Genomic DNA, 72089 nt, shown 5'->3' on the forward strand with positions numbered 1-72089 from the left:
CGTCATCCATTCCTTCTGACATCCCAGAGTTCTTGTCAGACTTTCAGGATGTATTTGAAGAGTCCAAGTCTGATGCCCTACCTCCGCATAGGAATTGTGATTGTGCTATCGATTTGATTCCTGGTAGTAAATTCCCTAAGGGTCGTTTATTTAATTTGTCCGTACCTGAACACACCGCTATGCGCAGTTATGTGAAGGAGTCCCTGGAGAAGGGACATATTCGCCCATCGTCGTCACCATTGGGAGCAGGGTTCTTTTTTGTAGCCAAGAAGGATGGTTCGCTAAGACCGTGTATTGATTACCGCCTTCTTAATAAGATCACTGTTAAGTTTCAGTATCCCTTGACATTGATTTCTGACTTGTTTGCTCGGATTAAGGGGGCTAGTTGGTTTACTAAGATTGATCTTCGTGGTGCGTATAATCTGGTGAGAATCAGGCAGGGAGATGAATGGAAAACGGCATTTAATACGCCCGAGGGTCATTTTGAGTATCTGGTGATGCCGTTCGGACTTGCCAATGCTCCATCTGTTTTTCAGTCTTTTATGCATGACATTTTCCGTGAGTATCTGGATAAATTCTTGATTGTTTACTTGGATGACATTTTGATCTTCTCAGATGATTGGGAGTCTCATGTGAAGCAAGTCAGAATGGTTTTCCAGGTACTACGTGCTAATTCCTTGTTCGTGAAGGGATCAAAGTGTCTCTTCGGTGTGCAGAAAGTTTCATTTTTGGGGTTCATCTTTTCCCCTTCTACTATCGAGATGGATCCGGTTAAGGTTCAGGCCATTCAGGATTGGACTCAGCCGACATCTCTAAAAAGTCTGCAGAAATTCCTGGGCTTTGCTAATTTTTATTGTCGCTTCATCTGTAATTTTTCTAGCATTGCCAGACCATTGACCGATTTGACCAAGAATGGTGCTGATTTGGTTAATTGGTCTTCTGCTGCCGTGGAAGCTTTTCAGGAGTTGAAGCGTCGTTTTTGCTGTGCCCCTGTGTTGTGTCAACCTGATGTTTCTCTTCCGTTCCAGGTCGAGGTTGATGCTTCTGAGATTGGTGCAGGGGCGGTTTTGTCACAGAGAGGTTCTGGTTGCTCAGTGTTCAAACCATGTGCTTTCTTTTCCAGGAAATTTTCTGCTGCTGAGCGTAATTATGATGTGGGCAACCGAGAGTTGCTGGCCATGAAGTGGGCATTCGAGGAGTGACGTCATTGGCTTGAGGGTGCTAAGCATCGCGTGGTGGTTTTGACTGATCATAAGAACCTTACTTATCTTGAGTCTGCCAAGTGCTTGAATCCTAGACAGGCCCGTTGGTCGTTATTTTTTGCTCGTTTTGATTTTGTGATTTCATACCTTCCGGGCTCTAAAAATGTGAAGGCGGATGCTCTGTCTAGGAGTTTTGTGCCCGACTCTCCGGGGTTATCTGAGCCGGCGAGTATCCTCAAGGAAGGAGTCATTGTGTCTGCCATCTCCCCTGATTTGCGGAGAGTGTTGCAGAAATTTCAGGCTAATAAACCTGATCGTTGTCCGGCCGAGAAACTGTTCGTCCCTGATAGGTGGACTAGTAAAGTTATCTCTGAACTTCATTGTTCAGTGCTGGCCGGTCATCCAGGAATCTTTGGTACCAGGGAGTTGGTTGCTAGATCCTTCTGGTGGCCATCTCTGTCACGGGATGTGCGTGCTTTTGTGCAGTCCTGTGGAATTTGTGCTAGGGCTAAGCCCTGCTGTTCACGTGCCAGTGGGTTGCTTTTGCCCTTGCCGGTCCCGAAGAGGCCTTGGACACATATTTCGATGGATTTCATTTCTGACCTTCCCGTTTCTCAAAAAATGTCGGTCATTTGGGTGGTCTGTGATCGCTTTTCTAAAATGGTCCATCTGGTGCCCTTGGTTAAATTGCCTTCCTCCTCTGATTTGGTGCCTTTGTTCTTCCAGCATGTGGTTCGTTTACATGGCATTCCTGAGAATATTGTTTCTGACAGAGGTTCCCAGTTTGTCTCGAGGTTCTGGCGAGCCTTTTGTGGTAGGATGGGCATTGACCTATCTTTCTCCTCGGCCTTCCATCCTCAGACTAATGGCCAGACCGAACGAACCAATCAGACCTTGGAAACATATCTGAGATGTTTTGTTTCCGCTGACCAGGATGATTGGGTGTCATTTTTGCCGTTGGCTGAGTTCGCCCTTAATAATCGGGCCAGCTCGGCTACCTTGGTCTCTCCATTTTTCTGCAATTCTGGGTTCCATCCTCGTTTCTCTTCAGGACAGGTTGAGTCTTCGGACTGTCCTGGTGTGGATTCTGTGGTGGACAGGTTGCAGCAGATCTGGACTCAGGTAGTGGACAATTTGACCTTGTCCCAGGAGAAGGCTCAGCTTTTCGCTAATCGCAGACGCCGTGTGGGACCCCGACTTCGTGTTGGGGATCTGGTTTGGTTATCTTCTTGTCATATTCCTATGAAGGTTTCCTCTCCTAAATTTAAACCTCGTTTTATTGGTCCGTATAGGATTTCTGAGATTCTCAATCCGGTGTCTTTTCGTCTGACCCTCCCAGACTCCTTTTCCATACATAATGTATTCCATAGGTCGTTGTTGAGGAGATACGTGGCACCTATGGTTCCATCTGTGGAGCCTCCTGCCCCTGTTTTGGTGGAGGGGGAATTGGAGTATATTGTGGAGAAGATTTTGGATTCTCGTGTCTCTAGACGGAAACTCCAGTATCTGGTCAAATGGAAGGGTTATGCTCAGGAAGATAATTCCTGGGTTTTTGCCTCTGATGTCCATGCCCCAGATCTTGTTCGTGCCTTTCATGTGGCTCATCCTGGTCGGCCTGGGGGTTCTGGTGAGGGTTCGGTGACCCCTCCTCAAGGGGGGGGTACTGTTGTGAATTCTGTGGCTGAGTTCACTTCTGTGGTCACAAGTGGTATTGCAGTCTCTGGGCTTCCTCCCTCAGGTGTTTTGGTGAGCTCGTTGGCTGCCTTGCTATTTAGCTCCACCTGAGTCTGTCTTCCTTGCTCCTTGTCAATGTTCCAGTGTTGGATCTGAGCTACTGCATCTTTCCTTGGGCCTGCTGCTCTGCTAGATAAGTGCTTCTAGTTTGTTTTCTGTTTTTTCTGTCCAGCTTGCTATTAACTTTTGCTGGAAGCTCTGAGAAGCAAAGGGGTGCACCGCCGTGCTGTTAGTTCGGCACGGTGGGTCTTTTTGCCCCTTTGCGTGGTTTTCGTTTTAGGGTTTTTTGTAGACTGCATAGTTCTCTTTGCTATCCTCGCTCTGTCTAGAATATCGGGCCTCACTTTGCTGAATCTATTTCATTCCTACGTTTGTCTTTTCATCTTGCTAACAGTCATTATATGTGGGGGGCTGCCTATTCCTTTGGGGTATTTCTCTGAGGTAAGTCAGGCTTGTATTTCTATCTTCAGGCTAGTCAGCTCCTCAGGCAGTGCCGAGTTGCATAGGTAGTGATAGGCGCAATCCACTGCTGCTTATAGTTGTGTGAGGATAGATCAGGTACTGCAGTCTACCTGATTCCACGTCTCAGAGCTCGTCCTATTGTTTTTGGTTTTTGCCAGATCTCTGTATGTGCGCTGATTACTGCACGCTGTGTTGCCTGATTGCCAGCCATAACAGTCCTACTTGTTCCTGCATTCCAGTTATATCTGCAAGTAACCCAGTCCTTCCCAAAACTGTTCCTGTTCCTCAAGTGTCTGAATTAGCTCTTATCTCTGCCTGTATATCAACCGCGCCCACCTGCATTTGTCTGTATATCAGCCGTGCACGCCTGCCAGTATATCAGCCATGCTCATCTGCCTGCGAGAGTATCAGCCATACCCTCCTGCCTGCCAGTACATCAGCCGTGCCTGCCTGCACCTACCTGCCTGTATATCAGCCATGTCTACCTGTACCCACCTGCCTGTTCATCACCGTTATCCGCTAGCACCTGTCTCCATATCAGCCGTAGCTGCCAGTACCTGCCTGTCTATGAATTAGCTGAGCCAGACTGAAAACTCATCTCTTCAAGAAAACTTACAGTCTGCACCTCACCACCACTGGAGCTGGTGCAACCCCCAACTTACTGTCTATGTTCCAAATACCCTGTAGACTGTAAGCCCAGAGGGAAGGACCTTCTTCTCCTCAGCTCGAGTCTGTCATTGTTAGTTTATTCATTGTAATTTATATTTTTATTTTGTATGTAACCCCTTCTAATGTACAGCCGGCAGTAACCACCGATCCACAAAACCACTGCACAACCAGCTCTTATCTCGCCTATTGCATCCTCACCCATCCCTTGTAGATTGTGAGCCTTCGCGGGCAGGGTCCTCTCTCCTCCTGTACGAGTTGTGACTTGTATTGTTTAAGATTATTGTACTTGTTTTTATTATGTATACCCCTCCTCACATGTAAAGCCTCATGGAATAAATGGCGCTATAATAATAAATAATAATAATAATTTGATTTAAACAACTAAATCAATTCAGTACAAGAGGAATTTACACACCTAGTTGTTGGTTTAAGGGGGAGGACAGAGGGAACAGTTGAATGCAGTCCTGGTGCCTGAGGAGGCCAGAAGGTTCTAATGCCATGTAAGAAGACAATAATTAGGCAAGCAAAAGATGGCAGATCGATGTCCTTTTTTTGTTTTATTCAAGAGCTACAAGCTATATTTCTACACAGTCTTCAGTAACTTTAAAGCAGCTGATTTTGACTATTTAATGTCTGGTAAAAATTAATTGGGGAGTTTGAAATCACATGGACATTCCCTTTATTCTCAAGTCAGGCAATGTGATGCCAGTGGTGGTGTCTGGCTACTTATTTCTCACCAGTCGCCATTGAAAACACATGAAGACTTGGCTGATACGAGCTTTCACTTGTATGGGGTAGTCAGAATAGTTAGTTGTGGGCTGAATGAGCACAGTTACCTGAGGCACAATAGAAAAAGTACACACTTAAACATGCACATTTCTGTATTACATAAACTTCCCTGTAATCACAATAGAACAAACTAATGTGCCTTGAAACTCAGGCTAGATACGGGTACAAAAGAGACTAGATGGCCACGTGATGTCTTTGAGTGGAATTCAGTTTTAATAAGTATACACTTATAAAGCATTTCCATTTCTAACTGGAAAGGATCTTGGTCAGACATGTTAGAAAGATTGCCTTTCTCTTAAATAAGAAAAAGAGTTGGGCCAAGCTCGTAAAAAAAAATTGTAGCAATGAATGCTGGAAAATATTTGAATAATTGGTAATATTAACAAAACATCATTATCTAATATTGTTATTGATATTTTCACTAAAATATGGCTAATAAAGTACACTCAGTCAGGGATGGAAATGTGTTGTGTTTGTATACTCAATAAAGTTTAGTTACTTGTGACTCATAAAACATTTCAAACCAGTTGTGAGGAAAACTTCTTTGCCATCGACTCACCCTTAATTTTTGTTATCTATAACAATAAAGTAACTGTTCGTTCACTGTATATTGTCCATTCTGCTTCAAGGGTAACAGATCTCTTACAAAAGCCTGAAAATAGATATACAGTACAGACCAAAAGTTTGGACACACCTTCTCATTTAAAGAGTTTTCTGTATTCTCATGACTATGAAAATTATACATTCACACTGAACACAACAAAACTATGAATTAGCACATGGGGAATTATATACTTAACAAAAAAGTGTGAAACAACTGAAATTATGTCTTTGATGACTGCTTTGCACACTCTTGGCATTCTCTTGATGGGCTTCAAGAGGTAGTCGCCAGGAATGGTCTTCCAACAATCTTGAAGGAGTTCCCAGAGATGCTTAGCACTTGTTGACCCTTTTGCCTTCACTCTGCGGTCAAGCTCACCCCAAACCATCTTGATTGGATTCAGGTCTGGTGACTGTGGAGGCCAGGTCATCTGGCGTAGCACCCCATTACTCTCCTTCTTGGTCAGATAGCCCTTACACAGCCTGGAGGTGTGTTTGGGGTCATTGTCTTGATGAAAAATAAATGATGGTCCAACTAAACGCAAACCGGATGGAATAGCATGCTGCTGCAAGATGCTGTGGTAGCCATGCTGGTTCAGTATGCCTTCAATTTTGAATAAATCCCCAACAGTGTCACCAGCCAAGCACCCCCACACATCACACCTCCTCCTCCATGCTTCACGGTGGGAACCAGGCATGTAAAGTCCATCCGTTCACCTTTTCTGCGTCGCACAAAGACACGGTGGTTGGAACCAAAGATCTCAAATTTGGACTCATCGGACCAAAGGACAGATTTCCACTGGTCTAATGTCCATTCCTTGTGTTCTTTAGCCCATACAAGTCTCTTCTGCTTGTTGCCTGTCCTTAGCAGTGGTTTACTAGCAGCTATTTTACCATAAAGGCCTGCTGCACAAAGTCTCCTCTTAACCGTTGTTGTAGAGATGTGTCTGTTGCTAGATCTCTGTGTGACATTGACCTGGTCTCTAATCTGAGCTGCTGTTAACCTGCGATTTCTAAGACTGGTGACTCAGATAAACTTATCCTCAGAAGCAGAGGTGACTCTTGGTCTTCCTTTCCTGGGGCGGTCCTCATGTGAGCCAGTTTCTTTGTAGTGCTTGATGGTTTTTGCCACTGCACTTGGGGAAACTTTCAAAGTTTTCCCAATTTTTCGGACTGACTGACCTTCATTTCTTAAAGAAATGATGGCCACTCATTTTTCTTTACTTAGCTGCTTTTTTCTTGCCATAATACAAATTCTAACAGTCTATTCAGTAGGACTATCAGCTGTGTATCCACCAGACTTCTGCACAACACAACTGATGGTCCCAACCCCATTTATAAGGCAAGAAATCCCACTTATTAAACCTGACAGGGCACACCTGTGAAGTGAAAACCATTCCCGGTGACTACCTCTTGAAGCTCATCAAGAGAATGCCAAGAATGTGCAAAGCAGTCATCAAAGCAAAAGGTGGCTACTTTGAAGAACCTAGAATATAAGACATAATTTCAGTTGTTTCACACTTTTTTGTTAAGTATATAATTCCATATGTGTTCATTCATAGTTTTGATTAATTCAGTGTGAATGTACAAATTTCGTAGTCATGAAAACACAGAAAAATTGTTAAATGAGAAGGTGTGTCCAAACTTTTGGTCTGTACTGTATATTATTTCACTTTGTTGACAACACTAGTTTAGGTCTTTCGGATATATTTTTCATCTAGTTGGTCTCTTGCAGCAAATATGCACAAAGCCATTTTTTTAAAAGCAATATGTTTATCATCTCATTAATCCCTTTTTGTACCAAAAAAATGGGGAAACGTAAGATGTTGTATGGACTTTTCTTTCCATTCAAATTGCAACAATAATTTCTGGAATGCCACAAGACATTTTTGAATTTTATACCAGAGACAGACATGTGATACATTTCCCATATTTTATACAAACCCTTCAAGTATTAACTTATTATGCATTGCCTGTCTTGAATTGCTTTCCTAAATAGGTTGTAATGCTATGGTTGTCCTAAAATTCAAGGACGAGGATGGGATCCATGTAATCCTGTTGGTGCCTACAGATTACCAATTATTACAGAATATTTTTTTTTCCTGATTAGTTATAAAGAGCCACTCATTATCAACACATCCCAGAAAGGGAAAAATACGCTGTTTGTTCCCGTCCTCTTCCACAGATCATTTATTGCGCTTGGCAAAAGCAGAGGTGTGAAAAATTGATGGATTATCATCTTTGATAGTATTGTTATTACTTTGCATTTATTCTTACTGTATGACAAACAGTCGTCTTTATTGCTGCATGATGTCTCCTTTTGAGGTTTAATCATGAGCCTAAAGCCTTACATCATTATAAAGTACATTTTTCAAGAATCAATGCTAGTCCTTGTTCATAGGTGGGGTGTACCAAGGACTCATTAAAAGATTTACAATTTTATGTTTGATAAACATCTTGGAAACACAAGGCAGCCGCCTTAAAGACTTTGAAACGTTGTCGAACGTGCAAGCCATGCCACTGAAATAACAAATTAGAATTTAATGAGAAGACCACACATCCTATTGTTTCTGCATCTGAAAGGCACCCTGTTGTCTATAGTTGCTGGCTATTTTCCTGCTGATCATTAGCATTCTTTTCTCCTCACTAGCTTCTCAGCTTGAAAGCCTGTATTTGAAAGTCTGGGTCTTATGCTTCATTTTCTGAAATGTGGGTTGGTGGGGAACTCTGTGAAAGAATGTATTTGCTACTAAAGGCCGGGGCTGACACAACCTACAGCCAAATGATCTGGCTCACACTTGCAAGTTCATATGACCACTCCATCACTGGGTGAAAGATCTACAAGGATTTAACTTCAATGTGATAGGTCGTAAGAAGATGTAGATTAGGAAGGTCGTCCCATCATTGCAAAATCTAATTAAAATATCATTAGTCGAGCTCCATGGTGTAGATATTCACCAGCCATGTCACTCACCCATCAGTCATTACTATTCATGCACAAATCCTTAGGTTGCTTCTATGTGTTTTCATCTCTCTCTGCACTAGCGTATGGTTCTGAGTTGTCCATCATAGTAGTCAGCACTTTGTTTCCATGTTATCTAGTGTAACTAAACATTAAAGTGAATCTCCAGGAATAGAAAAACAAATTAGGAGCAAAAACATCTTTACAAAAAACTTCTTTAATATTTTTGATTTTAGTTTTGTTAGGACAGATCAGGTGCCTATAAGCATGTGCATCATGGGCAGCAGTGACCTACCGCACATGCTCACAGGCACCTGACCTGTCCTAGCATTCTAGGATACGTTTCTGTCAGAGTAACAAGATGGTGGCCATTTTATTGTACACTTTCTCTGCTTATGACATACTAAAATGTCATCCATTGGGTGCCTGTTTTTGATACAGGGTCAGGAGCTTAAGAAGAAATTAAATAAAAAAAATATGTTTGGTATAACTGCATCCGTAAAAATTCAGGTCTAGTCAAATCTAAAGATAAATTTAATTACCTTTACTGATATAAAAATTGAAAAAGATAAAATTGTTTTTCTTAATTTGCTGCAATTTAGCAAAAAAAAAAAAAAACGCAATCAAAGAAATTAAAACACCATATGCACAGTAAAAAATATTAATAAAAATGTTAGCTTGCCATTCAAAGAATATAAGCCCACATATAGCTCCATTGACCAAAAATTTTGAATTGTTGTGGTCTTGGAAAATGGCAGCAAAATTAAACATTTTGATATATATTTTTCTTTCTATAAATTATCACATTTCTTTTACCCCTTAAAGATATTGTGCTGACCTGGAGAATTATTTTGACAAGTTGTTTTTACTAGTGATGAGTGAGAATGCTCGTTACTCGAGTTTCTCAGAGCATGTTCAGGTGGTCTCCGAGTATTTCGGCGTGCTCAGAGATTTAGTTTATGTCGATGCAGCTGCATGATTTATGACTGCTAGACAGCTTGAATACATGTGAGGATTCCCTAACAAACAGGCAACCCCCACATGTGTTCAAGCTGTCTAGCAGCCATAAATCATGCAGCTGCGTCGACATAATCTAAATGTCTGAGCACGCTGAAATACTCGGAGACCACCCGAGCATGCTCGGAGAAACTCGAGTAACGTGCATACTAGCACATCACTAGTTTTTCCTACACAATGAATACCGTAAAAGAAAGACCCCAAAAAGCAATTAACTCCTTCCTTCCCTCCCCCTTTCCTTCCTTCCTTCCTTCCTTCTTTCCTTCCTTCCTTCCTTCCTTCCTTCCTTCCTTCCTTCCTTCCTTCCTTCCTTCCTTCCTTCCATCCTTTCCCTCTCCCGGGCTAAAAACCTACAATTACATGTGCCTATTACTGTAGGCTTTTAGCCTGGAAGAGGCATCATGTTAGGTTTAGTGTCCCAGCAAAGTGGTACACTTTGTCACTGTACCTTCATTTTATAACATGTTTTCTACAGCAGTAATGTAGTTCCAATTTCATGTATTAAATGTATACATGCTATAGCGTTTCAGAGTGCAGCTTTAATTTTTTAGAACAGAGGTAAACAGCATTCTTATCATCCCAAAAGCGTTACAAAGTGAAGTATTGATTATTCTGTTTTTCCATTCCATAATTTTACTGCCAGAGTGGATAAAGGAGATAAGCATAACACATAGTAAAGTAATAAATCAATCTGGAATATGTTGCAGATATTAACCTTGATCTTTCTGCAGCCTCATTCATCTGAACGTTAAAATCTGTCTCAAGGCAAGTAACATTTTTTATGTAAAAGCATTCAAAACAACAGGAAACTATCCTAAACTGCAGTCTGATTTAATAAAAAATGGGCCCAAATGTAGTAGGCAACATTAATGTCTCAGTGCAACAAATTTTAGACCAAAAAAAAATATCGTCATGGAATAATGGAACAATGGCAATATCTAGAGATTATGTCAGTAGAACTTTAGGCACAATCAAAGGCAAGCCTATATTGACTATAACAGCTCAAAATGCAGTTCTTAGTCTTCTGCTTTATCAAATGCAGTCATCTGCTAGGCCTTTGGTCCTTATAAATCAGTCAGAGCCTGGATCTAATGGAAGATCCTCTGGTACTCTGGTTGACCAGCTAAAGCTTGTTCCAAACCCATATATCTTTTTGATCCTTAAACTCATCAGTCCAAAATACTCATTTGCAGTCATTCATCCATCATATGCCTATGATAATTTGTCTATTTTAACCATAACATTTGCAAATTTTCCACCTGGCTTGCTATCTGTAACTTGGAGTCAACTTTTTTTAATTTTACCCTTAATGTCCCTGGTACATGGGTGGCATCAGCTCAGGACCTTTACAATATTCATGGCTGAAACTGAAAATTCTGATCTACTTACTATTTGGGAAGTTGATATCTGGACCTCCATATTCTACTTAATTTTTGATTACAGAAAATGTTCCCTCTTCTGAGAATTCAGTAATGGACAGTCAGAGCATTAGTAGAAAATCTTCAGTTCCGTTTCTTGGCAGCCTGACACATAGAACAGCCTTCATTTTTCAAACACACAACATATTTTTTTGGAGCTCCCAGTTCCTGCCATCTAAATGTCCTGTTTAATCAAGATAAAATGAATATGAAAACATCGGTAATGGTCCCATTTAGCACAATTTCATTACCATCATCATCAAATTGGGTGTCAATGTTACATTTTTTCTTAAAAGGAACAAATAGGAATCCTGAAACGATATTTAAAAAAATATTATCAGCACAATTTAAAATAGATACATTTGGAGAATAAAAGCCACACAAAGTAAGCCAACAGAAATGATATGTTAATTAAATATAATTAAAATCTTAGGTTGATAGGTGTACATCTCTTTCATTATTGCAATTATTTTCATACTGCGCAGCATCTGAAAGGGGTTAAGTATATTTAATTTGGATTGTACAAGGATTGTAGAAAAAAGACGCTAAAATGGAAAAATATCAACATCATCATGTTTAGGTTTGTTCCCTAATAATCTTTATATATTATTTGGAAGCGCAGGCAGTTTGGTTAATTTAACAACAAAATCACTGGAGCATTGAAGGGAATTTGTCAGTGTGAACAACCCTTGTAAGTCATCTATATGGGCATGCAGGTCATAAAAAGTTGAATAAAATTATACCTTGATATCTGAGATCCGATGTCTTATTCCAGATAAATCCATATTTTTTCTAATATGTAAATTAGCTGTTAAGACCTTTGGACTGGACACTTATCTCTCTGAGAAGTGAGCTCTGCAGTAAGATATTGGGCAGCATGGTGGCTTAGTGGTTAGCACAGCAGCCTTGCAGCGCTGGAATCCTGGGTTCAAATTCCACCAAGGACAACATCTTCAAGGAGTTTGTATGTTCTCCCCATGTTTGCGTGGGTTTCCTCTGGGTAGTCTGGTTTCCTCCCACATTCCAAAGACATTCCAAAGACATACTGATAGGGAACTTAGATTGTGAGCCCCATCGTAGACAGCGATCATAATGTGTGCAAACTGTAAGGCGCTGCGGAATATGTTAGCACTATATAAAATCAAATATGATTATTATTATTAAGATGCCAAACAACACAGTACAGAACAGCTAACATAGTACAGCAGAGCTAACACAGTACAGGAGATTTAACACATTACAGCAGAGCTAACGTAGTACAGCAGAAGTGAACTTTGTCTCATTACAAAAACATTTGCAGATGCAGTCCTCTCACAGCTTCCATCTCACAGACAGCCAGTGTGAGGGAAGGGCAGTACAGAAGAGCTGTGTCTTCCCACACTGTGTCCTGCACAGTGTGGGAACACAAAGTGAAACACGAAGGGATGAGGGGAATTAAGCCCAAAGCTAGGGAATAGGGGAGTGGAGGCCCCTATGCAGATCTAATAGCACCCTGCCTACCCAACCGTCCCTATATTGGTTCCACACCAATCACCAAGCAGGAAACCTAAGCACTGTATATCCCTGGAGTTGGGCCTGAATAGGGAAGGGGGATGAGCACTGGTCAGTTCCCACTGTACACTAAAGACAAGAATAGAGGCATACAAGGGGGAGAAACTTAACTTGAGCAGACTCCAGAGAGGTAACACCAAACATCCTCCAAGAGTACCAGAGAGGAAGTATGCCGACTGCTATAGCTCTAAGCCTCACAAGGGAAAATGTGAATATCACCGATGGCTGAGAGTCTATAAACAACCAGGTCAAGGTGTGTCAATTAGAGCCAGAGGGAGGTTGCCACTGGGTCCAAAAGTTAGAAGGATTAAGAAGGCATCTGCAATTCCAAGCACAGAGACTTTCTGCAGCCAGATGCAGAGCAACTGTCTGTTGCATCTGACACACCCAAGACACTGTGAGAAGTCAACAGCAAATGTGCTTGTAGTTGTAATTAAATATTGTTTAATTCTTGATTATTTTCAGGCACAGCTCTGCAGCAGAGCTGCCAACACTATGAGAGGACAAATGTTTGTAATGAGACACAGTTCAGTTCTGCTGTAATGAGCTAGCTTTGCTGTACTATGATACATGTGCTGTACTGTGGTAGCTCTGATTAGTTACTGCTAGTTCTGCAGTCTTCTCATTGCAGAGTTGTGTCTGATTATGAGTTCAGACTGTCAGTTATTACTTGGTTCACACATGTAACTCCCTATTTCATTTAAAATTATCTGTGGTAGAAGATACTCAGCGAGATCTATGTTCAGTTCAAATGTCTTAACAGCTCATTTACATATTAAGAAAAGTGTAAATTTCTCATGGAACGAGACATAGGATTTTAGATATCAAGGATATCAAGGATAGCATAGGATTTTAGGTATCATATTATTCAGTTTCCTATGAACTACATGCCCATAAAAACAGCTCAGGAGGTTTGATCCTACTGACAGATTCCTATTAAATAAAAATAAATTTTGGAATGTAAAACTGTCTATGCATGAAGGAAAATACCATATATACTTGAGCATAAGCTGAGATTTTCAGCCCATTTTTTTGGGTTAAAAGTGCCCCTCTCGGCTTATACTAGAGTCATTGTTGCAGGGGGTCGGCAGGGGAGGGGGAGTGGCAGGAGTGGTGGCTGTCACATTATACTCACCTGCTCCCGACGCGGTCTTTGCACATCCCTGCTTCTCCGATGGTCACCGGCGCCTGCAGCTCTTCCTGTGTTCAGTAGTCATGTGGTACCGCTCATTAAAGTAATGAATATGGATACGACTCCACTCCCATAGGCGGAGTGCATATTCTTTACTTTAATGAGTGGTACCATGTGACCGCTGAACACAGGAACAAGCTGCCAGCGTGCGCCGGAGACCATCGGAGAAGCAGGGACATACAGAGAAACCACACCAGGAGGGGGTGAGTATGATGGAGGAGGGTGAGCTGTTATGAACAGGTAATTCAGAACCACAATGGACCTTGAAGTTCAGAGCACACAAGGTGACCTGACATTTACCAAAAACATAGGACAAGCTCTGAGACGTGGAAACTCTGCTGACCGCAATCCCTAATCCTAACACACCACACTAGAGGTAGCCGTGGATTGCGCCTAACGCTCCCTATGCAACTCGGCACAGCCTGAGAAACTAACTAGCCCTGAAAATAGAAAAATAAGCCTACCTTGCCTCAGAGAAATTCCCCAAAGGAAAAGGTAGCCCCCCACATATAATGACTGTGAGTAAAGATGAAATACAAACACAGAGATGAAATAGATTTAGCAAAGTGAGGCCCGACTTACTGAATAGACCGAGGATAGGAAAGATAGCTTTGCGGTCAACACAAAAACCTACAAACAACCACGCAGAGGGGCAAAAACACCCTCCGCACCGACTAACGGTACGGAGGTGCTCCCTCTGCGTCTCAGAGCTTCCAGCAAGCAAGAAAAAACCAATATAGCAAGCTGGACAGAAAATATAGCAAACAAAAATAACACAAGCAGAACTTAGCTTATGCAGGATAGAGAGGCCACAGGAACGATCCAGGAGGAAGCAAGACCAATACTAGAACATTGACTGGAGGCCAGGATTAAAGCACCAGGTGGAGTTAAATAGAGCAGCACCTAACGACTTAACCTCATCACCTGAGGAAGGAAACTCAGAAGCCGCAGTACCACTCTCATCCACCAAAGGAAGCTTATAGACAGAACCAGCCGCAGTACCACTCATGACCACAGGATGGAGCTTGGACACAGAATTCACAACAGTACCTCCCTCTTGAGGAGGGGTCACCGAACCCTCACCAGAGCCCCCAGGCCGACCAGGATGAGCCACATGAAAGGCACGAACCAGATCGGCAGCATGGACATCAGAGGCAAAGACCCAGGAATTATCTTCCTGACCATAACCTTTCCACTTAACCAGATATTGGAGTTTCCGTCTCAAAACACGAGAATCCAAAATCTTCTCCACAATATACTCCAATTCCCCTTCAACCAAAACCGGAGCAGGAGGATCAATAGATGGAACCACAGGTGCCACGTATCTCCGCAACAATGACCTATGGAACACGTTATGGATGGAAAAAGAAGCTGGAAGAGTCAAACGAAAAGACACAGGATTAAGAACCTCAGAAATCCTATATGGACCAATGAAACGAAGCTTAAATTTAGGAGAGGAAACCTTCATAGGAATATAACGAGATGACAACCAAACCAAATCCCCAACACGAAGTCGGGGACCCACACAGCGCCTGCGGTTAGCGAAACGTTGAGCCTTCTCCTGGGACAAAGTCAAATTGTCCACTACATGAGTCCAAATCTGCTGCAACCTATCCACCACAGTATCCACACCAGGACAGTCCGAAGACTCAACCTGCCCTGAAGAGAAATGAGGGTGGAACCCAGAATTGCAGAAAAACGGCGAAACCAAAGTAGCCGAGCTGGCCCGATTATTAAGGGCGAACTCAGCCAAAGGCAAAAAGGACACCCAATCATCCTGATCAGCAGAAACAAAACATCTCAGATATGTTTCCAAGGTCTGATTGGTTCGTTCAGTCTGGCCATTTGTCTGAGGATGGAAAGCCGAGGAAAAAGACAAATCAATGCCCATCCTAGCACAAAAGGCTCGCCAAAACCTCGAAACAAACTGGGAACCTCTGTCAGAAACGATGTTCTCTGGAATGCTATGTAAACGAACCACATGCTGAAAAAACAATGGCACCAAATCAGAGGAAGAAGGCAATTTAGACAAGGGCACCAAATGGACCATCTTAGAGAAGCGATCACAAACCACCCAAATGACCGACATTCTTTGAGAGAAGGAGGAGATCCGAAATAAAATCCATAGAGATATGTGTCCAAGGCCTCTTCGGGACCGGCAAGGGCAAAAGCAACCCACTGGCACGAGAACAGCAGGGCTTAGCCCGAGCACAAATCCCACAGGACTGCACAAAAGAACGCACATCCCGCGACAGAGACGGCCACCAAAAGGATCTAGCCACCAAATCTCTGGTACCAAAGATTCCAGGATGACCAGTCAACACCGAACAATGAACCTCAGAGATAACTTTATTCGTCCACCTATCAGGGACAAAGTTTCTCCGCTGGGCAACTGTCAGGTCTATTAGCCTGAAATTTTTGCAGCACCCGCCGCAAATCAGGGGAGATGGCAGACAAAATTACCCCCTCTTTGAGAATACCCGCCGGCTCAGACAAACCCGGAGAATCGGGCACAAAACTCCTAGACAGGGCATCCGCCTTCACATTTTTAGAGCCCGGAAGGTACGAAACCACAAAGTCAAAACGGGAGAAAAACAGCGACCAACGAGCCTGTCTAGGATTCAACCGTTTGGCAGACTCGAGATAAGTCAAGTTCTTGTGATCAGTCAAGACCACCACGCCATGCTTAGCTCCTTCAAGCCAATGACGCCACTCCTCGAATGCCCACTTCATGGCTAGCAACTCTCGATTGCCAACATCATAATTTCGCTCAGCAGGCGAAAATTTCCTGGAAAAGAAGGCGCATGGTTTCATCACCGAGCAATCAGAACTTCTCTGCGACAAAACAGCCCCTGCTCCAATTTCGGAAGCATCAACCTCGACCTGGAACAGAAGCGAAACATCTGGTTGGCACAACACAGGGGCAGAAGAAAAACGACGCTTCAACTCCTGAAAAGCTTCCACAGCAGCAGAAGACCAATTGACCACATCAGCACCCTTCTTGGTCAAATCAGTCAACGGTTTAGCAATGCTAGGAAAATTAGCGATGAAGCGACGATAAAAATTAGCAAAGCCCAGGAACTTCTGCAGACTCTTCAGAGATGTTGGCTGAGTCCAATCATAAATGGCCTGAACTTTAACAGGGTCCATCTCGATAGTAGAAGGAGAAAAAATGAACCCCAAAAATGAAATCTTCTGAACACCAAAGAGACACTTTGACCCCTTCACAAACAAAGAATTAGCACGCAGGACCTGGAACACCATTCTGACCTGCTTCACATGAGACTCCCAATCATCCGAGAAGACCAAAATATCATCCAAGTATACAATAAGGAATTTATCCAGGTACTCTCGGAAGATGTCATGCATAAAGGACTGAAACACTGATGGAGCATTAGAAAGTCCGAATGGCATAACCAGGTACTCAAAATGGCCTTCGGCGTATTAAATGCTGTTTTCCATTCATCGACCCGTTTGATACGCACAAGATTATACGCACCACGAAGATCTATCTTGGTGAACCAACTAGCCCCCTTAATCCGAGCAAACAAATCAGACAGCAGCGGCAAGGGGTACTGAAATTTGACTGTAATTTTATTTAGAAGGCGGTAATCAATACAAGGTCTCAGCGAACCATCCTTCTTGGCCACAAAAAAGAAACCCGCTCCCAATGGCGACGATGACGGGCGAATATGACCCTTCTCCAAAGACTCCTTCACGTAACTCCGCATAGCGGCGTGCTCAGGTACAGATAAATTAAACAGTCGACCCTTAGGAAACTTACTACCAGGAATCAAATCGATAGCACAATCACAATCCCTATGCGGAGGTAGGGCATTGGACTTGGGCTCATCGAATACATCCCGGTAATCAGACAAGAACTCTGGGACCTCAGAAGGGGTGGATGATGAGATTGACAGAAATGGAACATCACCATGTACCCCCTGACAACCCCAGCTGGACACAGACATAGATTTCCAATCTAATACTGGGTTATGGACTTGTAGCCATGGCAACCCCAACACGACCACATCATGCAGATTATGCAACACCAGAAAGCGAATATCCTCCTGGTGCGCAGGAGCCATGCACATGGTCAGCTGGGTCCAATACTGAGGCTTATTCTTGGCCATAGGCGTAGCATCAATTCCTTTCAATGGAATACGACACTGCAAGGGCTCCAAGACAAACCCACAACGCCTAGCATACTCCAAGTCCATCAAATTCAGGGCAGCGCCTGAATCCACAAATGCCATGACAGAATAGGAAGACAAAGAGCAGATCAAAGTAACGGACAAAAGAAATTTCGACTGTACCGTACCAATGGTGGCAGACCTAGCGAACCGCTTAGTGCGCTTAGGACAATCGGAGATAGCATGAGTGGAATCACCACAGTAGAAACACAGCCCATTCTGACGTCTGTGTTCTTGCCTTTCAGCTCTGGTCAAAGTCCTATCACACTGCATAGGCTCAAGTTTATGCTCAGATAATACCGCCAAATGGTGAACAGATTTACGCTCGCGCAAGCGTCGACCGATCTGAATGGCCAAAGACATAGACTCATTCAGACCAGCAGGCATAGGAAATCCCACCATGACATCCTTAAGGGCTTCAGAGAGACCCTTTCTGAAAATAGCTGCCAGCGCATATTCATTCCATTGAGTGAGCACGGACCACTTTCTAAACTTCTGACAATAAATCTCTATCTCATCCTGACCCTGACACAGAGCCAGCAAATTTTTCTCTGCCTGATCCACTGAATTAGGTTCGTCGTACAGCAATCCGAGAGCCAGAAAAAATGCATCAATATTACATAATGCAGGATCTCCTGGCGCAAGGGAAAATGCCCAGTCTTGAGGGTCGCCACGTAATAAAGAAATAGTGATTTTAACTTGTTGAACTGGTTCACCAGAGGAGCGGGGTTTCAAAGCCAGAAACAGTTTACAATTATTTTTAAAATTCAAAAACTTAGCTCTATCTCCAGAAAATAACTCAGGAATAGGAATTTTAGGTTCTAACATAGGATTCTGAACCACTAAATCTTGAATGTTCTGTACTCTTATAGTGAGATTATCCATCAAAGAGGACAGACCCTGAATATCCATGTCCACACCTGTGTTCTGAACCACCCTGATGTAAAGGGGAAAAGAAAGACAGAACACAGTGCAAAGAAAAAAAAATGGTCTCAGAACTTCTCTTTTCCCTCTATTGAGAAGCATTAGTACTTTGGGCCTCCAGTACTGTTATGAACAGGTAATTCAGAACCACAATGGACCTTGAAGTTCAGAGCACACAAGGTGACCTGACATTTACCAAAAACATAGGACAAGCTCTGAGACGTGGAAACTCTGCTGACCGCAATCCCTAATCCTAACACACCACACTAGAGGTAGCCGTGGATTGCGCCTAACGCTCCCTATGCAACTCGGCACAGCCTGAGAAACTAACTAGCCCTGAAAATAGAAAAATAAGCCTACCTTGCCTCAGAGAAATTCCCCAAAGGAAAAGGTAGCCCCCCACATATAATGACTGTGAGTAAAGATGAAATACAAACACAGAGATGAAATAGATTTAGCAAAGTGAGGCCCGACTTACTGAATAGACCGAGGATAGGAAAGATAGCTTTGCGGTCAACACAAAAACCTACAAACAACCACGCAGAGGGGCAAAAACACCCTCCGCACCGACTAACGGTACGGAGGTGCTCCCTCTGCGTCTCAGAGCTTCCAGCAAGCAAGAAAAAACCAATATAGCAAGCTGGACAGAAAATATAGCAAACAAAAATAACACAAGCAGAACTTAGCTTATGCAGGATAGAGAGGCCACAGGAACGATCCAGGAGGAAGCAAGACCAATACTAGAACATTGACTGGAGGCCAGGATCAAAGCACCAGGTGGAGTTAAATAGAGCAGCACCTAACGACTTAACCTCATCACCTGAGGAAGGAAACTCAGAAGCCGCAGTACCACTCTCATCCACCAAAGGAAGCTTATAGACAGAACCAGCCGCAGTACCACTCACGACCACAGGAGGGAGCTTGGCCACAGAATTCACAACAGTGAGCCATGCGATATTGACTTGTTCCCGTTCCACCGCCGCGCTGTGTCTTCAGCATCCTCTGGCTGTGACATTCAGGTAAGAGGGCGCGATGACATGTTTAGTGCATACCCTCTGCCTAAACAGTCACTGCAGAGACCCAGAAGACACAGCGGCACGTGGCGGTGGAACGGGGACAGGTGAATATCACAGTATTGGGGGCCTGAGCCAGTGGTGACTCCGGCACCTGACCCCCATAGCACACCGGTGTCCTCACCTGCTCAGGCCCCTGGCACTCGGGGCCCAGTGATGAGAGGGGAGTATGTCTTTTTTTATCGCAGCAGCAGCATACGGGGCATATTATTCTATGGAGCATCTTATGGGGCCATCAACCTTTATAGAGCAGCATATGGGGCATACTATTCTATGGAGCATCTTATGGGGCCATCAACCTTTGTGCAGCATTATATGGGGCATAATATACTGGGGAGCATCTTATGGGGCCATCAACCTTTGTGCAGCATTATATGGGGCATAATATTCTATGGAGCATCTTATGGGGCCATCAACCTTTGTGCAGCATTATATGGGGCATAATATTCTATGCAGCATCTTATGGGGCATCATTAACCTTTGTGCAGCATTATATGGGCATAATATTCTATGTAGCATCTTATGGGGCAATTAAGCTTTGTACAGCATTACTGTATACAGGGCATAATATTCTATGGAGTATCTTATGGGGCCATCAAACTTTGTGCAGTATTACATGGGGCATAATATTCTATAGAGCATCTTATGGGGTCATTAACCTTTTATGCAGCATTATATAGGGCACATTTTAATATGGAGCATCTTATGGGGCCCATCATGAACTTTATGGAGCATTATATGGGGCATATTTTGTCTGAAGCATATTATGGAGTTCATCATGAACTGTATGGAGCATTATATGGGGATACTGATTCAATATGGATATTCAAAAACATTTAACCTACTGATGTCTCAATTAATTTTACTTTTTTTGGTATCTATTTTTATTTTTGAAATTTACCAGTAGCTGCTGCATTTCCCACCCTAGGCTTATTAGTCAATAAGTTTTCCCAGCTTTTTGTGGCAAAGTTAAGGGTCTCGGCTTATACTCGGGTTGGCTTATACTCTAGTGTTGTGAATTCAGCTTTTGGGCTCCCTCCGGTGGTTGTAGAGGGTAATGCAGTTGTGCCTGGATTGCAGGAGTGGACATGTGTATCTACTAATTGCAGGAATGACTGGGGTATATAGCTTTGCAGGATCCTTTAGTCAGTGCCAGTTGTCCATTGTTTTTGAAGGATTCACTTCCCTGCTGGTCTCTCCAGTTTGCTGTGCTTTTCTACAAAGATAAGTGATGGCTTTGTTTTTGCTGTCCACCTGCAGTGGACCTTATAGTTCTGTGCATATTCATGTTTTTGTCTTGTTCAGCTTTGTCTGTGAAGGATTTTTTGCAGCTAAGCTGTGTCTCTGGAGATGCAGATATACCCTCCATGTCTTTAGTCAGATGTGGTGATTAGAATTTTCTGTGGTGGATATTTTCTAGTGTTTTTATACTGACCGCATAGTACTCTTTTCTATTCTTTCTTTTTAGCTAGTATGGCCTCCTATGCGAAAATCTGATTTCATATCTGCGTATGTTATTTCCCTCTCCTCTCACCATCAATATTTGTGGGGGGCTATCTATCCTTTGGGGATTTTCTCTGAGACAAGATAGGTTTCCTGTTTCTGTCTTTAGGGGTAGTTAGAGCTTAGGCTGTGCGGAGGGGTCTAGTGAGTGTCAGGTACCCCCCACGGCTACTTCTAGTTGCGCTGCTAGGTTCAGGGTTTGCGGTCAGTACAGGGACCACCTTCTCCAGAGTCCATCTCATGCTGCTCCTAGGCCACCAGATCATAACACTCGAGTATATATGGTATACTCCTCAACATTGTAATGCAACAGCAATAAGGAAAAGTTAAGTAATTATGGTAATGACAGGATCAATAAACATGTTAATGATAAGAAAATTATGGAAACAAAATGTCTAAAACATCTCAAAGTATTCAATATCAAGTACGAGTGCCACGTAAAAAATTGGAGATTGGATGTCCCATACCAAGCCTAAGGTGCAAACAATGTTTACATAAACCATCAGAAGCAATTTGAATGACATTAGGCTATGATGTCCAGCTACAGGTGATCCATTGACCTCATGCCATGGCTGTCAAAGCCTATCAAGGATCAGAGTAAGATGACAATGAAGGCTGGAATAGTGATTGAGTCTCTTCCATGATAAGTTCCTCTTTTCATTTGGATGAAATGGTAGATCTAGAAATCATGTAACCAATGACCTGAAGAGACCTTCATGAGGAAACATAACACAGGTCCTTCTCTTGGGATTATGGTATGGGGTGGCATAATGTATACACAGTCTTTGTTCCAGGTACACTAACAGTTACAGTGGGGAAAAAAGGTATTTAGTTAATGACAAATTGTGCAAGTTTTCCCACTTAAAAAGATGAGAGGCGTGTAATTGACATCAAAGGTAGACCACAACTGTGAGAGTTTATATAAGAAAACAAATCCAAACCTGGTCTGATTTAGCAAGATTTTTTTTGCAACTTATGGTGGAAAATAAGTATGTCGTCATTATCAAAAGTTTATCTCAATATTTTGTTATATATTCTTTGTTGGCAATGACAGAGGTCAAACGTTTTCTGCAAGTCTTCACAAGGTTGGTAAAGACTGTTGGTGGTATGTTGGCCCATTCCTCCATGCAGATCTCCTTTAGAGCAGTAAAGTTTTGGGCCTGTCACTGAGCAACACGGACTTTCAACTCCTTCCCAAGGTTTTCTTTCGGGTAGAGATCTAGAGCAGAGGTGTCAAACTGCATTCCTCGAGGGCCGCAAACAGGTCATGTTTTCAGGATTTCCTTGTATTGCACAGGTGATAATTTAATCACCTGCACAGAATGATTCCAGCACCTTGTGCAATACAAGGAAATCCTGAAAACATGACCTGTTTGCGGCCCTCGAGGAATGCAGTTTGACACCTCTGATCTAGAGACTGGTTCATATGTTTCTTATGAAGCCACTCCTTCATGACGGTATGCTTGGGATCATTATCATACTGAAAGACCCGTCCACGTTTCATCTTCAATGCCCTTGCTGATGGAAGGAGGTTTGCACTCAAAAACTCACGATACATGGCCCCATTCATTCTTTCATGTACACGGATCAGTCATCCTGGTCACTTTGCAGAGAAACAGCTCCAAAGCATTATATTGCCACCCCGATGCTTCACAGTAGGTATGGTGTTCTTTGGATGCAACTCAGCATTCTGTCTCCTCCAAACATGACAAGTTTTGTTTCTACCAAACAGTTCTACTTTGGTTTCATCAGACCATATGGCATTCTCCCAGTACTCTTCTGGATAATCCACATGCTTTATGGCAAACTTCAGACAGGCCTGGGCATGCACTGGCTAAAGCAGGTGGACATGTCTGGCACTGCAGGATCTGAGTCCCTCGTGGCATTTTGTGTTACTGATGGTAGCCTTTGTTACTGTGGTCCCAGCTCTATGCAAATCATTCACTTGGTTCCTCCATATGGTTCTGGGATTTTTGCTCACAAATCATTTTGACCTCATGGGGTGAGATTTTGCATGAAGCCCCAGATCAAGGTAGATTATCGGTGGTCTTATATATCTTCCATTTTCTTATTATTGCACCCACGGTTGATTTCATCACACCAAGCTGCTTGCCTATTGAAGATTCGGTCTTCCCAGCCTGGTGCAGGGCTATAATTTTGTTTCTGGTGTCCTCCGACAGCTCTTTGGCCTTCACCATAGTGGAGTTTGGAGTGTGACTGTTTGAGGTTGTGGACAGGTGTCTTTTATCCTGATAATAAGTTCAAACAGGTGCCATTGCTACAGGTAATGAGTGCTGGACAGAGGTGCCTCTTAAAGAAGAAGCTACAGGTCTGTGAGAGCCAGAAATCTTGCATATTTTTAGGTGACCAAATACTTTTTTCCCACCATATTTTACAAAATAAATCTTGCCAAATCAGACAAGGTGATTTTCTGGATTTGTTTTCTCATTTTGACTCTCACAGTTGTGGTCTACCTATGATGTCAATTACAGGCCTCTCTCATCTTTTTAAGTGGGAGGAATTGCACAATTGGTCGCGGCCTAAATACTTTTCCCACTGTACATATTTAATTAATTTGATTGTGGCGCCATTGGTACGGCTATTTCTATAAAGTTTCTCTGGAACAGTTTTTCAATAAGACAGTGCCAGGTCACATCTTTGTCATGCTATTGTGAGCAGATTGTGTGGTCTAAACATTTCAAAAATTGCAAAGGAAGCTGACAGCAGTGGATCTTGATGATTTACATGCCAAGTGCAATCAGTGTGAGAGAACATTCCTCGATAAGGATTAATAATGTTATAGATAGCATGCCAAGGCGTGCAAGTGTGTTTATCTCTACGTATGGTGCTCAAACTTCATACTGAACATAACAAGATGTTTTAAAAAAAGTTGTTTTATTTTTCATCATTTGATGTGTTCCAAGGACCAATTCCTAGATTTAGAAATCCCAGAAAACCCATTTAATGACTACCTGAATTAATAATTGAAACAAGACTTAAAAAGAAAATCTGTCGCCTGATGATATCTCAGCTATGTAAATGTAGATGTGAAGACATGATATTTGGAGATATGATAAAATGAGATGATCCTTTGTATCTCTAGGTGACTCCATGATCATTAGGCAAATGCAACATTGATACTTTGATTAGATTAGTCATTTTTTAATAATGCACTAAGAAAAGTCACAATATAGAGAATTTATCAGGTTCATTGTGTGCTCATTGATTAATGTCAAGTGGTTTAACTTCAGCTCTATGGAGAACGATAAAAATTATAGGTCTGGATTAAGTACTTTACATATTCTCCTCTGTGTTTACAATGTATTGCATCTGATCACTGTACACAATGATAATAATAATGGCAATTATATCTTGAGATTCTCTCCTCGGATATTACTACAAACTCAGAAGTTATTGAGCCAATAAAGTCAGGCTAATATGGCACATCAGTCATTCTGTGCAGCGTATTGGTGAAAATTGATATCCTCATACAGTAAAGGCCAGTTCACATTGAGCTAATACAATCAGTAAATGTCAGATTCCCTCTACAATTAAAGTGGTCATTCCCTAAATCTCCTGTTATTACAGTTAAAATGAGACATTTCCCCTTTCCTAAACTCACAGGAAGTGGTTACTAAACAATAAGACATCAATATATCATAATAATAATAATAATAATAATGGAGAAGCTGAAGGATCATTTCTTTTCCTGACTTGGCGGCACAAGGCTTATTTCTTCCAATATACACTGTGTGAAGAATTATTAGGCAAGTTGTATTTTAGATGACTATTTTTATTATTGATCAACAACTATGCTCTCAATCAACCCAAAAGACTCATAAATATCAAAGCTTAATATTTGTGGAAGTTGGAGTGTTTTTTTTTTTTTAGATTTGGCTATCTTAGGAGGATATCTGTTTGTGCAGGTAACTATTACTGTGCAGAATTATTAGGCAACTTAATAAAAACCAAATATATTCCCATCTCACTTGTTTATTTTCACCAGGTAAACCAATATAACTGCACAAAATTTAGAAATAAACATTTCTGACATGCAAAAACAAAACTCAAAAAAATGAGTGACCAATATAGCCACCTTTCTTTATGATGACACTCAACAGCCTTCCATCCATAGATTCTGTCAGTTGCTTGATCTGTTTACGATTAACATAGCGTGCGGCTGCCACCACAGCCTCCCAGACACTGTTCCGAGAGGTGTACTGTTTTCCCTCCCTGTAGATCTCACATTTTATGAGGGACCACAGGTTCTCTATGGGGTTCAGATCAGGTGAACAAGGGGGCCATCTTTGATGATACCAGCCCATACCAGTACCCCACCTCCACCTTGCTGGCGTCTGAGTCGGAGTGGAGCTCTCTGCCCTTTACTGATCCAGCCTCTGGCCCATCCATCTGGCCCATCAAGAGTCACTCTCATTTCATCAGTCCATAAAACCTTTGAAAAGTCAGTCTTAAGATATTTCTTGGCCCAGTCTTGATGTTTTATCTGTTGTTTCTTGTCCAAAGGTGGTCGTTTTTCAGCCTTCCTTACCTTGGCCATGTCCCTAAGTATCGCACATCTTGTGCTTTTTATTACTCCAGTAACGTTGCAGCTCTGAAATATGGCAAAACTGGTGGCAAATGGCATCTTGGCAGCTTCACGCTTGATTTTCCTCAATTCATGGGCAGTTATTTTGCGCCTTTTTTGCCCAACACGCTTCTTGCGACCCTGTTGGCTATTTGCCATGAAACGCTTGATTGTTCGGTGATCACGCTTCAAAAGTTTCGCAATTTCAAGACTGCTGTATCCCTCTGCAAGACATCTCACAATTTTGGACTTTTCAGAGCCCGTCAAATCTCTCTTCTTACCCATTTTGCCAAAGGAAAGGAAGTTGCCTAATAATTCAGCACACCTTATATAGGGTTTTGATGTCATTACACAGCACCCCTCCTCATTACAGAGATGCACATCACCTGATTTACTTAATTGCTAGTTGGCTCTCAAGCCTGAACAGCTTGGAGTAGGACAACATGTAAAAAAAGTATCATGTGAACAAAATACAATTTGCCTAATAATTCTGTACACAGTGTAGCTGTTTGTCACTATCCCTTTTTTATTCCTGGTAGCGCCAATAAAGTGATGCACTATATACATTTCTATGTATTGAGTCACTTTAACCCTTTCAAGATCTGGTGGATTTATCATTTTTGGACTTGAAATGGAGAAAATCCCCCCATAATTCTGCTGTTTTTTTTGGGTGTGTTTTTTTTCCGAAGTTCAGCTTGCAGCAAAGATAACCTGAAATTGTGATTCTCCAAGTCAGTATGACATTTTTATTGTTTTTTTCATAAAGCTGTATTAAGGCTTTTTTGCTACACACAGTACTTGGCTATAGTTTATATTCCTAAAATTTTGGGATACATAAATAGTGTTTATCACCTTTTATTTAATTTTTGAGAGGGTGTACAGTAAATGAAAAACAGCATTCTTGTGGGGTTTTTTTTTTCAGCGTTTACTGCACTGTTTAATAATTTTCAGACATGACATTATTAAGTTTGTTTATTTTTTTAATATTTTAAATTTCTTGATTTTAGAAAGACAAATGGCAGAGTGATTTTAATTTTTTTTAAATATACCACTCACTAAAGATCAGCAAAATGCAGTAAATACACAACAAAATGCATCAAAATCTGCTTTTTGTAAGCAACTTCTTTACTGCCAAGAGGTCAGGCTTTGCCTGTAGGTAAAAACTCAGCAAAAATGTAACCTGTGAAAATAGCCTAACTGACATTCTCCTATTAAGAAACAACCCATTATCCCAGGTTTGATACTCTTAGCCAGGAACAGAAAAGATTCACAAATTAAGAAAAAAAACCAATACATTTATTAATCAGAATATTAAAAAACAAAAAAGATAAACAGGTATATAATAGGGAATGCCTCAAAAAGGGACACGCACTACACCTGGTGTAAAATATGAAGAGATTAAGTGTTTACATAGCATAGTGTCAAATAATAGGTGAAATCACTACAGGCCTATTGTCTATTAGTAAAGTACTACAACCCCTGGCAAAAATTATGGAATCACCGGCCTTGCAGGATGTTTATTCAGTTGTTTAATTTTGTAGAATAAAAGCAGATCACAGACATGGCACAAAAATACGTTCATTTCAAATGGCAACTTTCCAGCTTTAAGAAACACTGAAAGAAATCAAGAATAAAAAATGTCGTAGTCAGTAATGGTTACTTTTTTTTTAACCAAGCATAGGGTAAAAATTATGGAGTCACTCAATTCTGAGGAAACAAATTATGGAATGGCCCTGTAAATTATAAATTATAACCAAGAGTGAAATTTCTAACTTCATATGAGTTCAATAAGCCAACAGAATTCAAGTACCAATCCAGGTGGCCTTTATTGTTAACATGTTTTTTTTTCCTAAAGTGCTGATACAGCTAATAGAATAATTATTAGTTGGGGCTTTTCATCCTGAAATTGTTAAATAAATGGTAAATTTAAATAGGAAATATTATTATCTAAAAGGAGTTTCCGAGGTAATGACATTCAAGAGAATAGAAGCTGAACTGCAGTTCTCAGCAGCAGCCACTACAAAGTCAATGGACTTGTGATGCTCAGCTTGGCTCACTGTTTACATCCGCGAGAGCTAAAACTGTGCAGTGCACCTTGTCTATTTGGCTTTCACGGGTTCATTATAACTTATAATGCTATAGTGCTATGGAACATCTCCACTAGCCATTGTGAAAACCAGATTTAAACAATGTATCATGTTCTTCATGCTCTCCTTCCGATCTTCCTTTCCTACATCTTACTTTGGTTCCTCTGACCCATCCTGTCAGCCATGACGCACAACTCCACTGCATGTAGAATTTCCTTTTATGTCTGTACTTTATTGTGTCATTATGTGGGGAACACATCTCTAAAATATGGGAGTGCCACATGCAGGGGTGAAGCTAGCCACACTGCTGCCTGAGGCGAACTTCAAAAAGGCGCCCTCCCCAAACACATATACAGTATAGCCCCCCTATAGGGCTCCCATCTAATATACAGTCCCCCCATACATTACATGAGTGATAACTATTGTACATTCTACAGTAGGTCATAAATCAGACAGTATAGTCCTCCATACAGTATTCTGGGCACCACAGTTCTCCATACAGAATAATTAGCCCCATATATTGCTCCATACAGAATAAAATGCCCTATATATTGCTCCATACAGTATAATGAGCCCATATATTGCTCCATACAGTATAATGAGCCCCACATAATGCTCCATACTCTATAATGGCCACACAGTGCTCCATACTGTTTAACCCCTCTGTGACCTTAGACGTACTATCCCGTCGAGGTGCCCTGGGCTTATCTGACCCTGGACGGGATAGTACGTCATAGCCGATCGGCCGCGCTCATGGGGGGAGCGCGGCCGATCGCGGCCGGGTGTCAGCTGCTTATCGCAGCTGACATCCGGCACTATGTGCCAGGAGCGGTCACGGACCGCCCCCGGCACATTAACCCCTGGCACACCGCAATCAAAGATGATCGCGATGTGCCGGCGGTGCAGGGAAGCACCGCGCAGGGAGGGGGCTCCCTGCGGGCTTCCCTGAGCCCCCCGCAGCAACGCGATGTGATCGCGTTGCTGCGAGGGTCTCCTCACCTCCCTCCCTGCTCGAGCCCCGGATCCAAGATGGCCGCGGATCCGGGTCCTGCAGGGAGGGAGGTGGCTTCACAGAGCCTGCTCAGAGCAGGCACTGTGAAGGCTGCAGCGCTGCATGTCAGATCAGTGATCTGACAGAGTGCTGTGCAAACTGTCAGATCACTGATCTGTGATGTCCCCCCCTGGGACAAAGTAAAAAAGTAAAAAAAAAATTTTCCAAATGTGTAAAAAAAATAAAAAAAAATATTCCAAAATAATGAAAAAAAAAAAAAATATTATTCCCATAAATACATTTCTTCATCTAAATAAAAAAAAAAAACCAATAAAAGTACACATATTTAGTATCGCCGCGTCCGTAACGACCCGACCTATAAAACTGTCCCACTAGTTACCCCCTTCAGTAAACACCGTAAGAAAAAAAAAAAAAAAACGAGGCAAAAAACAACGCTTTATTATCATACCGCCGAACAAAAAGTGGAATAACACGCGATCAAAAGGACAGATATAAATAACCATGGTACCGCTGAAAGCGGCATATTGTCCTGCAAAAAAAGAGCCGCCATACAGCATCATCAGCAAAAAAATGAAAAAGTTATAGTCCTGAGAATAAAGCGATGCAAAAATAATTATTTTTTCTGTAAAATAGTTTTTATCGTATAAAAGCACCAAACCATAAAAAAATGATATAAATGAGGTATCGCTGTAATCGTACTGACCCGAAGAATAAAACTGATTTATCAATTTTACCAAACGCGGAACGGTATAAACGCCTCCCCCAATAGAAATTCATGAATAGCTGGCTTTTGGTCATTCTTCCTCACAAAAATCGGAATAAAAAGCGATAAAAAAAGTCACGTGCCCAAAAATGTTTTCAATAAAAACGTCAACTCGTCCCGCAAAAAACAAGACCTCACATGACTCTGTGGACCAAAATATGGAAAAATTATAGCTCTCAAAATGTGGTATTGCAAAAAATATTTTTTGCAATAAAAAGGGTCTTTCAGTGTGTGACGGCTGCCAATCATAAAAATCCGCTAAAAAACTCGCTATAAAAGTAAATCAAACCCCCCTTCATCACCCCCTTAGTTAGGGAAAAATAAAAAAAAATGTATTTATTTCCATTTTCCCATTAGGGCTAGGGTTAGGGCTAGGGTTAGGGCTAGGGTTAGGGCTAGGGCTAGGGTTAGGGCTAGGGTTAGGGTTAGGGTTAGGGCTAGGGTTAGGGTTAGGGTTAGGGCTAGGGTTAGGGCTAGGGTTAGGGCTAGGGTTAGGGTTAGGGTTAGGGCTAGGGTTAGGGCTAGGGCTAGGGTTAGGGCTAGGGTTAGGGCTAGGGTTAGGGCTAGGGTTAGGGCTAGGGCTAGGGTTAGGGCTAGGGTTAGGGCTAGGGTTAGGGTTAGGGTTGGGGCTACAGTTAGGGTTGGGGCTAAAGTTAGGGTTAGGGTTTAGATTACATTTACAGTTGGGAATAGGGTTGGGATTAGGGTTAGGGGTGTGTCAGGGTTAGAGGTGTGGTTAGGGTTACCGTTGGAATTAGGGTTAGGGGTGTGTTTAGATTAGGGTTTCAGTTATAATTGGGGGGTTTCCACTGTTTCGGCACATCAGGGGCTCTCCAAACATGACATGGCGTCCGATCTCAATTCCAGCCAATTCTGCGTTGAAAAAGTAAAACAGTGCTCCTTCCCTTCCGAGCTCTCCTGTGTGCCCAAACAGGGGTTTACCCCAACATATGGGGTATCAGCGTACTCAGGACAAATTGGACAACAACTTTTGTGGACCAATTTCTCCTGTTACCCTTGGGAAAATACAAAACTGGGGGCTAAAAAATAATTTTTGTGGGAAAACAAAAAGATTTTTTATTTTCACGGCTCTGCGTTATAAACTGTAGTGAAACACTTGGGGGTTCAAAGTTCTCACAACACATCTAGATAAGTTCATTGAGGGGTCTAGTTTCCAATATGGGGTCACTTGTGGGGGGTTTCTACTGTTTAGGTACATTAGGGGCTCTGCAAACGCAATGTGACGCCTGCAGACCAATCCATCTAAGTCTGCATTCCAAATGATGCTCCTTCACTTCCGAGCCCTCCCATGCGCCCAAACGGTGGTTCCCCCCCACATATCGGGTATCAGCGTACTCAGGACAAATTGGACAACAACATTTAGGGTCCAATTTCTCCTGCTAACCTTGGAAAAATACAAAACTGGGGGCTAAAATATAATTTTTGTGGAAAAAAAATATTTTTTGTTTGCATGGCTCTGCGTTATAAACTGTAGTGAAATACTTGGGGGTTCAAAGCTCTCACAACACATCAAGATGAGTTCCTTAGGGGGTCTACTTTCCAAAATGGTGTCACTTGTGGGGGGTTTCTACTGTTTAGGTACATTAGGGGCTCTGCAAACGCAATGTGACGCCTGCAGACCATTCCATCTAAGTCTGCATTCCAAATGGTGCTCCTTCCCTTCCGAACCCTCCCATGCGCCCAAACGGTGGTTCCCCCCCACATATGGGGTATCAGCGTACTCAGGACAAATTGGACAACAACTTTTGGGGTCCAATTTCTCCTGTTACCCTAGGGAAAATACAAAACTGGGGGCTAAAAAATAATTTTTGTGGGAAAAAAATTTTGTTTTATTTTTATGGCTCTGCATTATAAACTTCTGTGAAGCCCTTGGTGGGTCAAAGTGCTCACCACACATCCAGATAAGTTCCTTAGGGGGTCTACTTTCCAAAATGGTGTCACTTGTGGGGGGTTTCAATGTTTAGGCACATCAGTGGCTCTCCAAACGCAACATGGCGTCCCATCTCAATTCCTGTCAATTTTGCATTGAAAAGTCAAACGGCGCTCCTTCCCTTCCGAGCTCTCCCATGCGCCCAAACAGTGGTTTACTGCCACATATGGGGTATCAGCGTACTCGGGACAAATTGGACAACAACTTTTGAGGTCCAATTTCTTCTCTTACCCTTGGAAAAATAAAAAATTGGGGGCAAAAATATAATTTTTGTGAAAAAATATGATTTTTTATTTTTACGGTTCTGCATTATAAACTTCTGTGAAGCACTTGGTGGGTCAAAGTGCTCACCACACCTCTAGATAAGTTCCTTAGGGGGTCTACTTTCCAAAATGGTGTCACTTGTGGGGGGTTTCAATGTTTAGGCACATCAGTGGCTCTCCAAACGCAACATGGCGTCCCATCTCAATTTCTGTCAATTTTGCATTGAAAAGTCAAACTGCGCTCCTTCCCTTCCGAGCTCTCCCATGCGCCCAAACAGTGGTTTACTGCCACATATGGGGTATCAGCGTACTCAGGACAAATTGGACAACAACTTTTGAGGTCCAATTTCTTCTCTTACCCTTGGAAAAATAAAAAATTGGGGGCAAAAATATAGTTTTTGTGAAAAAATATGATTTTTTATTTTTACGGTTCTGCATTATAAACTTCTGTGAAGCACTTGGTGGGTCAAAGTGCTCACCACACATCCAGATAAGTTCCTTAGGGGGTCTACTTTCCAAAATGGTGTCACTTGTGGGGGGTTTCAATGTTTAGGCACATCAGTGGCTCTCCAAACGTAACATGGCGTCCCATCTCAATTCCTGTCAATTTTGCATTGAAAAGTCAAATAGCGCTCCTTCCCTTCCGAGCTCTCCCATGCGCCCAAACAGTGGTTTACTGCCACATATGGGGTATCAGCGTACTCAGGACAAATTGGACAACAACTTTTTGGGTCCAATTTCTCCTGTTACCCTTGGTAAAATAAAACAAATTGGAGCTGAAGTAAATTTTTTGTGTAAAAAAGTTAAATGTTCATTTTTATTTAAACATTCCAAAAATTCCTATTAAACACCTGAAGGGTTAATAAACTTCTTGAATGTGGTTTTGAGCACCTTGAGGGGTGCAGTTTTTAGAATGGTGTCACACTTGGGCATTTTCTATCATATAGACCCCTCAAAATGACTTCAAATGAGACGTGGTCCCTAAAAAAAAATGGTGTTGTAAAAATGAGAAATTGCTGGTCAACTTTTAACCCCTATTACTCCCTAACAAAAAAAAAAATTGGTTCCAAAATTATGCTGATGTAAAGGAGACATGTGGGAAATGTTACTTATTAAGTATTTTGTGTGACATATCTCTGTGATTTAATTGCATAAAAATTCAAAGTTTGAAAATTGCGAAATTTTCAAAATTTTCGCCAAATTTCCGTTTTTTTCACAAATAAACGCAGGTACTATCAAAGAAATTTTACCACTATCATGAAGTACAATATGTCACGAGAAAACAATGTCAGAATCACCAGGATCCGTTGAAGCGTTTCGGAGTTATAACCTCATAAAGGGACAGTGGTCAGAATTGTAAAAATTGGCCTGGTCATTAACGTGCAAACCACCCTTGGGGGTAAAGGGGTTAATGGCCACACAAGATGCTCCATACTGTATAATGGCCACACATGATGCTCAATACTGTATAATGGCCGCACATGATGCTCCATACTGTATAATGGCCACACATGATGCTCCATACTGTATAATGGCCGCACATGATGCTCCATACTGTATAATGGCCGCACATGATGCTCCATACTGTATAATGGTCACACATGATGCTCCATACTGTATAATGGCCACACAGTGCTCCATACTGTATAATGGCCGCACATGATGCTCCATACTGTATAATGGCCACACATGATGCTCCATACTGTATAATGGTCACACATGATGCTCCATACTGTATAATGGCCACACAGTGCTCCATACTGTATAATGGCCACACATGATGCTCCATGCTGTACAATGGCCACACAGTGCTCCATACTGTATAATGGCCACACATGATGCTCCATGCTGTACAATGGCCACACAGTGCTCCATACTGTATAATGGCCACACATGATGCTCCATACTGTATAATGGTCACACAGTGTTTAACACTGTATAATGGCCACACATGATGCTCCATACTGTATAATGGCCACACATGATGCTCCATACTGTATAATGGCCACACATGATGCTCTATACTGTATAATGGTCACATGATGCTCCATACTGTATAATGGTCACATGATGCTCCATACTGTATAATGGCCACACATGATCCTCCATACTGTATAATGGCCACACAGTGCTCCATACTGTATAATGGCCACACATGATGCTCCATGCTGTACAATGGCCACACAGTGCTCCATACTGTATAATGGCCACACATGATGCTCCATGCTGTACAATGGCCACACAGTGCTCCATACTGTATAATGGCCACACATGATGCTCCATGCTGTACAATGGCCACACAGTGCTCCATACTGTATAATGGCCACACATGATGCTCCATACTGTATAATGGTCACACAGTGTTTAACACTGTATAATGGCCACACATGATGCTCCATACTGTATAATGGCCACACATGATGCTCCATACTGTATAATGGCCACACATGATGCTCTATACTGTATAATGGCCACATGATGCTCCATACTGTATAATGGTCACATGATGCTCCATACTGTATAATGGCCACACATGATGCTCCATACTGTATAATGGCCATGCTCCATACTGTATAATGGCCACACAGTGCTCCATACTGTATAATGGCCTCACATGATGCTCCACACTGTATAATGTCCACACAGTGCTCCATACTGTATAATGGCCACACATGATTCTCCATACTGTATAATGGCCACACATAATGCTCCATACTGTATAATGAGCACACATACTGCTCCATACTGTATAATGGTCACACATGATGCACCATACTGTATAATGGGCCCACATGATGCTCCATACTGTATAATGGCCACACATAGTTACTGCTACAAACGTGGCTGCGCTCTGTACACCTTGGGCACACGGCTCCACTCCGTACTCACGAGGCTCCGCTCCATACACCTCGCACACACCCAGCTCTGCTCCATACACCTCATACACACCTGGCTCCACTCCATAAAACTCATACACATGCAGCTCGCTCCGTACACCTCGTACACATTCAGCTCCGCTCCATACACCTCATACACATGGCTCCACTCCATACACCTCGTACATACACGGCTATGCTCCGTACACCTCGTACACACATGGCTCTGCTCCGTACACTTCGTACACACACGGCTCTGCTCCGTACACCTCGTAGACACATGGCTCTCATCCGTACACCTCGTTCATACACGGCTCCGCTCCGTACACCTCGCACACACATGGCTCCGCTCCATACACCTCGTACACACATGGCTCTGCTCCATACACCTCGTACACACACGGCTTTGCTCTGTACACCTCGTACACACACGGCTCTGCTCCATACACCTCGTACACACACGGCTCTGCTCCGTACACCTCATACACACACTGCTCCGCTCCATACACCTTATACACACACGGCTCCGCTCCATACACCTCGTACACACACGGCTCAACTCCATACACCTTGTACACATTCAACTCCGCTCCATACACCTCGTACACACACGGCTCTGCTCCATGTACCTCATACACACACGGCTCTGCTACATACACCTCGTACACATTCAGCTCCGCTCCATACACCTCATACACACACCGCTCCGCTCCATACACCTCATACACAGTTACCATTGCAACCAGCACAGCAGAGTCCTGCAATCCATGCAGGTCCCGATCATGTGACCCGTGACTCCTCCCCTCCTGTGACCTCATCACAGGTCCTGTTTGCACAGAGCAGCCAATATGTGGTGTGCTGCTCTGCGGGTGCAGGGATGACCGGCGGATATAGCACACCGTGGGTTGTGAGCAGGAGCGCGCGCACTGCACTAGTGACAGAAAATGTCAGGGATTATGTAGAGTCGGCACCAGGTGTTCTGACCGCTGCTCTGCCGCCCCCTGTCTTTCAGTGAGGACTGCCGCCTGAAGCAAAGGGCTCAACTTGCCCCATCATAGCGGCGCCCCTGGCCACATGGGTAAGCAATAAGCATCATTATGCCTAACTCACATCAGTGTATAAATTCCAATAGGATTACACTTGTATCAATGTTATTGAATGAGTAAAAGAGAAAAACTGACCTGCACATCCAAAATACTGTGTATAGGTGCCAGCTAAGACAGTAATGCTAAGAAAAAATATACTTTAGCTGCACTCTGAAATACTAAGAATAATAAATTTAGGAAATTGGAACTGCATTACTACTATTGCTGTATTACTGAATTTCGATTGTGAGTCCCATTGGAGACAGCGATGATAATGTCTGTAAAGCGCTGTGAAATAAGATAGCGGTATACAAGCAAAGCATAATAATAAAAGTAATAATTATAATTACTAACCCAGTAATCAAAAATAAAAACCGAGACACACACAAAAAAACCCAGTTTATTTAAAAAAAGACTCCCCCACACGATCCCTAGTTCACCAACTTATTGAGAAAGAAAAACAAACCCATGCAGGTCCGCAATAATCCAATGAATCCGAAGTAGTCCACAAAAAGGATACCTGAAAAAAGTAAACAGACAGAAATAAAAACAAGAGACAGTCCCGTGTTAGATAAAACTGTTCCCACACAGGTCCGTCATAATCCATGGAGATCCCCGAATCTGGCTCCAGCGGATTGTGATTGTGAATATCATTAAGTTAAGTTACGGAAATAGCAACAAATCAGCATATTACTGAAAGGAGCTGGACTAAAAATATCTGCAGTCTGAACTATTGACCTGTAAAATCTACAGGATGTAATCTGGCTAAAGAGGGGCTTAGACAAAGCAGCAAATGCTGTGCAGGAATTTTGCCAACCCGTACACTTTATACTGCTTGTCAGGATGTTTATTTGTATGTGCGATAAATGTAACGTAGGATCATTTCTGATTGTCGGTAAATGGTTGTCACTCGTTGGAATTTATCTCCATGTGCAGTAAGGTGTTTGATCTGCATGAAGCCATTATCTAAATCAGTAAATTAAATAGCATTGTAAATGTGAGTAACTGATGCCTGTGATCACTCACCAATAACTACTATTTCTCCTGATTTACTGAGTAAATTCCATGGAAACTGTTGTGTGTAAAAAGTTTATATCTGTAATTTCTCCATAATGAATCATATTATTTAAATGCTAGCGCCATATGTTTCTTATCATCTTACTTTCGTTTATGTAAACTCAATACGCCGTATACTATAGTTAAGACATTATAAGCTTTAAAGTTATTTTTGAATATTATTCAATAGTAGTCAATATTAGTCAATTTCACTCAAAATATGTCTTTAGAAATATTTTTTCTATGTCTTTGCAGCAGCAAAAACATATGAGCCTTAATTCCCCTCCTGTGAGGTCGTGAACAGATGCCATAATTAAATTATCGGATCCTTTATAGCACTAGAGCAGTCTTCGTTCTATATTTTTCCTGCCTGTCCAGGAGTTGGTTCAGTTTCCCACTCTCCCAGTCCCTAACTATTGGAGCCTTTGACTATTGTTGTTTTTTTGTATTTTCTTTAATTTTTAGCTTATTTTATTGTTATTTATTTGAAGGCTAAGAATCGCTATGCTATCTAAGTGGCCTATTTATCATGTCAGCCCAAAGGGTCAGTAAGATGCAAGGGTTCACTGCAGTCCGTCCAAAATAAAAGGGTGGTTCTTATTTTTAATCCAAAGAAAATATTCCGGAGAATTTTACCCAGAGAATCTCCTTGCCCACGTCCCACTGCCAGCCTCATGGAGTGTGACAGACTGCAGACCCTTCATGTCAGGACATTTCCCAGCACTTATGTATTCATACAACCTGGGTTTCCTAAAAATTTGGCAATCTCTTTGTCACTTTTAATGTTTAAAGCAGAGGTGCTACAACTTTTATACCTTAAATTGGTAGACTACTTATAGTATTGGAGAACATATACCTTAGGGAGCTGCTGGATAACCCAATCGTTTGTAAATTTTGCAGAAGGTTCACTTTGAAGATGTCTTTTGTAATAATACAAAGTTCTTTATTTAAATGTTAAAAAAATTCACAGAGTATTTCCCATTCGTCAAACTGTAGATATCTTTTTTTGGCTTTCTGTAATTGATAGGTGGCTAATAATTGCTACTTGTTAAGAATAAGGTCTATGATGCAAAAACTTGAAAGAAATGCGGCACTCACCCTTTGCCGCTTGTGAAATCGTGCTGTTTTTATTGGACCTACATGAAGAAATTGTTACATGTCCATGTATTACATCAGGCGTGCAGGAGGGTGCGGGGAGAGAAAGTGGACGACAGTCACCTGGACCCGTTGAAGCACATCGTGTGCGAAACGGCCGTCGTCCACTTTCTCTCCCCGCACCCTCCTGCACGTCTGATGTAATACATGGACATGTAACAATTTCTTCATGTCGGTCCAATAAAAACAGCACGATTTCACAAGCAGCAAATGGTGAGTGCCGCATTTCTTTCAATTTTTTGCATCATAGACTTTAACTATTAATGCTGAGCACCTCGATCCCTGAGATTTCGTGCAAGCTGGTAAAGTGGACTCATGTGTATCCAAGCCCTGACAGAGTATTCCTCTGGTGCCGTTCACTCTACAAACCTTTTCCGAAGAATAAGGTCTGCTCAATTCTTCAGAACCATCTGAGCCTGAGACGGTTCCAGTCTTTACTATGTTTGAAGCTGCTTTGTGCAAGGCTGGTAGGAGGAGACTGGTCTTTTAAAGTGGCTTTGTCAGCAAATTTGACTCCCCCTAAATTAATTTATATGTGCTTGTAGCCCAGTAAAATATGAACATGCGCAGTGGGTATATCAATGGTCATTTTTTCAGGTCCGACCCGCTAGGTCTCAGGCATTTAACTTATTGCACTTGGTAAAAAAGTGGCTCCAACCTGAGACTTTGACCCTAACCCAGATGATAGAGAGGGTGGTGGTTGACTGGCTTGTGAGAGCTCTGCCAGCTGCCATACAGCGTTAAATAAGGCAAAGGAACCAGGGCAATCTAGATCAGGTGGTTAGCTGTTATGGACCTGGTGGTTAGGAGCACCCGGAACGACCTGATGGTTAAACTAACACAGGACAAGCTCTGGGAAGTGGGAGCTCTGCTGACCGCAACCCCTAATCCGATCACACAACTAGAAATAGCCGTGGAGCGTACCTAACACGACCTAGACGCCTCTTCACAGCCTAAGAGCTAACTAGCCCTAAAGATAGAAAATAAAGCCTACCTTGCCTCAGAGAAATTCCCCAAAGGAAAAGGCAGCCCCCCACATATTTTGACTGTAAGTTAAGATGAAAGTCACAAACACAGAAATGAAACAGGGTACCAAAGATTCCAGGATGACCCGCCAACATCATAACTGCGCTCAGCAGGCGAGAATTTTCTAGAAAAGAAGGCACATGGTTTCATCATCGAGCCATCAGAACTTCTTTTCGACAAAACAGCCCCTGCTCCAATCTCAGAAGCATCAACCTCAACCTGAAACGGGAGCGAAACATCTGGCTGGCACAACACAGGGGCAGAAGAAAAACGATTCCTGAAAAGCCTCTACAGCCACTGAGGACCATTTGACCACATCAGCACCTTTCTTGGTCAAATCAGTCAACGGTTTAGCAACACTAGAAAAATTAGCGATGAAGCGACGGTAAAAATTAGCAAAGCGCAGGAACTTCTGCAGGCTCTTCACAGATGTCGGCTGAGTCCAATCATAAATGGCCTGAACTTTAACAGGGTCCATCTCGATAGTAGAAGGGGAAAAAATGAAACCCAAAAATGAAACCTTCTGAACCCCAAAGAGACATTTCGACCCCTTCACAAACAAGGAATTCGCACGAAGGACCTGGAACACCATTCTGACCTGCTTCACATGAGACTCCCAATCATCCGAAAAGACCAAAATATCATCCAAATATACAATCATGAATCTATCCAGGTACTCTCGGAAGATGTCATGCATAAAGGACTGAAACACAGATGGAGCATTAGAAAGCCCGAATGGCATAACCAGGTACTCAAAATGGCCCTCAGGCGTATTAAATGCTGTTTTCCATTCATCGCCCTGTTTAATTCGCACAAGATTATACGCCCCTCGAAGATCTATCTTGGTGAACCAACTAGCCCCCTTAATCCGAGCAAACAAATCAGACAGCAGCGGCAAAGGGTACTGAAATTTGACTGTGATCTTATTAAGAAGGCGGTAATCAATACAAGGTCTCAAAGAGCCATCCTTCTTGGCCACAAAAAAGAACCCTGCTCCCAACGGTGATGACGACGGGCGAATATGACCTTTCTCCAAGGATTCCTTTATATAACTCCGCATAGCGGCGTGCTCTGGCACAGATAAATTAAACAGTCGGCCCTTAGGAAACTTACTACCAGGAATCAAATTAATAGCACAATCGCAATCCCTATGAGGAGGTAAGGCACCGGATTTGGGCTCTTCAAATACATCCCGGTAATCTGACAAAAACTCAGGGACTTCAGAAGGAGTGGAAGGCGAAATTGACAGCAATGGAACATCACCATGTACCCCCTGACAACCCCAGCCGGACACAGGCATAGATTTCCAATCCAATACTGGATTATGGACCTGTAGCCATGGCAACCCCAAAACGACCACATCATGCAGATTATGCAATTCCAAAAAGCGAATATCCTCCTGATGTGCAGGAGCCATGCACATGGTCAATTGAGTCCAGTACTGAGGCTTATTCTTGGCCAAAGGCGTAGCATCAATTCCTCTCAATGGAATAGGATACTGCAAGGGCTCCTAGAAAAAACCACAGCGCCTGGCAAACTCCAAGTCCATCAAATTCAGGGCAGCGCCTGAATCCACAAATGCCATAACAGAATAGGACGACAGAGAGCAAATCAGAGTAACGGACAAAAGAAATTTAGACTGTACCGTACCAATGGTGGCAGACCTAGCGAACCGCTTAGTGCGCTTAGGACAATCGGAGATAGCATGAGTGGAATCACCACAGTAAAAACACAGCCCATTCCAACGTCTGTGTTCTTGCCGTTCAGCTCTGGTCAAAGTCCTATCACATTGCATAGGCTCAGGCCTATGCTCAGAGAATACCGCCAAATGGTGCACAGCTTTGCACTCACGCAAGCGCCGATCGATCTGAATGGCCAAGGACATAGACTCATTCAGACCAGCAGGCGTGGGAAATCACGCCATGACATCCTTAAGGGCTTCAGAAAGACCCTTTCTGAAAATTGCCACCAGGGCACACTCATTCCACTGAGTAAGCACAGACCACTTTCTAAATTTCTGACAGTACACCTCCGCTTCATCCTGACCCTGACACAAAGCCAGCACTATTTTCTCTGCCTGATCCACTGAATTTGGTTCATCATAAAGCAATCCAAGCGCCAGAAAAAACATCACGCAATGCAGGATCTCCTGGCGCAAGGGAAAATGCCCAGTCTTCAGGGTCACCACGCAACAAAGAAATAATGATTTTTACTTGTTGAACGGGGTCACCAGAGGAGCTGGGTTTCAAAGCTAGGAACAGTTTGCAATTATTTTTGAAATTCAGGAATTTAGATCTATCCCCAGAAAACAAATCAGGAATTGGAATTCTAGGCTCTAACATCGGATTCTGAACCACAAAATCTTGAATGTTTTCTACCCTTGCAGTGAGATGATCCACACAAGAGGACAGACCTTGAATGTCCATATCTACACCTGTGTCCTGAACCACCCAGAGGTTAAGGGGAAAAGAAAGACAAAAAACACTGCAGAGAAAAAAAAATGGTCTCAGAACTTCTCTTATCCCTCTATTGAGATGCATTAATACTTTGGGCCAGCTGTACTGTTATGGACCTGGTGGTTAGGAGCACCCGGAACGACCTGATGGTTAAACTAACACAGGACAAGCTCTGGGAAGTGGGAGCTCTGCTGACCGCAACCCCTAATCCTATCACACAACTAGAAATAGCCGTGGAGCGTACCTAACACGACCTAGACGCCTCTTCACAGCCTAAGAGCTAACTAGCCCTAAAGATAGAAAATAAAGCCTACCTTGCCTCAGAGAAATTCCCCAAAGGAAAAGGCAACCCCCCACATATATTGACTGTGAGTTAAGATGTAAGTCACAAACACAGAAATGAAACAGGTTTCAGCAAAGGGAGGCCAGACTTACTAAACAGACTGAGGATAGGAAAGGTATCTTTGCGGTCAGCACAAAAAACTACAAAAGACCACGCAGAGTGTGTAAAAAGACCTCCGCACCGACTCACGGTGCGGAGGTGCCACTCTGCATCCCAGAGCTTCCAGCTAGCAAGGCAAAATCATGATAGCCAACTGGACAAGGAAACAATGAACAAATAATTAACTAGCAGGGACTTAGCTTCTGCTGGAGTAGACAGGTCACCAGAAAGATCCAAGAGCGAACTGAACCAGTACAAGAACATTGACAGCTGGCATGGAGTAACGATCTGAGTGGAGTTAAATGGAACAGTCAGCCAAAGAATAAACTACGTCACCTGTGGAAGGAACCTCAGAAGCAGCAGCTCCACTCACAGCCACCAGAGGGAGTCCATGGACAGAACTCACCGAAGTACCATTCATGACCACAGGAAGGAGTTCAAAAACAGAATTCACAACAGTTAGCCTGATCAAGGGATATAAAGGCCACTCAGGACTTCATAGGGGACTGAAGCTACCACACTAAGCACAGGAGCCTCAGGATGGGACACAACCATCTGCTGGGATCAGTCAGAACCAAGCCCATACTGAGAGGGTACCCCAGAGTGAGGTTGGCAGTTTCCCCTAAACCAATCTTGTGGACTAGTGGTGCCACTTCTATCAGATGTTGGCAGAGCTAAGGACTGGAACATGTGCCTGACAACTGCCCCCTGACTGCTGAACCCATGGACTGCAGGTTTACCCACCAGGTATCAATGTATGCCCAGGCTGTTTACACCGCAGATGTGCCCCAACGAGTGATACCCCATCTGTGCCAGGCGCACATCAATGGACACAGGACTGAGGCTCTCTTGCACTCAGGGAGCATAGTGACACTCATGCATGGGTCATTGATCTACAGGATGGAGCCCACTGGGTGGAAAGTCTAGGATGGTTGCATATACAGTGAATTCTGGGATTATCCGACACTGGAGGTGAGCTTTTCAACTCTGTGTGGGGACGTTAAAACCATTCCTTAAGAAACTGTGTTGGGCAGAGACTTACTCCTGTTTTGGTCCTTGTGGGACAGTAAAATTTACCCTCCCAGAATAAAGGTCTGTTTGGGTGCAAAATTCAAAGATCTCAAGTCAGTTATATGTGCCATAGGGGTCACCCATCTAGGAACAGAGTGTAAACCTGATAGGTTTCCACTATAGGTGTTGACAGGAGAGGTTGAGGAGACCATGTTCATCTTGGAGCTCGAAGTGCCCCGGGGGACTTTTGGGACAACCCAGCTCCAGGATCCCTCTCTGACCCAGGCACAAGAAAGGTTGATAGAGGCAAATGGGGTGGCTCAGCAACCGGGTGCAGAGGCAGTTTTTCCATGCATGCAGTCAACCAGGATTTACTATACAGGGGTTGACAAAATCCAGGATGAAGTAGTAGAACATTTGGTAGTGCTCCAATCCTACTGTCGGGCAGTGCTTGAGAGGGCTCACACACACATGCTGGTTGGGCACCTAGGTGTTAAAAAGATGCAAGAATGTATTTTATAATTGTTCTTTTGGCCCAGGATTGATGCCGAGGTACAGAGGTTTTATGAGTCATGTCCAGTGTGTCAACTTACCACACCCAAGCTTCTGGAGTCCATGGGTACCTCTGCCCATTATAGAGGTACCTTTTGAGCAGATTACTATGGATATAGAGGGGCCAATAGTAAAATACACCCATGGCCAACAACACATATTGCAGCCCATATTGGTGGTAGTAGATTATGTCACCCATTACCCTAAGGAAATTCTGCTTCGGTCCACCTCGGCTAAACTTATCGGCCTGGAGCTGTTTGCCATTTTCTGTCGCTTTGGGCTACCTAAGGAGATCCTTACAGATCCTTACAGATCATGGGACTCCTTTTATGTCCAAGGTGGCAAAGGAACTTTGTAAGCTGCTCCAGATGAAACAATTGCTAGTTGAAAGATTTAACCATCAAACCATTCCAGCAAAATCTGAACTCTAATATGGCGCTTCTTCCATTCTGAGCTTTGCATTGTGCCAATTGTGTCAAAAGTAGTTTTTGACCACATATTGGGTATTGCCATACTCAGGAGAAATTGGAGTGACAAATTGTAAAGTTTGTTTTCTCATATTACCCCATCTAAAAATTAAAAACTTGGGTCCAGAGCAACATTTCAGTGGAAAAAATGTTTATTTTACATTTTCTAAACCCAATGTTATGCAATTCTGTGAATCTCCTCAGGTTTAAATGCTTACTTGCTTAATGCTCAATACACACATAGATGAATTTTGCAAGAGGTCTAGTTTCCAAAATAGGGTCACCGGTGGGGTTTTCTGCTGTTTTGTCATGTGAAGGGCTCTTCAAATGTGACATGACATTTGCAATCTATTCCAGGCAAAAGGGCACTCGAAATTTCAAATGGTGCTACTTCCCTTCCGAGTCCTTCCGTGCACCCAAACAGTAGTTTTCCATTATATGAGGTATCAGTGTACTTAGGAGAAATTGCACAACAGATTGTATTGTCCATTTTTTCCTGTTACCCTGTGAAAATGAAAAATGTGGGGCAAAAACAACATATTTGTGGGAAAAATGTATTTTTTTCATTTTTACAGCTTAATGTTATAAATTCTGTGAAGCATGTTGGGGTTCAAGGTGCTCACCACACATCTTCATAAATTACTTGAGGTATCTGGATCCTAAATTTGTGTCACTTTTGGGAGGTTTCTACTGTTTAGGCACATCAGAGGCTTTCCAAACTTGACCTGGCGTCCACTATTAATTCCAGCCAATTTTGCATTCCAAAAAGTACTGTAGTTTTCCAACACATTTGGGGTATTGGCGTACTCAGGAGAAATTGCACAACAAATTTTGCGGTCCATTTACTCCTGATACCCTTGTGAAAATAAAAAATTTGGAGCAAAACCAGCATTTTTTGTGGGAAAAATGTATTGTTTCATTTTCACTGTTCATTTTGATAAAATTCTGTGAAGCATCTAAAAAAATGGTTTTGTAAATTTTGTTGGAAAAACAATAAATTGCTAATCAATTTTTAATCTTTCTAACTTCCTATCAAAAATAAATTATGGTTCAAAAATGATTCTGATGTGAAGTAGACATGTTTTGAATGTTATTTATTACCTATTGGAAAATTTTAAAATTTTTCGCTCACCAAAGTTCCAATATTTTGATAAATAAACGCAAAAAATAACCACCTAAATTTACTACTAATATAAAGTACAATATGTCGTGAAAAAACTATCTAACTATCTTAGAATCACTGGGATCCGATGAAGCTTTCTAGAGTTGTTACCATATTAAAATACACTTGTCAAAAAATTAAAATTTGGTCTGGTCAGGAACATGAAAACAGGTTGGGATGAAGGGGTTCAGGTGAATTTCAACTGCATGATTATCATGAATGAGCATTTCTTAGACTACTTTCTTCAAGATAACCATGCGATCTGAACAGGCTGCCAATCACCTGATGAAAAAGGAAAATGCTTATTTGTTGGGTGAAATTATCTTTTGCTTTGTCCAAAGCATCATTCTTGGTAGTGAATAGCCCTGCGAAAACAGGAAACATGCTGCAGAGAATAATGGCAGCCTAAATGGACTTTAGTCTGCTGTGTGATCCCTATAAGTGTGTCCTAGAAGTGTGACGATTAATTTAGAATTAAAACCAGAAGGATGTATACAGACTGTGCCCTGCTATCTGCCACCATCGCACTCTAACCAGCATGTCTATTCTTCCTACAGGTATGTTTATTCACCCAGCTCTCTAGCCTGCTCTCCAGCTTTGTCTGTCTATGAAGTGCACATAGTACATCACCCAACTTTCCACACAGACTTTCCTCTGCTCCTAGCATTCTCATGGTATGTTCATGCACCCAGCTCTCCAGCTTTCTGTCTATGAAGTGCACATAGCACATCACCCAACTTTCAACACAGACTTTCCTCTGCTCCTAGCATTCTCATGGTATGTTCATGCACCCAGCCCTCCAGCTTTGTATGTCTATGAAGTGCACATAGCACATCACCCAACTTTCAACACAGAGTTTCCTCTGCTCCTAGCATTCTCATGGTATGTTCATGCACCCAGCTCTCCAGATTTGTCTGTCTATGAAGTGCACATAGTACATCACCCAACTTTCCACACAGACTTTCCTCTGCTCCTAGCATTCTCATGGTATGTTCATGCACCCAGCCCTCCAGCTTTGTATGTCTATGAAGTGCACATAGCACATCACCCAACTTTCAACACAGAGTTTCCTCTGCTCCTAGCATTCTCATGGTATGTTCATGCACCCAGCTCTCCAGCTTTCTCTGTCTATGAAGTGCACATAGTACATCACCCAACTTTCCACACAGACTTTCCTCTGCTCCTAGCATTCTCATGGTATGTTCATGCACCCAGCTCTCCAGCTTTGTATGTCTATGAAGTGCACATAGCACATCACCCAACTTTCAACACAGAGTTTCCTCTGCTCCTAGCATTCTCGTGGTATGTTCATGCACCCAGCTCTCCAGATTTGTCTGTCTATGAAGTGCACATAGTACATCACCCAACTTTCCACACAGACTTTCCTCTGCTCCTAGCATTCTCATGGTATGTTCATGCACCCAGCTCTCCAGATTTGTCTGTCTATGAAGTGCACATAGTACATCACCCAACTTTCCACACAGACTTTCCTCTGCTCCTAGCATTCTCATGGTATGTTCATGCACCCAGCCCTCCAGCTTTGTATGTCTATGAAGTGCACATAGCACATCACCCAACTTTCAACACAGAGTTTCCTCTGCTCCTAGCATTCTCATGGTATGTTCATGCACCCAGCTCTCCAGCTTTCTCTGTCTATGAAGTGCACATAGTACATCACCCAACTTTCCACACAGACTTTCCTCTGCTCCTAGCATTCTCATGGTATGTTCATGCACCCAGCTCTCCAGATTTGTCTGTCTATGAAGTGCACATAGTACATCACCCAACTTTCCACACAGACTTTCCTCTGCTCCTAGCATTCTCATGGTATGTTCATGCACCCAGCCCTCCAGCTTTGTATGTCTATGAAGTGCACATAGCACATCACCCAACTTTCAACACAGAGTTTCCTCTGCTCCTAGCATTCTCATGGTATGTTCATGCACCCAGCTCTCCAGCTTTCTCTGTCTATGAAGTGCACATAGTACATCACCCAACTTTCCACACAGACTTTCCTCTGCTCCTAGCATTCTCATGGTATGTTCATGCACCCAGCTCTCCAGCTTTGTATGTCTATGAAGTGCACATAGCACATCACCCAACTTTCAACACAGAGTTTCCTCTGCTCCTAGCATTCTCGTGGTATGTTCATGCACCCAGCTCTCCAGATTTGTCTGTCTATGAAGTGCACATAGTACATCACCCAACTTTCCACACAGACTTTCCTCTGCTCCTAGCATTCTCATGGTATGTTCATGCACCCAGCTCTCCAGATTTGTCTGTCTATGAAGTGCACATAGTACATCACCCAACTTTCCACACAGACTTTCCTCTGCTCCTAGCATTCTCATGGTATGTTCATCCACCCAGCTCTCCTGCCTTGTTTGTCTATGAAGTGCACATAGTACCTCACCCAACTTTCCACACAGACTTTCCTCTGCTCCTAGCATTCACATGGTATGCCTTTCAGCTAACCCCAGATAACCCTGTGTTATTTATGACCTTGTTTACTCTGGCTGGATTGTATGCATCTGGTCCACCCTTAATTCTCTGACCAAGATGAGCAGAGACCAATCCTCTCTGCTTCACACCTGAATGCACTTAGTTGTACATATATTGCATAGTACAAGTCTGCAATGAATTTAGTCTGCTGTGTGATCCCTATATGTGTGTCCTAGAAGTGTGACGATTAATTTAGAATTAAAACCAGAATTGAACCAGAAGGGAACTGAAGGTAACTGGCCAGTCACTGTAAACAATGTTTCTGTTTGTTTTCACTCTCACCCCTATAATCCTTCACTTTCTGCAAACTCCCCCAATCGCTACTCCTAGTAAAGAACTGTTCATCTCTTATTCAATCCTCCCCATCCATCTCACCTCCTCCTCAGAACTGTTCCTTAACATAAAATCCTCTGTCTCCAAGCACAGACAGCCACCTCATGCCCTCTCCTGCTCCCACCTGCTAACACTTTCTCTGCTCCTTCTCACTGCTGGTAATATCTCTCCAAATCCTGGTCCTCCTCACCTCATCCCCACAGTCAGTTCTACCTCCCATCCACGCTCCATCACAAATTTCCATAACCTCTCTAACCTTATACCCATTCGCCCAGCCCCCACTTCCCCAGTCCCATTAAGGAGCTCTGTGGAACGCACGCACTGTCTGCAACAAGCTTTCCTACATCCACAATCTTTTTGTTACTACCAAACTTTCCTTCCTCGCCATCACTGAAACCTGGCTCACCCCTTCTGACACAGCCTCTCCTGCTGCACTTTCCTATGGTGGCTTCCACCTTTCTAACACACCCCGCCCAAGCAGCAAGCATGGCGGAGGAGTTAGTTTTCTCCTGTCAGATAACTGCTCCTTCATCAAGTTGTGAAACATATATACTCCCTTAAAAAAAACGATTTATTTTAGAAATAGTCTAAAAAACCACTTCCCAGTGAGTACAAAAAAAAGGAATACAATATCGAATCCAATAGTGCACCTCACCTCACAAATACCCTACACTGACCTGCTATCCCTTCCTAAACAGTGGAGGTTGGCACCCTGATAGATGTTTTGGCGCCCCCACTCCGCGACGGCTGACACCTGCTATCCCTATTAATAAAACTGGTCAGCTAAAGGAGGGAAAACAATGAGCAATCAAAAGGGATGAAGGAAGGTATAAGGCAAAGAAAAAACAAAGGTGCACTACAGATAGATATATGTATAACGTCATCCCTCAATGATGTCCCATATTGTACAGCGAAGAACTGAGACAAAAAACATATAAAGCCGGTGATATGCTCACAGCGTCTCAGTACCACAGTCCATCCGTATATACACACAGGACACGGTTCTATGCATGTACAGTGGGTCAATAGTGGGAGGACAGATACACACCTATCAAAAAAGACCCGGTTCAGTCTAAATTGACATAATGCACAATGGTAACCCCTTGATAGAACTATCGGTGTATTCTCAGAGTATAAAGCAATACACTTCAACTCAGTAGACCCTATAGCATAATACTATATCGGTGAAGGAGATCAAAAAAGAATATGATAGGCTACACATTGGATGCAACATATACCATATAGTGTGCTTACGCAACCGATAGTGGGTATCCATATAAATGCATAGTCAAAAACGACACAAAGAATAGATAATGTCTGCAGCAATACGTGAAGGGGGTATTGTCCCAACATTTGTCACTTAGCTGTCCATCAAAACGCCTGGGGCGTTTTGATGGACAGCTAAGTGACAAATGTTGGGACAATACCCCCTTCACGTATTGCTGCAGACATTATCTATTCTTTGTGTCGTTTTTGACTATGCATTTATATGGATACCCACTATCGGTTGCGTAAGCACACTATATGGTATATGTTGCATCCAATGTGTAGCCTATCATATTCTTTTTTGATCTCCTTCACCGATATAGTATTATGCTATAGGGTCTACTGAGTTGAAGTGTATTGCTTTATACTCTGAGAATACACCGATAGTTCTATCAAGGGGTTACCATTGTGCATTATGTCAATTTAGACTGAACCGGGTCTTTTTTGATAGGTGTGTATCTGTCCTCCCACTATTGACCCACTGTACATGCATAGAACCGTGTCCTGTGTGTATATACGGATGGACTGTGGTACTGAGACGCTGTGAGCATATCACCGGCTTTATATGTTTTTTGTCTCAGTTCTTCGCTGTACAATATGGGACATCATTGAGGGATGACGTTATACATATATCTATCTGTAGTGCACCTTTGTTTTTTCTTTGCCTTATACCTTCCTTCATCCCTTTTGATTGCTCATTGTTTTCCCTCCTTTAGCTGACCAGTTTTATTAATAGGGATAGCAGGTGTCAGCCGTCGCGGAGTGGGGGCGCCAAAACATCTATCAGGGTGCCAACCTCCACTGTTTAGGAAGGGATAGCAGGTCAGTGTAGGGTATTTGTGAGGTGAGGTGCACTATTGGATTCGATATTGTATTCCTTTTTTTTTTTTGTACTCACTGGGAAGTGGTTTTTTAGACTATTTCTAAAATAAATCGTTTTTTTTAAGGGAGTATATATGTTTCACAACTTTTTGATTTTCCCTTCTTCTATTATTTTTTTTCTTGGATGCTTAACTGCTCCTTCATCCCAATCCCACTGCCACCCTCTGTTACTCTCCCTTACTTTGAGGTGCACTCTGTGCGCATCTATGCCCACACCAACCTCCAAATGGCTGTCATTTACCACCCCGCAGGGCCAGCCACCACCTTCTTTGACCACTTCACCACTTCACCACCTAACTACTTCATTTCCTTTTTGCGGACATCCCCACTATCATCATGGGCGACTTCAACATCCCCATTGACACTTCCCTCTCAGCTGCCACTAAACTTCTATCTCTCAGCCTCACTCAATGGTCTTCTGCGGCCACTCACAAAGATGGTCACACATTGGACCTCATCTTCACCTGCCTCTGCTCCCTATCTAACCTCTCTAACTCATCTCTTCCTCTTTCTGACCACAATCTACTCACATTCTCTTCCCTCTCCACTCCTTGTCTACAATCCCCACCCCACAAACTTGCACACCCTCGCAGAAATCTTAAACACCTTGATCTACATTCACTCTCTGAATCCCTCCTCCCTCTCACAGACATAAGTTCCCTACACAATGCGAATGACGCTGCCGCTCTATATAACACCACAATAGCTGCAGCTTTGGAATCTCTTGCCCCTCTCAGACATACCAAAGCTCGCAAAATCAACAGACAGCCCTGGCACACCAGCCTGACCAAAGAACTTAGGCGAGCTTCCAGGGCTGCAGAGCGGAGATGGAAAAGATTCCACTCCAGTGAGCACTTTATCACATTCAAACAGTCCCTCACTAATTTCAAGACCACACTCGCCACAGCTAAACAAACCCACTTCTCATCTCTCACATCCTCCTTGTCTCACAACCCTAAATTGTTATTCAACACCTTCAACTCTCTCCTCCATCCCCCAGCACCTCCTCCTTCCCCACTCATCTCAGCTGAAGACTTTGCCTCATTTTTCAGGGAGAAGATTGAGAACATCAGAGACAGTTTTAGTCGACAACACCCAGAGCTCTTCCTTCCAACTACCCAGCCCTCCACCTCCAAAACCAACTTCTCCACCATTACAGAAGATCGACTCTCCACTCTACTCTCAAGATCGCATCTCATCACCTTTGCACTTGACCTGATCCCTTCCCACTTCATCCCAAACCTCGCCACAGTCTTCATCCCAACTCTATCCCATGTCTTCAACCTATCACTAACAACTGGTGTTTTCCCCTCAAGCTTTAAACATGCCTCAATCAGACCTATCCTCAAAAAGCCCTCTCTTGACCCAAACTCTGTATCTAGCTATCGCCCTATATCACTTTTCCCCTATGCCTCAAAACTACTGGAACAACATGTCCATCTTGAACTGTCCTCCCATCTATCTTCCTGCTCCCTTTTCGACTTCTCACAATCAGGCTCCCGGTCACATCACTCCACTGAAACTGCCCTAACTAAGGTCACCAATGACCTATTAACCGCCAAGAGCAAGCGACAGTACTCTATCCTTCTCATCCTGGACCTGTCCTCTGCCTTTGACACAGTGGACCATTCCCTATTACTACAGATCCTCTCATCCCTTGGCCCTATTCTGGATCTCGTCATACCTAACAGACCGGACATTCAGTGTCTCTCATTCACACACCACCTCCTCACCTCGCCCGCTATCTGTCGGAGTCCCGCAAGGTTCAGTTCTAGGGCCCCTGCTCTTCTCCATTTACACTTTTGACCTGGGACAGCTCATAGAATCTCACGGTTTTCAGTATCATCTCTATGCTGATGACACACAGATCTACATCTCTGGACCAGATATCACCACCCTACTAACCAGAATCCCTCAATGTCTATCTGCTATTTCATCCTTTTTCTCCGCTAGATTTCTAAAACTTAACATGGACAAAACAGAATTCATTGTCTTTCCCCCATCTCACATGACCCCCCCAATGAACCTATCCATTACAGTAAACGGCTGCCTACTCTTCCCAGTCCCACAAGCTCGCTGTCTCGGGGTAATCCTTGACACTGATCTCTCCTTCAAACCGCATATCCAAGCCCTTTCCATTTTCTGCCACCTTCAACTCAAAAATATTTCATGGATCCGTACATTCCTAAACCAAGAATCTGCAAAAACCCTAGTCCATGCCCTCATCATCTCCCGCCTCGACTACTGTAACCTCCTGCTCTGGGGCCCCCCCTCTAACACTCTTGCACCCCTCCAATCTATTCTAAACTCAGCTGCCCGACTAATCCACCTGTCCCCCCGCTATTCCCAGGCCTCTCCCCTCTGTCAATCGCTTCACTGGCTCCCCATTACCCAGAGACTCCAGTACAAAAGCCTAACCATGAAATACAAAGCCATCCACAACCTGTCTCCTCCATACATCTGTGATCTCGTCTCATAGTACTTTCCTGCACGCAACCTCTGATCCTCACAAGATCTCCTTCTCTACTCCCCTCTTATCTCCTCTTCCCACAATCGCATACAAGATTTCTCTCGGGCATCACCTCTACTCTGGAACTCTCTACCAGAACATATCAGACTCTCGCCTACCATCGAAACCTTCAAAAAGAACCTGAAGACCTACCTCTTCCGGCAAGCCTACAACCTGCAGTAACCACCGATCGACCAAACCACTGCACAACCAGCTCTATCCTCACCCACTGTATCCTCACCCATCCCTTGTAGATTGTGAGCCCTCGTGGGCAGGGTCCTCTCTCCTCCTGTACCAGTTGTGACTTGTATTGTTCAAGATTATTGTACCTGTTTTTATTATGTATACCCCTCCTCACATGTAAAGCACTATGGAATAAATGGCGCTATAATAATAAATAATAATAATAATAATAAATGCACTAAACAATTTATTACAGATTGTTCAGTGCACATGTGCAACCGGGTCTAATTGTGAAAACAAGCTATAAAACTACCACCGACCAGCAAACAAGTACCTGATAGGAATTCATTTAGTCCCACTGGTCTAAAGGGACCCTTTAGCTCTCCATTAGACTAATATTGGCTGCATCAGCCGATATTCATGAGTTCGACCAATACTTAAATGTGTATGGAGGCACCCGCTAGCTAAGAGAACTACAGTATAAAATAATGTATAGGTCTGTATTGTTAAATCAGGTCACAGATCCTCTTCAAGAATATTAAATAGATTAGCAATTCAGAACAACTCCTACTACATGCCAACTTAAGTGTTAAGCTATACTCTTACTCATCAAGATATTTTGCTGCATCGTTGGATAAGTGTCATGTTAGGCAATGCTTCATCTGTGCTTCACAATCAAATTCTTCAGAAGCAAATTATGTAGTGCATTTCTGCTATAGACATTTTCTATATTCAAGGGATAGACAAGCACAGAGGGATATTTGGCTAAAAGTATTCATGCTCAGTAAGTGCAATACTTTGTATATGTTTTTGAATAAATTATGGATCAGGCACTAGTTGTGTAATTTCAGCCATACATGTTTGACTCTGAAACATTACAGCAGATGGAGAAAAACATATATTGAAAGCAACCTGGAACCAAGCTGCATGGGACCAAGAATCAAGGGAGGCTAATCGGAAAGACAGGTCCCTGTCGGCTTCTCCCAGCCCACTGACAATTACTGACAGGTCTCTCCATACACACAATTGAGGGGAGAGACACATCACCCAAGTGGAGTGGACGGGGAGAAACTGCTGGGGACCAGCCTGTCCAATTAGTTTCCTATGCCGCTTCATCCCTGCTAGATTTTAAAGTATTTTTTTCTAAAATGATGCAGTGTTTTAGAGTCAAACATTCATGGTAGAAATGATACAGTCAATGATTGATACAAGTGTTTCTCACTAAATTAGAATGTCATCAAAAAGTTAATTTATTTCAATTCTTCAAAACAAAAAGTGAAACTCATATAGAGTCATTACAAACAGAGTGATCTATTTCAAGTGTCTATTTCTGTTTATGTTGATGATTATGGCTTACAGCCAATGAAAACCTCATTATATCAGTAAATTAGAATAATTACCAAAATACACCTGCAAAGGCGTTCTAAGTGTTTAAAAAAGTCCCTTATTCTGTTTCAGTAGGCAGTCATTGACACACTTCACAAGGAATGTAAGCCACAAAAGGTCATTGATAAAGAAGCTGGCAGTTCACAGAGTGCTGTATCCAAGCATAGTAAAGGGAATCTGTCACCTAATTTTGGCCCTATAAACTGCGGCCACCGCCGTCGGGGGCTTATCTACAGCATTCCGTAATGCTGTAGATAAGCCCCTGATGTAACCTGAAAGATAAGAAAAACAAGTTAGATTATACTCACCCAGGGGCGGTCTGGTGCCGTTCAGTCCGATGGGCGTCGCAGGTCCATGTCCAGCTCCTCCCATCTTCATACAAAGTCGTCCTCTTCTTTGCTTCCCGTCGCGGCTCCTGGCAGGTGTACTTTATCTGCCCTGATGAGGGCAGAGCAAAGTACTGCAGTGCACAGGTGCCAGGAAAGGTCAGAGAGGCCCAGCGCCTGCACACTGCAGTACTTCGCCCTCAACAGGGCAGATAAAGTACGCCTGCGCAGGAGCCATGACAGGAAGCAAAGAAGAGGACAACATCGTATGAAGATGGGAGGGGCCGGACCCGGACCTGCGACACCCATCGGACCGGACAGCACCAGGACTGCCCCTGGGTGAGTATAATCTAACTTGTTTTTCTTATCTTTCACGTTACATCGGGGCTTATCTATAGCATTAGAGAATGCTGTAGATTAGCCCCTGATGGCAGTGGCCGCAGTTTATAGGGCCAAAATTAGGTGACAGATTCTCTTTAATGGAAAGTTGAGTGAAAGGTAAAAGTGTGGCAGGAAAAGGTGCACAAGCAACTGGGATAACTGCAGCCTTAATAGGATTGTTAAGAAAAGGCCATTCAAAATTTGGGTTAGATACACAAGGAGTGGACTGCTACTTAGTCATTGCTTCAAGAGCCACCACACATGGATATATCCAGGACATGGGTCGTAAGAGTCGTATTCCTTGTGTCAAGCCACTCATGACCAATAGACAATGCCAGAAGTGTCTTTTCTGGGCCAAGGAGAAAAATAACTTGATTTTTGCTCAGTGGTTGTTTTCAGATAAAATAAGATTTTGCATTTCATTTGGAAATCAAGGTCCCAGAGTCTGGAGGAAGAGTCAAAAGGCACACAATCCAAGCTGCTTGAGGTCTAGTCTGAAGTATCCACAATCAGTGATGGTTTGGGGAGCCATGTCATCTGCTGGTGTAGGTCCATTGTGTTTTATCAAGACCAAAGTCAGCGCAGCCATCTACCAGGGAATTTTAGAGCACTTCATTCTTCCCTCTGCCGACAAGGTTTTTGGAGATGGAAATTTAATTCTCCATGAGATCTTGACGCCATCCACACTGCCAAAAGTGCCAATACCTGTTTTTGAAAACAACAGTATCACTAATAATAATAATCTTTATATAGCGCTAACATATTCTGCAGCATTTTACAGTTTTGCGCACACTATCATCACTGTCCCCGATGGGGCTCACAATCTAAATAAATTTCCTATCAGTATGTCTTTGGAATGTGGGAGGAAACCGGAGTTCCCAGAGGAAACCCATGCAAACACGGGGTGAACATGCAAACTCCTTGCAGATGTTATCCTTGGTGGAATTTGAAGCCAGGACTCAAGCACTGCAAGACAGCAGTGCTAACCACTGAGCCACCGTGCTGCCCCATTCTTTGTTGGCCAGCAGACTCTCCTGACCTTAACCCCATAGAGAATCTATGGAGTATTGTCAAGAGGAAGATGAAAGACACCAGACCCAACAATGCAGACGAGCTGAAGGCTGCTATCAAAGCACCCTGGGCTTCCATAACACTTCAGCAGTGCCACAGGCTGATTGCCTCCATGCAATGCCACATTGATGCAGTAATTGATGCAAAAGGAGCCCCGATCAAGTATTGAATGCATTTACTGAACATACAGTTCAGATTTTAAAATCATTTTTCAAGCTGGTGTTATAAAGTATTCTAATTTACTGAGATAATGACTTTTGGGTTTTCATTGGCTGTAAGCCATAATCATTAACATAAACATAACTAAACACTTGAAATAGATCACTCTATTTGTAATGACTCTATATAATATACAAGTTTCACTTTTTGTATTTAAGAATTGAAATAAATTAACGTTTTGATGGAATTCTAATTGAGTGAGAAGCACATGCTGTCTGTGGATTGGGCAGCATCTATCAGCTGTCAGTTTCCTTTAAATTTCATTGGAAATAGTAATACGCAAATAACTAAATGTAACCCATTAAAATATGAAACAGAAGGCAGTAATGCTGCTTCTGATAATTCTTTGTTCTGTATTTTTAAATATAAGATTTATCTCAAATTTTAACAATCACTGCATTGACCTATATAGATAACGTATAGTTACACACAAAGACAAAAAATAGGCATTGTCCACAGCCTTAGGACCAAGACACACTAGTGTCTTCAGCCATACTTTGAACAATGCAATAAATGTTTAAACATATAGATATAAGAGTTGAAGAATATAAAATAAAGAATATAAAGTATATTTGTAAATTGAACCAAGAAAGATAAAGAAAGAAGAGACAATGCTGGAGATATATAAAGCTAATTGCGCTAGAATTCTGGCACACATTGTGGCAAAAAAACCTATCTTTCATGACATGCTTCACATTTATTATGTATTTTAGACCTGTTATATGTGTTGTCCAGTGAGAGAGCCAGGCTTAAATTATGCCATGTTTATCTTTAGTCTGTCTAGGCTAAGCTTAAAGGGAACCTGTCACCCCGTTTTTTGAGATTGAGCTATAAATACTGTTAAATAGGGCCTGCGCTGTGCGTTACTATAGTGTATGTAGTGTACCCTGATTCCCCATGTATGCTGAGAAATACATTACCAAAGTCGCCGTTTTCGCCTGTCAATCAGGCTGGTCTGGTCAGGTGGGCGTGTTCACAGCGCTCTTTTCTTCCCCAGCTTTCCGTTGGTGGCGTAGTGGTGTGCGCATGTCCAGAGTTCCGACTTCCCTGCGCCCACGTGAAGACACAGCACGCGATCTGCGCTGTAATCCCTTGCATCGGTGGGGGCGGCCATCTTCCTGGGGCCGCGCGTGCGCAGATGGAGTGCTCTGCTGCACGGGGCTTCAGGAAAATGGCCGCGGGATGCCGCGCGTGCGCATTAGAGATCGCGGCGGCCATTTTCCCAAAGCCGAGTATTTATAGCTCAATCTCAAAAAACGGGGTGACCGGTTCCCTTTAAATACCTATTGTTTATAACCTAGAATACAAGCAATGCAGAAACTCTACATTAACTAAATAGTAACAAATTTAACAAGCATTTTTTTAATCAAACAAGCATAAAAGCTATCCCATAAGGCTACTTTCACACTAGCGACATGCACTGCACGTTGCAATGCGTCATTTAGGAGAAAAAACGCATCCTGCAAAATTGCAGGACTCCATTGACTAACATTAGCGACACATTGCGATTAGTGTTGAGCGATACCGTCCGATACTTGAAAGTATCGGTATCGGATAGTATCGGCCGATACCCGAAAAGTATCGGATATCGCCGATACCGATACCCGATACCAATACAAGTCAATGGGACACCAAGTATCGGAAGGTATCCTGATGGTTCCCAGGGTCTGAAGGAGAGGAAACTCTCCTTCAGGCCCTGGGATCCATATTAATGTGTAAAATAAAGAATTAAAATAAAAAATATTGATATAATTACCTCTCCGGAGGCCCCTGGACATCACCGCTGGTAACCGGCAGCCTTCTTTGCTTAAAATGAGCGCGTTTAGGACCTGAGAATGACGTTGCGGCTTCTGATTGGTCGCGTGCCGCTCATGTGACCGCCACGCGACCAATCAGAAGCCGCGACATCATTCTCAGGTCCTAAATTCCTAGAATGAGGAGTTTAGGACCTGAGAATGACGTCGCGGCTTCTGATTGGTCGCGTGGCGGTCACATGAGCGGCACGCGACCAATCAGAAGCCGTGACGTCATGGAAGTCCCTAAACACGCTCATTTTAAACAAAGAAGGCTGCCGGTTACCAGCGGTGATGTCCAGGGGCCTCCGGAGAGGTGAGCATATCAATATTTTTTATTTTAATTCTTTATTTTACACATTAATATGGATCCGATACCGATTCCCGATACCACAAAAGTATCGGAACTCGGTATCAGAATTCCGATACCGCAAGTATCGGCCGATACCCGATACTTGCGGTATCGGAATGCTCAACACTAGTGTTGAGCGATACCGTCCGATACTTGAAAGTATCGGTATCGGATAGTATCGGCCGATACCCGAAAAATATCGGATATCGCCGATACCGATATCCGATACCAATACAAGTCAATGGGACATCAAGTATCGGAAGGTATTCTCATGGTTCCCAGGGTCTGAAGGAGAGGAAACTCTCCTTCAGGCCCTGGGATCCATAGGGATGTGTAAAATAAAGAATTAAAATAAAAAATATTGATATATTTACCTCTCCGGCGGCCCCTGAACTCAGCGCGGGTAACCGGCAGGCTTCTTTGTTCAAAATCAGCGCTTTTAGGACCTGAGAATCACGTCCCGGCTTCTGATTGGTCGCGGGCCGCCCATGTGACCGCCACGCGACCAATCACAAGCCGCGACGTCACCGCAAGCTATTAACGCGCTCATTTTTAAAAATGAGCGCGTTAATGGCTTTCAAAGACGTAGCGGCTTGTGATTGGTCGCGTGGCCGCGACCAATCACAAGCCGCGACGTCACCGCAAGCTATTAACGCGCTCATTTTTAAAAATGAGCGCGTTAATGACTTTCAAAGACGTAGCGGCTTGTGATTGGTCGCGGCCACGCGACCAATCACAAGCCGCGACGTCACCGCAAGCTATTAACGCGCTCATTTTTAAAAATGAGCGCGTTAATGACTTTCAAAGACGTAGCGGCTTGTGATTGGTCGCGGCATTTTCAAAAATGAGCGCGCTAATAGCTTGCGGTGACGTCGCGGCTTGTGATTGGTCGCGTGGCGGTCACATGGGCGGCCCGCGACCAATCAGAAGCCGGGACGTGATTCTCAGGTCCTAATAGCGCTGATTTTGAACAACGAAGCCTGCCGGTTACCCGCGCTGAGTCCAGGGGCCGCCGGAGAGGTAAATATATCAATATTTTTTATTTTAATTCTTTATTTTACACATCTCTATGTATCCGATACCGATACCCGATACCACAAAAGTATCGGATCTCGGTATCGGAATTCCGATACCGCAAGTATCGGCCGATACCCGATACTTGCGGTATCGGAATGCTCAACACTACTCAACACTAATTGCGATGCTTTGCCACACATCGCATCCGCCGTGTCATGGTTGCGTCGTGTTGTGGCGGACTGTCGGCAGCAAAAAACGTTACATGTAACTTTTTTTGCTGCGTTGTGTCCGCCCCCACCTCCCCGCAACTCACAATGAGGCAGCAGATGCGCTGGAAAAATGCATCTGCTGCCCCCATTGTGCGGTGCTTGCACAGTATGCATCGGTACGTCGGGCCGACGCAGCGCAACGGCCCCGTACCGACGCTAATGTGAAAGTAGCCTTATATGGCACACAATTTTACTTGGCATGCCATACCCCTTTTCTGCTAAATCCTGCCATTTTTCTCCTCCCTTGTCTGACAAGTTACAGAAAGTATCTAAAACATTGTAAATATTGTGGAAGTTATGAAAGATAGTTTTATTGTAGTTTTTATGTAGAAATCTGGTGCTTTTAACTTGAAAAATCTCCCACATGATGCTTATTGACAGTATGCAAATAGTCAGTTTCGAGGATATATATTTTTTTTATAATTAGTGTGCATTACCACTGCAGCCGATCAATGAGCTCAGCTCCTGTGTGGAGGTAGACAGCATGAATTGTCAAGCTTAATGACTGGCTATGGTTGTGCTCTGTTGACGTGAAGTTATCGCTGCTGCTAAAACACTGAAACCTAACCAGCAGTAAAGAGCTGGCGCTGGACCAGCGGCGGGCGAGTATCTGCTCTGCTTATTATTTTAGGAATTTTGTGTTTATGGTCTACTTTCCAGAAAGTGAAAAACCCCTTTAATTTTTTAAATGTACTATCAAGTGTAAAGTGCTTTAGGTTTTCGTGTGTCACATCCTTTTAAGCTTTTAGGAATAGTGAAGACATATTTAGAAATTTATGTTTTTTTTTTTTTTTTTAAATCTTCAAATCAAACCAAGCTTTATGTTTCCAACTAAAACATATTTTCCTTACATAATAGACATTTGCTGCAGAGATGAGAGGTATACTAAATAGCCCTTACGTGGACTAGGAGGTTAGACTCCATAATGTGTGAACAGTATATTACTCTGATTCTGGCACTGTCACCAGTGCCACTAATGCTCAATAAATGTTACAGATTAGCTGATGTTGGGTGTCTACTGCTAATAGATTATCCCTGTGCATCCCACATGTTGTACAGGATAAAGATCTGGTGATTGGAGAAGTCACTGTCATGTTTCTGGAGCCATTCCAAAATGCACATATCCTTGTGGCACAGATCTTTGTGGAAAAAAAAATACATTCATAGATGATGAGAATGCACTACTACTTCATGTAATCTCGGGATCTATTATGTATTCAGACAACGCATTTCCTCATGCCTCATCAAAACTGATGTGCCATTACCTAGATTCCAATGCCAGATCAAAAATATCAGTCCTTAATGTCCAGTAATTGGAATTTTAAGACCCCTAAAACTGTATCTTTAGGCTAAAAGTTTAGTATGTGTCATGGGCTAAAGATTTTGATTTTGGCTTTTATCCTAAGTCATGTGATAAGGCTCGCTAAAGGGTCGATAGTGACTGTTAGGATTACTACTTCCTATAGTCTCCTTACCTCAACATGTGAGGCTTGACATGTCTCTCTTGCAAGTAGAAACATTACCCCTTGGATCCATGGACTAAAAAGAAATGTCTGCATTCAGTTTGTGACACTACACGTTGCTGAACAGCGACATTGTACAATATGCAGACTATAATGAATTTGCTGTATTTTCAGTGCAAGTGGGCGGTCATATTGCTGGAAATATGAACATTGAGAAAAGCGGATGAGAATCTAGTTCGCACACCATCATAAGTGTACAAATTGCAAACATATAGTGGTATGACTGCCTACTCATGCTGGAAATAGAGGGGAATTTTGGCAGTGTGCACATTGCACAATGTCACGATTAAGCAATCTGCGGTCACATAGAGTAATTACAGAAATTTATCTTGATCCCCCCAAAAAACCCTTTTAAATGAAAAGCAACAGTGTGTGCTTATTATGCAGACAAAAGCTGGGCCTTGGTTGATTGATCTATTCTACGATTGCAGAACTACTGTTGATGATTTGTTATGGCCAGAGGTTAGTGAATCTTTTCAAATTCAAATTCGATGGCTTTGCAGACTTTCACCAAAATTTTTTGATTTGTTGTGAATAAATTTACACAAATTTCAATACTAGAAAGCTTATAATTGCTTGGAAAATACATGTGGGGGAGAGAGAGAACCCCATTAACTATAAGAGCATACACTGTAACAAAAAGAGAGAGGACTAGAGATGAGCGGTGTTCGAGTCGAACTGTTCGCCAATTTCAAATTCGAGCTGTTTTGGGCGGTGTTCGAGTCGTTCGACGAACTCGAACAATTTGCTTAAAATTCGGCTGTTTGAGTTTCTGTTTGACAACTGTTCGCTCACCAAAAGCCTAAATTGATTTTCACATTAAAGCTGTTATCAATGTTAATAGACTGTTTCAGTGCATAGTGTGCGGGAAGGGGGGGGCGGGGGATAGATCTGTGCTGAAATAATGCTGATCTCCATTTTTTTTTTCTTCCCGCATTTACAGTGGGGCGGTGCTGTCTCTCAGGCTATCAGCAAGGGCATGTGTCATTGGCTGTGTATGTCACATGTCCTTGCCCTATAAGAACCAGTCATTTTCCCCATCGCCACCATTTCCTCACTGCTGCAGCTTAGTGTTAGACGGCACCGCTGCTGCTGGGGGCACTATACAGTATAAGAGTGAGAATTGTAAGGGAATTTGCAGTTAGATAGAGAGAGATAGGTTTAGGGAGTCGGGACTAGTTGTAATATCAGCCCTTTTCAGGGTAGGTTACAGCAGTTCATAGCACTGTTTGCCAGGCAGGTCTGTGCCAGTGCTGTGCAAGTGTTTGTCACAGTATTTGGTGTAATCTAGCTCAGCCAATCCTTTTGGGGTTTTTGCATTGTCTGGTAGTCATCTGAGTAGCCCGCCTGTGAAGCTAGCTACACCGCCTGTGTATCTAATATTTTTTACTGCATCTAACCCAGTAAATCCTTTTGGGCTAAGTAGCAGTGTCTGCACGTCAGCGGAGTAGCCCGCCTGTGAAGCAAGCTACACCGCCTGTATATCTAATAATTTTTTACTGCATCTAACCCAGTAAATCGTTTTGGGCTAGTACCACAGTTTGGCCACTCAGCTCTGCTCGGTTTCCATCCATCATTTTTTGTGCCAACAACTACAGAGTTGCCAATTAGTTAAGAACCAAAATGAGTGGCAAAAGGCCTGCTGCTGGTGGAAAGGGGAATAGGCGTGTTGGAAAGGGAAAAAAAGGTTGTGTCCGTGGGGTAGGTGGTAAAGCAACAGTAACATCTGCAGAAGAAAGACCATCTTCCATCCAAAGTAAGATGTCTACTTCTTCTCATGGACAATCTGATATGATCCCTTTCTTACGACCATCGCTACGAGCATCACTACAAATTCCAGATGAGGCACAAAAAGAGCAGATGCTTGAACAGATATCAAGTGCTCCTTCAAGTGGGCTCTCCTCCACCTCAACTTCAACATCACAAATACTCCAGTCCTCAGAGGTGTCACCCCAATTGCACTTGCTTCCTCACAACTCCCAAGTCTCCAGCCACCCGTCTGGGTATAAGGTAACACAGATGGTCTGAGTCTGCAGAGCTGTTTACTCATACTTTAGTCTGGGAATCAGAGGTCTGCTCCAGAGCTTCTGTGAATCCAGACGAGGAAATGATCTGCACTGATGCCCAGAATCTTTGTGAGCCGGATCCAGGCCCAGATGAAGAAGTTTCTGAGCATGCTGTAGACCCTCGTTCCCAAACTGTAACTCCTGTTGGTGGAGACAATGAGGAAGATGATGATGAGACTGAGAGACCTGATTGGAACAAAAACTTGACTTTTTGGTCAGGGCAGGAAGCAGTCGGCTCTGAGGACGACGGGTGTGAGAATACACAGGAAGATGATGACGAGGTTGGAGACCTCACTTACTGTCAACCCACAGTCCGCCAGTCCATGCAGTCAGCAGAGGAGGTGGAGGAGAATGCTAGTGATGATGAGGTTAGGTTGCGCCTTCCTGGACAGAGACGGAGTCCTGGAAGCGTGTCAACAACTGCATCCTCAACAACAAGTGTGCCTCTGAGCACAAGTCGTGGTGGCTCTTCAGGTCGAGCGGGCACAAAGCCTTGCATTTCCTGGGCATTTTTTGAGATCGCAAAGGATGACCCAACTCATGTTGTCTGTAACATTTGTCACCAAAATCTCAGTAGAGGCCAAAAAATGAATAGCTTGAGTACTCCGTGCATGAACCGTCACATGGATATGAGGCATAAGTTGCAGTGGGAAGCTCACTGTGCTACAATGTGGCCTAGTGGGCCGGGCCTACCACCGTCCGCCCCATCAAGTGCATCCGCAGCCTCTTCATCCTCTGTGACTGTGGGGACAGCAGTCGCACATTGTTTTGGATGCAGACCTTCCACCTCTTTACCCACAACAGCCAGTGTGATTGGCAGGTCATCAGTATATTTGAAAGTGGAAACACCTGCTGGTGTTGAGCGCTCTCCGACATCGACACCACCATATTTTCATCAATGCAACATAATATCTCCCCCTGCACCTTCCTCACAGACCAGCAGTTTGCCAGGGTTTATGAGAAATCGCTCCTGTCAAACCAATCTAATCAGTTTTTATGAAGAGGTAAGCTATAGGCTGGACCACGGTGAGTCATTGGACGTGGTATATCTCGATTTTTCCAAAGCGTTTGATACCGTGCCGCACAAGAGGTTGGTACACAAAATGAGAATGCTTGGTCTGGGGGAAAATGTGTGTAAATGGGTTAGTAACTGGCTTAGTGATAGAAAGCAGAGGGTGGTTATAAATGGTATAGTCTCTAACTGGGTCGCTGTGACCAGTGGGGTACCGCAGGGGTCAGTATTGGGACCTGTTCTCTTCAACATATTCATTAATGATCTGGTAGAAGGTTTACACAGTAAAATATCGATATTTGCAGATGATACAAAACTATGTAAAGCAGTTAATACAAGAGAAGATAGTATTCTGCTACAGATGGATCTGGATAAGTTGGAAACTTGGGCTGAAAGGTGGCAGATGAGGTTTAACAATGATAAATGTAAGGTTATACACATGGGAAGAAGGAATCAATATCACCATTACACACTGAATGGGAAACCACTGGGTAAATCTGACAGGGAGAAGGACTTGGGGATCCTAGTTAATGATAAACTTACCTGGAGCAGCCAGTGCCAGGCAGCAGCTGCCAAGGCAAACAGGATAATGGGGTGCATTAAAAGAGGTCTGGATACACATGATGAGAGCATTATACTGCCTCTGTACAAATCCCTAGTTAGACCGCACATGGAGTACTGTGTCCAGTTTTGGTCACCGGTGCTCAGGAAGGATATAATGGAACTAGAGAGAGTACAAAGGAGGGCAACAAAATTAATAAAGGGGATGGGAGAACTACAATACCCAGATAGATTAGCGAAATTAGGATTATTTAGTCTAGAAAAAAGACGACTGAGGGGCGATCTAATAACCATGTATAAGTATATAAGGGGACAATACAAATATCTCGCTGAGGATCTGTTTATACCAAGGAAGGTGACGGGCACAAGGGGGCATTCTTTGCGTCTGGAGGAGAGAAGGTTTTTCCACCAACATAGAAGAGGATCCTTTACTGTTAGGGCAGTGAGAATCTGGAATTGCTTGCCTGAGGAGGTGGTGATGGCGAACTCAGTCGAGGGGTTCAAGAGAGGCCTGGATGTCTTCCTGGAGCAGAACAATATTGTATCATACAATTAGGTTCTGTAGAAGGACGTAGATCTGGGGATTTATTATGATGGAATATAGGCTGAACTGGATGGACAAATGTCTTTTTTCGGCCTTACTAACTATGTTACTATGTTACTATGTTACTCAAGCCCGTCTAAGCACGGCAGCCAGCCCTCGGTCCCTCAGATGTGGACAAGTAAAAGACCATTTCCTCCTAGCCATAACAAAGCTAAGAGTTTGAATTCCACCATCTGCAAGCTGTTGGCTACAGAAATGCTGCCTTTCCACCTGGTGGACACAGAGGATTTTAGAGACCTTATGTCTGTCGCAGTGCCCCAGTACCAGATGCCCAGTCGCCACTACTTCTCAAAGAAAGCTGTGCCTGTGCTACACCAGCATGTCGCACACATCATCACCGCTTCCTTGAGAAACTCTGTGTGTGACAGGGTGCATTTTACCACAGACACTTGGACAAGTAGACATGGACAGGGGAATTACATGTCGATGACTGGGCACTGGGTAACTATGGTGACAGCAGGAGAAGGGGCTGCTGTCCAAGTCTTGCCGTCCCCATGAGTTGCGCGTCGATCCTCTGTATCTATAAGTTCCTCCACTGCTTCTGTCTCCTCAACCTTCTCTCGGTCCTCCACTTGCACCCAAAGCCTGTCTGGTAATACCACCCGCGTTCTAACTGTGCAGAAGGAATCCTGCACACCTCCTTACTATGCTGTCACCAGGGCTCAATGACATCAGGCGGTGTTTACCTTGAAATGTCTGGGAAATGTGAGTCACACAGCTGAGGAGTTGTGGTCAGCTCTGGAGACCGAGTTCCATCAATGGTTGTCTCCACTGAACTTGCAGCCAGGGAAGGCCGTGTGCGACAATGCTGCAAACCTGGGTGCGGCCCTTCGCCGGGTCAATGTCACACACGTGCCTTGTGTGGCTCACGTTTTGAACCTGGTTGTCCAGCAAATTTTATCCCACTATCCTAGATGGGCTTCTGCAGAGGGCACGGTCACTGTGTGCTCACTTCCGCCGTTCACATCTCTACAGAAGTCGTTGGGCCTGCCAGTTCACCGGCTGAAATGCGATGTGCCCACATGGTGGAATTCAACTCTGCACATGTTGCAGTGACTATGGCAGCACCGACGAGCCCTAGTGCAATACGTTATGACGTATAGCCTGGGCCAACGAGATCCAGAGGTGGGGCAAATCACGCTGCAGGAGTGGTCTCAGATCAAGGACCTATGCACCCTTCTGCACAGTTTTGAAATAGCGACAAAGATGTATAGTGCTGACAATGCTATTATCAGCATGACTATTCCAGTCATTTACATGCTGAAGCACACCTTAAGCAGTATTTGGCGTCAGGTGGTGGGACAAAAGGAGTAGGAGGAGGAACAGGAGGAGTTGTGTGCGGAAGAGATATCATCTCCAAGGTCCAGACGGTCAGTAGCACCAAGGTGGCTGGAATTGGAGGGTGGCGGAGAGGGATTACCGAGGGCTCATGGTAGCAGCCAAACTGTTGAGGAAGGTGCAGGAGCCAAGGAAGAAGTGGAGGACGAACTGGCGCTGGACATGGAAGACTCATCAGATGAGTGAGACCTTGATCAAATTTCTGTTGTGCGAAGTTGGGGGGAGAGGGCAGAGGAAGGATGCATGATTCTCACCTCGCTGCCACCAAGACAACAAGGACTTGGTCCTCCTGGATGTGCAAGACACATGAGTGCCTTCTTGCTGCACTACCTGCAACATGACCCTCGGATTGTCAGAATCCAAAGTAATGCCGACTACTGGGTTGCCACACTCTTAGATCCCCGGTACAAAAGTAAATTTAGCGAAATAATTCCTGCCATAGAAAGGGATTCACGCATGCAGGAGTATCAGCAGAGACTTTTACAGAATCTTACCTGGAGCACGTAGGGAATCTCTGAGTTCTAACTTGCCATCCATGGGACTGTCGAGTCATCACTCAAACCATAACAGTAACACCGTATCTGGTGGTAACAGCAATTTTTTCCAATCGTTTCAAGAATTTATTTAGACCATCCTTTGCAAGGCCACAGGAGACAACAAGTCTGACGCATAGCCAATACCTAGAGAGGATGGTACAGGGGTATCTCCAAGTTAACATCGATGCCATGACTGTGGAATTGGACCCTTGCTCATTTTGGGCTTCCAATCTTGAAAAATGGCCTGAGCTTGCCACTCACGCCTTGGAGATCTTGTCGTGCCCCCGCAGCCAGCATTCTCTCTGAACGTGTGTTTAGCGCTGCTGGTGGTGTGCTGACAGATAAGCGCACACGGCTGTCCAGTGGGGTCATTCCCCCCTTTTAACCTTTAGAAGCTACATACACTATTGTTAGGGTTTGGTGGAACGCACCAAATATATATTTAAAGAGTAATAGGTGCGTTCGCAACCCGGGGGTCCACCGTGCTGGAGTAAAACCCGCTGCTAGCATCTGACGGTACTAAGTTAACTTTGTTACTTCACACAGTTACTTAAGACAAGAGAATGCTGTGCCCTGTTAACCTCACAGAGGAACACAGCTACCAAATAGAGCGAACAGTGGTCATGCAGTCAGAATAGAACACGCAAAACTCCTCACCGGAGGTGTCGGTATTCTAGGGGCTTATTTCAGCTGAACCCTGAAACCACATACACATGACCACACTGTCGCAGAACACACAAATTAGTTGATACTAGCAAATGGCCGTGCGGCCATGCAAACCTTTTATAGCTGCTGCAACTACAGGACCTTCCTAGAGGACCAATGGGATCAGCTACAGTACCTGAGCCACTTCAGGACCTTCCTAGAGGACCAATGAGAGCTGCTGTAGTACCTGAGCATGAGAGCCCCGACCTCCAATGAGAGGACATACCCTGGGTATGCTCAGAAGAGGAAAAGCAGGACTTAGTCCCAGAGACGTCTGCTTGCTGCTGACCAGTACTGGCTACAATGGCTGAGCCTGGAAAGGCAGCAGTAACCATCCGCACCGTATCAGGCTCAGCCAGACGCTGGGACCGACATCTCCGCTGAGCAGGCTCCACTGCGGCTGGAGAAGAATGGGAGACTGCAGCGGAGATGCTTCGAGATTCCCCCTATGCAGAGGCGGGTACTCGACCTCTAACATTACCCCCCCTCCTTGGACCTCGCTATGCTCGAAGGCCGCAATGAGCTGCGGAGCTCAAATGTGCTCAGCAGGTTCCCAAGACCTGTCCTCTGGGCCACAGCCCTTCCAGTCCACCAAACAAAATTTCTTGCCACGTACCACCTTGCACCCAAAAATAGCATTCACCTCATAATCGTCCCTAGATGAACCCGATGTCCCAGCAGATGACTCGGAGAACTGGGACATGTATACTGGCTTCAAGAGGGACACATGAATGGTGTCGGTGATACCTAGGCGTGGAGGAAGGGCCAGACGGTAGACCACAGGGTTAAACTGTTCGAGGACCTTGAAGGGACCCAAGTAGCGAGGTGCAATCTTAGTAGACTCAACACGCAGCCTGATGTTACGGGCGGAGAACCACACTAAGTCGACAGGAGCAAAGGTCGGAGCGGGGCGCTCACCTCATTCTCTCCTTGGAGGCCCAAATGGCATCCTGAGTGCGGTCCCAAATGTCCCATGCCTCCACAGCCTAGTCTGCCACCCTGGAGTCAGTGAAAGATACAGGCATGGGCACAGGGACACGTGGATGCTGGCCGTAATTATGGAGGAATGGAGTCTGACCAGTGGAGTCGGCGTTGTTAAGAGCAAACTCCACCTACAGTAGCAAGGATGCCCAGTCATCCTGCCTGGCAGAAACAAAATTACGTAGATATGCGACCAGAATCTGGTTGGCCCTCTCTACCAACCCATTCATCTCAGGATGATATGCCGAGGAGAGATTCAACTCAATGCTGAGTAGATAACAAAGCTCTCTCCAGAATCGAGATGCAAACTGGGGACCCCGGTCACTGACAATTTTGTCCGGCATACCATGTAGGCGAAAGATGTGTTTGATAAACAATGCTGCCAGCACCCGTGCAGAAGGTAGCCGTGGAAGAGGCACCATGTGCACCATTTTGGAAAAATGGTCGGTGATCCCCAAATAATGGTGTAGCTCCGAGACTTGGATAAGCCCACCACAAAATCCATCCCGACCATCTCCCAGGGCTTGTCCGCCACAGGTAGGGGGTAAAGCAACCCAGCTGGCCGTTGATGAGGAGACTTGTTCTTGGCGCAGGAGACACACGCCCAAACATAGTCTGCGATGTCACGGGCCATATGCGGCCACCAGTATGTCCTCGCCAATAGCTCAGATGTTTTTTGGTCCCAAAATGTCCACCCACCCTGTACGAGTGAGCCCAAGAGAGAACCTCAGGATGCAGACTGGATGGTACAAAAGTCTTGCCTGGAGGTACAGACTCTAGCGAAACCGGGGCCATAGTTCTCAGACTCTCAGTAGGGACAATAAGCCGAGGCTCCTCTTCCTCCTCCTCAGATGATACAACGGAGCGAGAAAGAGCTTGGGCACGAATGTTCTTCTCCCCAGAAAGGAAATGGAGGAGGAAATGGAGCCGGGAGAAGAACAAGGACCATCTGGCCTGGTGAAAATTTAACCGCTGGACTGTCTGTAGGTAAACCAAATTCTTGTGGTCTGTGAATACTTGGAAAGGAAAGTGAGCCCCCTCCAATAGATGTCTCCACTCAGAGAAGGCCAACTTCATTGCTAGCAACTCCCTGTCCCCGATGTAATAATTCCTCTCCGCTGGTGTGAAGGTATTGGAAAAGAACGAGCAAGGATGCTTCCGACATTGAGCATCCTTTTGAAGGAGGACTGCTCCAGCACCAAAGGAAAGGCATCCACCTCCATTATATATGGCTTATCTACATTGGGGCGATGTAGGATGGGAGCGCTAGCAAAATGGGACTTAATATAAGTGAAGGCATTGGAGACCTCCTCAGACCACAATTTGGGATTTGCTCACTTCTTGGTGAGGGCTACCAAGGGAGCTACCAAAGTTGAGAAATGAGGAATAAACTGGCAATAATAGTTAACGAACCCCATAAAGTGCTGCACCACTTTCAGAGAATGGGGTTCTTGCCAGTCCATCACAACCTGTAGTTTGTCAGGATCCATTGTCACTATACATAGCCAATCCCTGGGCTGAGATGATATAGCTCAGGAAAGGTAAGGACTCCTGCTCAAACACATATTTCTCCAACTTGGCGTAGAGGGAATTAGCTCGTAAGAGGTCGAAGACGTTGCAAACATCTCTCCGGTGGGAGTCAATATCTGGAGAGTAGATGAGGATATCATCCAGATAGACTACAACTAAGGGCGAAAGCATATCCTTTAAGATATCGTTTGCAAAGTTTTGGAAAATGGCTGGGGCATTACAGAGCCCAAAGGGCATCACTAGATATTCATAGTGCCAATCCCTGGTGTTAAAAGCTGTCTTCCATTCGTCCCCCTCATGTGTGATGATGTGAATCAGGTTGTAAGCACCCCACAGATCTAATTTAGTAAATACCCTTGCTCCCCATAGCCTATCAAAAAGCTCAGATATCAGGGGCAGGGGATATTTATTTTTAGCGGTGATGGCGTTAAGACCCCTGTAGTCTATACATGGACGAAGTTCCCTGTTATTCTTCTGCATGAAGAAGAACCCAGCCCCTGCAGGTCACACTGACTTCCTAATGAATCCCATTGCCAAATTTTCCTGGATGTACTGTGACATTGCCTCCATCTCCGGGAGAGATAACGGATAGACTCAACACTGGGGAGGCTCAGCACCAGGCAAGAGGTCTATAGCACAATCATAGGGGCGGTGAGGCGGAAGGGTCTCCGCAGCCATTTTGGAGAACACGTCACCATAGGGCCAATATTGCTTGGGGAGAGAGGAAAGATCTGCGGGTACCTAGGTAGTAGCAACCTGAATGCATTCCCTCTGACATCTACACCCACAAGGTTCACCCCATCCCAAAATTCTACCTGTGGCTCACTCAATATGAGGAGAGTGGTACTGCAGCCAAGGTATCCCTAACAGGACCTTATCAATTCCCTCAGGAATGATGGGCAGAGATATAATCTCCTGATGAGATGGCAACATGGACAGAGTGAAAGAGATGGTCTGGTGTGTTATCTGAGAGGGCAGTGTTGACCCATTCACCACTCGTATGGCAACTGGTTGAGCTAGGATTACCAGGGGAATTGCGTGATGTTGGGCGAAGGCAGAAGACAAAAAATTGCCCTCCGCCCCAGAATCCATGCAGAGCTCTACGAGTAGGAGAATGAGCCTATAGTAATTGTCCCCTTAAAGGACAATTTGGAGGCAAACGTCGCCGTGTCTAGTGTACCTCCACCTACTACCACGAGATGCTGATGTTTCCTCGACCGCTGGGGACATCTGGTGGCAAGATGTCCTGACTGCTGGCAAGCATGACAGACCGTGAGTGCATGAGCGGTCTGTGACACTTCCATGGCCTCATGTGACTCAGGAACCAGGACTGGAGATTCCAAAGGTTTGGTGAAGGTGGGAGCAAGCTGAAACCTCTGCCTACACTGGGCTCACTCTAACCTCCGCTCGTGAAAACGGAGGTCAATACGAGTGGACACAGTTATTAACTCCTCCAGTGTGGCTGGAATCTCCCTAGTGGCCAGAGTGTCCTTCACGTGGTCAGCC

This window comes from Ranitomeya imitator, chromosome 4 (genome assembly GCF_032444005.1).
Source record: "Ranitomeya imitator isolate aRanImi1 chromosome 4, aRanImi1.pri, whole genome shotgun sequence".
In the NCBI taxonomy this organism is placed as follows: domain Eukaryota; kingdom Metazoa; phylum Chordata; class Amphibia; order Anura; family Dendrobatidae; genus Ranitomeya; species Ranitomeya imitator.